The sequence below is a fragment of the Scophthalmus maximus genome, chromosome 13 (genome assembly GCF_022379125.1).
Source record: "Scophthalmus maximus strain ysfricsl-2021 chromosome 13, ASM2237912v1, whole genome shotgun sequence".
Taxonomy (NCBI): Eukaryota; Metazoa; Chordata; class Actinopteri; order Pleuronectiformes; family Scophthalmidae; genus Scophthalmus; species Scophthalmus maximus.
Genome location: NC_061527.1, coordinates 10,262,498 through 10,334,586, shown reverse-complemented (window position 1 = coordinate 10,334,586; position 72,089 = coordinate 10,262,498).

Below are 72,089 nucleotides of genomic sequence, written 5' to 3'. Positions count from 1 at the left end.
CAATTTGGTCAAAGCGGGCAACATCTTTGGCTTAAATCATTCCAGTTACTTGAAGTGAGATTAGCACAAGTACCACTGCTAATTAATATCACATGGACTAGAAAAAATCCAGTCACTGGGGTTTTGGAGTGCCATCCCAAGGTGATGACAATGTGAAACATCTTGCAGTATTTTGTGGTGTGGGAAAACTCCCTGCAAACAATTCTGTTCATGACCCAAACCAAATGATTATTCTCTTCCCCCTTTAGAGAAACTGTCTGAAGGAGAAAACTAAAGAAAGAAGGGGTTGAAGAGTAATAAGGGAATCAGAAAAAGAGAAGCACTCCTGTGGTGCATGCTCAATGTTCTGCTCGAAATTCATCTTCTGCAGCAAATCTTTCACCTCTGATCAGCTCTAAAACTTCATTTTATTTTGTTTATTTTTCTCTTTTACTAAGGTCTTATTGGTTTCTGATTTGAACACGTTAAAACTAGAGGATCCGTCTGTGGAAAATACAACATTTCAATTCAACTCTAAATGCTTGCTTTTTAATTAATAATGTGCTTTATTAATAACTAATCTGAGTGTAATTTCAGTGAAGTGGACAAAACATTATTTCAAACTTTAATTTCATACCTAATTGAATCCAGTCATTCTGTTAAAATACACTTGGTTGCCTTTTCCAACTCCCTTTAGAAATACCACTGGGATCCCTCTCTTTCGGTTAGTGGAGCACATGATTCTCTCATACGTATTCATTTTTACCCAAAAATTGTTTACTCATTAAATGACCAGCACAGTTTTGTAGCCTTATAGCTACAGGATGCCTAGTCTTTTCTGGGGATTCATAAAAGATGAGCTATATAGCAAATAATCAATGGGGAAAATGGTAGAATAAAAGGTTTTTCCACCAGTCACTCACAATTTGAAATCAATGAACATGATGGATGTTAAGTTTATGAAAAACTTGCTTAATGTCAAATTATTATTGTCTCACAAAAGGTTAATTCTACATTGAAAATGTTATGAGGCCAGATACCTATGTTCAAAGATTTCAGTTCTTCAGTAGTCAAAAGTGAATTTACTACAAGCCAATCCATTTTCTATCGTGTTTTATTCCCACTTCATCTCTGACGGAAAAGTTGTACTTTTTTACTGCGACTGTACTAAACAAGTACTAAAACTGTCTATGCTCGAAGATCAATCTTTCAGTTTTTCTTTCAAGACTCTCACACTTCCATAATGTTCTCAAGACTCATAGTCCACTGGATTTTTTTTTCATTCATTTTGAGATAATAAGACCTTTATCACGAAATAACTCGTGACTCAATACATAGAGAGATTGTCATCAATCATTTTATTGGAAACCCAGCATTGTGAATGTGAGCATTAATCGTCTGTTTGTCTCTATAGCTATTTATAGACATAAACTCTGGAAGATGTGTACAGAATTGTGCCTGGACCATTCTGTTGCATCTGGGTAGAGGATGCAGGAGGTTGGACATGAGATAACTTTGCTGCGTTTTTGTTTACAGTCATCAACCCACCCATTCAGTCGCTGTGAGATTTTACGGCTTTATTCTCATATGGGCTCATTCTGACATTCTCCAGACATTATACTAGGGAGCTGGCAGTAAAAACATCTGCGGACAGTTTTGTTCTCACTTACAGCCCCTACGGAGAAGTTCGGGAAATGTTCGGTGAGATCTTCAAAGCGTGTGTTAAAGCAGCTTATATGTTAGCCCCGCGAAACACTGGTGACCTGTTGTCCCGCCCCCTGCGACAGTCAAAGGATGAGCAGCTAATGAATGAAATGGATGGAAAACCACCATTTACGGCCAAATACTGAATCATAATTATTATAAGATATTATTGTGTTATCAAATAATTCTGTAAATTGATTAAATCACTTCTGTACTTAGCAGACTTCACAGTTTTTATATACTACTCACGCCAACACACCTATTACTGCCCTTCTTAATTTCACGAGTTCATCTTTAGCTCCGAGCTACTTGACTCGCTCTGCCTTCTCTTCACGTCAAACTTCTCGGAAAATGTAACTCATGCGCTGAAATCCAGAAACAGCAAACTATTTGAATATTATATTAGTTTCTCTCGCCCTTTCTTGGCAGACATTTCACAATTTGACAATAAAGTTCAGAAGAAAAAGCTAATGAACTCAACCTCAGGGGTGTTTTTGATGAAGATAAATTCTCCATTTATTTGACAATATTACATCTTTAATGAGGACTAAAAGAATTACAAAGTAGCGTGAGAGGAAGATAGCGATGTTGGCACAGTGGGTCCTTTCTACCAAATTCTTCTGAGAAAAATTAGTTGGCTCAGGGGATTTATACCAAACAAACCCCCACACCCAACCCTACAGCGTTTAGTCGTCTGTGCTGCGTCTGCTTCAGTAACCAGATGCACATGTGAGAGCTTTTGAAAGAGGTAAAGAGATGATCAACAGAGAGGAGGGGGGCACAGGCTGGAGAACAATGAGGGAAGGGAAGAGATACGCAGATAGACTGAGACCGGCTTCAGAGAGATGCTGGTGAATGAGCGTGTCTCACTAGTGAAGTGGGTGGAGTGTAGAAAAAAAAGGGGGTGGGGGTGGATTTGGGAGATGAGGACGAAAAGTACGAGAGGGAAAGAGAAGCGGGCGTGTAAGAAAGCGAGGTCTGAGAGGAATGAGAGCGGAGCGAGAGAGCCTGACAGGAGAGAGGGGGAGCTGGAGGACTATGACTGAGACATTATTCACATGCAGCTCAAAGTGTCCTAGTTTTGATCCCCCGTCTTTTGCATCGGAGACAGATGTTATATTCTGTTATCAGTTCAGAGCGATAACCCCCCCCAATGCACACAGACATGTATTCATGCTCTACAATGCAGGGAGAACTTTAGAAAGCTTTGAAACATTTCTCCCTTAATGTGAACATGGCGATGTGTCTCAAGTGGGTTCCACTGCGGCAGTGGAGAATGAGCCAGAGAGCTATAGACTAGACAGTTCACGTACATAATATATGAACTGTTTACACATTATTAAACTATGAGAGGAAACGGATAAGTCCCTAATTCAACAAATGGCAAAACATGAATCTACAACTATTTCAAAAAACTGTTTTGAAATAATTGCCAAGTATTTCAAGCACGAGAGAAAAAGGCCAAATATTGCCATGTCACAGCTTGTCAAATATTTGGGTTCCCTGCTTTTTCTTTTTCCTCAAATATGTTTGCATTCTGGACTGTTGGTCAGACAAAACATGCGAATTAAAGATAAAAAATCCCAATTTTTTCTTAAGCCAACAATTTATAATTAGAAAACATTATAATGCTGTATATGGACATTGAAGTGTGTGAGTGCATAGCTTGTGAAAGTGAAAAATGTAGCATTATGAACTTTTGAGTGCCTTGAAAATCCCTGTTAAAAGTGAGCACAGCGAGAGCAGTGACTGAAGGGTTGAGTCGACGGAGAGACGCTTGTGCAACGTAGGTGAGTGGTTTCAATTAGTCTTTCTTCACCGTGGACCGAAATGTTCTCAGAGATGCCAATAACTTGTTTTTCTTTCAAAGCCCCATGTAACTGTATAACGCTCCAGCGTCTCCATAAAACGTCCACGTCATTTTATTACCGAGAGGTGAGAACTAATCAGTGGTAACAGCTCAAAGCGCTTTTCTTTTTCTTTTTTTTTAAACCTCAACAGCGTGCAGTGTGGTTATGAAAAAAAAAGAAAACGGGCATAAGGCAGACAATTTACACAATGTTGTTTGACCACTGAAGACATTGTAGTGGGAACTGGCGGACACAGTTCACTGGAAACACAAAGGCGCGTTCTGTAATCAAAATGTGGTGGAAATAAACAGGAGACAAACAGATGTGACATTCAGTTTTCAGTGAATTAATGTCACATAGTTCTTGTTCTCCTGTTTATTATAAAGAAATAGAGTAGCAGTTGAGCATCAAGGCCAAGGCGATTCAAATTGAATTCTAATTTAAAGTGCAAATGTGCAACGAAATACACATTTGCTGTTACCTATAAAACAATATGGTGCATTAAAAAAAAAAAAAAGAGCTGAGATATTACACATCCCAGGTTACACATGAGTTTTTCACTATGCGGAGGCAGTGGGAGCTGGAGGAGTCCTCAGAAGAGGGCAGTGAGCAGCCGCTGATCTTCTGAGCGGCGGTGGCAGCCCTCTGAAGGGCTCGACCGTCTGCCGCTGAGCAGCTGGCGTACACCACACAGAGACGCAGTACGTCAGCACACCCTCAATGGAGCAGAGGCGATAGGACACCAGCGGTTTCTCCTGCAGGTTCTTTTTTCCTTTTTTTTCCTGAGGATTCTTAGTAAGTGGAGTCGCTGACGTGCCTTTTTTCCCCCACCGCAGCTGTCTTGTTTGGTGGTCCAGGAGAGATCTATGGCGATGTGCTTACGTATAGGAACCTGGAAACAGAGACCGAGTATAGTGGATCGGGGTCTGCACTTTTCTGCACGTCTATTATGAGTTAAGAAGCTCAGGATAAGATTATTCTCTGAACACCATGTTGCCAGACTTTGGACTGTACAGTGTCTCGTCTCCTCCCGAGTCCAGCCACAGTCATGTCATCCGCGGACCTGGTGAAAATGTTGGTGGAATGGGTGGGAGCGCAATAGCCACCGTAGAGGACGAAGAGAGAGGGGCTCAACACACGGTCCTGGGGTGTGGGCCTGGTCTGACTGTCAGAGAGCTCTCGATCCAGTTTGTGGGCCGAGAAAGGCACTAAAGCTGCTTCCAGACATGCACTGAAGTCCGGACACGTCCCTGAACTCTTCCGGAGTATCTCTGTCCCTGTATGTGAGAAGGCCAATGTCCACAAATGTTGCTCAGGACATTTACTGGAACTTTTCCCATGTGACAACAAAGCAGTAAAAATCTGAAAGTTTTTATGGCGAGGAGCGAGTGGGTGCTCTACCCAGGCAACACCCCTGAATGTTCCCGCTGTTGTGAACGTTTCTGACGCCAACAATCTCCTGCTGCATGATTCTTCATATGTGAACGGCGAACTCAAAATTTTCCAGGCACTCTCTGACGTTCATGTCTGAAAACAGTTGAAGTTTTGTGATCGGTCTGCCCCAGCAGAGCTGAAGTCTCCTCACTCAGCTCAACTCACAGATATGATGAGTCATTGAAATAGTCGGACGTCAACATTTTAAAATTGAGTTTAAAGTCTGCATTTTCTCAACTCGTGCCTCTCCTACTGTTATAGAGCCAAGTACTAAAACGTGAGCTTCTCACACACACTGAACTTGTGTTGGAAGATCAGGCAGGGATACTGTTGCAGTGATACTGTATTCTAATATGGTAGCAGATATCAGAGTCATCCATTACAGCAGGCCACGGTAAGAAGCGAGTTGTCCGGCTTGAATGAGATCCAACTCTGGATCTGGAAGATTTGCCATTGCTTGGTAATTTTCTGAAAGATGGAAATGAGCAGTGTTTGGTTTTTGATAAGCAGTCTCTCTCTTATCGTGTCCTTTTTCCTGGAAGAGTGAGATATACTGGAGATGATGAATCACAGTTCATTTATGTTTAAGAGTTTTTAGCCACCCGACTCCATTTTCACATGTATACTCAAGATTAATGATAGCTGGCCCACCTCTGCGTAAGGATTCATAATTTGTCAAGGAGTTTATGCTACACTAATTTACTGATAATGTTATCCAGCAGTCATAGCACAGCTTGCAGTGCTAACCCCGCTTCTTCCAGTGACAGTAATAATAATGCAAAGTATTTACAGAGGGTTTTCCAAAATATAACAACAATAGATCATAGCATAGCTTGGCAGGCAATACAAGAAATTCCTTCACAGAATTATCACAGGAGAACTGGTTTCAGAAGGTTTCTTTCTCATGTTGTTTTTTGAAAAAATAAGATGTTATGTGTCACCCGTCTACAGCTTGTGGTTAATATTGCTGAAACAGACTGATGTTATATGTTTCATGAAAATCTTCTCTTAGGTGTTGTGATTGTGTGGGAGAGTCCGGATCACTTAGTGCTAATCCATCTGAGAGTCATCTGTGCTTTTCTCTCACTCACCTTTGACCTTTTCTCAAGCTCTCTGGTCCCAAACCCATTGAGGAGTTGAGGACGGGGAGGGGGGCGGGCTGGAGAGAGAGGGAACGTTTTCCTCTGGAAGTTTCCTGTGGTTCCGAGTGTTTTGTAAATGTTTCCAAGCCTCAAGGTCTCGCAGGGCTTTTTTGGCAAACACTGGGGGGCAAGGGCATTATTTGTTTCTGACTGACCACAAAAAGAGAAAAGGCCAATCCTTAACTAAACTAATAGCTACCAGAGCGGCGGCCAAATACTGTGAGAAAGACAGAGTCAAAGAGCACTGACATCACTTTTGCATCCCAGGAAGCGGGGGCATTGCTTAATCTGTCACATATACTATCCCCTCTCTAAAATAATCTCAAATTGTCATCTCTTGTCAAGACTTCGGCTTGTTTGAAATTGGTCTTGAAGGACAAGGGCACTGGGAAACTGAAACCGAGGTTGACCCACCACAAAGCGCTGCTAAATGTTTTCAGAGGGGGGCTTTCGGGGGGGGGGGGGCAGGAAGATAATTGAGTGGGCCCATTGCAAACTTTTCAGCTTGCTACGGGCCCAGGGGCTTTTAAATTAAGACCCGCTTTGACACTTTAGAGGGAGCCCGGGCCAGTTATGTGAGATGAGATCCTGTCTAGGGCCACATCAGGCAGGAAAGGGGGAGCGGGGAGGTCGGCATGTGGGGGAGACGCATAGTGGCTGATGAGGGCTTCAGTTTGGGGGCTATAGCGGCCACACACACACACACACACACACCAATCGCCACCACCGTCCCCATCCTGCCTCTGTGCCGACGCACAGGGAGGAAGGGGGGTCCAGAGCACAGAGCGGCACAGGACAACGTCTCCATTTAGTGCGGCCCAAAGGCAGCTGCTTCTGAATGTTTCCCCACAGTAAGCCCTGGAGACAATGCCTCACGTACCCCGGACAAGCCCCTGCTGCTCTGCTGCCACGCCACACCACCCTTACACACATGCACTAACTAGTGCTAGTTTCTAGTTTACGGAGATGCCAATTTCTTTTGTATGATTTAACGCAACACAAACAAATGCAAACTCAAACGGCATCCTCAAAATGTAAGATTGCTCACGCACAAACACGTTTATCCAGACTTTCTCTAATTCCCCTTTTTTCAGCCGCCAACCTTCATGCTGCTGCGCAGAACGTGAATTCCAGAGACCAGCCACGCGCAAACAGTTAACCAATGGACTGTGGACCACCCCCACACTCCTCAGCTTCTCCTCCCGAGCCCCAGTGTCTTACACAAATAAACCAACACATATTTAATGACAGCAGGCTTCGGGATCTTTTTCACTCTCTTTATCAAAGGATCAAACACTTTGAGAGTGCCTGCACATGTATAGATGTGTGTGTGTGTGTGTGTGTGTGTGTGTGTGTGAATTTTTCTCATAATCTGATCGTGCGAACACTATAACATCCATCATAACAAAGCATTACAATTCCATGACATAAAAACAAATCATATTCATGGTTGTTGTTTTTTGTTGTTTTTTTATTTTACAACAAATTGTATTTGTTATTTATTAAAAACATCGCTATGGCACCATCCAAAAGAACTGTGCTCATATGTTTTTTCTCAACATACACTAATGTGCTTGTTCATTTACAGATTATTCAGACATTTTTTGATGATATGCACTGTGTGTGTGTGAGAGATATGGAAGTTGTAGTGTCCATTTCATTTCAGACTCTCTTTGTACCCCTTTGCAACAGCTGTTTATTTTCAGGACCAGTTTAACAATCCAAGGAGGACTGAGGTTCGCTAACATAAACCAGGGACTGTAATAAAGATGGATGCTTGCTTTTATATCCCTCAACGCTGATGATTTTTTCTTGTTGACTTTTGCCCATCCCTTGGGAATACATACAGCGTATATTTCAGCACATCTTTGAGACGAACACTTGCAGCACGGCTAAGGCGAATGACTGACCCACTCCAAACTGTTTACATGACTTAATCATCACCCTGCGGCTGATGTGACATGTAAAGTTTGTGCTGCTGGGACGGAGCTGGACTGTTGTTTCAGGGCCAGGATGAGAGCTGGGCAACTTTGGAGAGAGGCTCCATTCATTCACAGGAGTAATCCCACCGACGCAGCTTCTGTATTCTCAGTCCCTTTTCAACATCCTGGTAGTCTGCAGGGATCATACCCCAGACAATAACTGCATTATTCACCATGGGGCTACATTTGCAATTCTCATTCATTTTGAATGTAAAATGTAATCAGTATCTCCAAATACTGAACGTAGCAACCCATTTCCTAAGGTTAGAGACGACGTTTCAAATTCCAAACTCAGTGTGTTTTGCAGAATGGTAAACAGATGTTGCTTGCATGAACTTTGCTGAATGTTGCGAAGTTATGCAAATGTGACATGGAAATCAGCATATTCCTAAAACCACCGTGGTATTGACCTAATTCCGACAGATCACAGATAATATAGTGATTGTGCTGGAGCAGATGTGTGGGTTAATGTGTAACTGCGTTCCTAGCTCACATTCAAAAGCATTTAAGGCATTTCCCCTTCCCAGTCCCACCAGGCCGGCCTCCTCTTCTCAGGTGCAGCTTTAAGTGACGCTTGTTCATAGTTTAAACTCCCCAAACCACATATCAATACGGTAACTGCATGTTTATGTCAGGAGCGATTAGCTTTGAAATTGTTGGCGGGGGGGGCGGGAGGGGACCGGTCACAGAAGCGGAGCGTGTAATCAAAGCGCAGTGAAGGGTGATTTACGCTGGTCAAGGCGACCTGAACCCATACAGGAAGTGAATACTGTTTTGAGGTCAGCAAGCCACGAGGCACCTACTAGACTTACCTTATGAAATACATGTGAGTGGCTGGTGTGAAATGTGTGTGTGTGTGTGTGTGTGTGTGTGTGTGTGTGTCTGTCTTTCTGAATTTTTCTAAGGGAGAGCCAATTACATCTAATCACAGCACCCACAACAGCGGCAGTTAACGATAGCGTGAGCACTAATACACTTTGCAGGTCTTAGCTGGTGGTCCTCAGTGTTGCAAGTGAACAAGTAGAGTAGTGTGCAATTTTCATCACCTCCGTGATGTATAGTACGAGGGACGCTTTTTTTTTTTAAAAGGAGGAGGTTTTAACACATATGGTACGTGCAGAGACACTCACAAAGGATTACACAGACGTTCCGGATTTCCATTGGACCAACCGTCCAAAACTTCTTGGACTTAGAAAAAAGTCATGCAAAGTATCAATGTCATATATGAGGGTTATAGTGAGATCACATTATTAAAAACAAAACAAAAAACAAAACAACTTTCCAAGAAAAACAACAGTAAATGTGTTGTGGTGAAGCAATTAAGGTCCACGCAGTTGTAATGTCTGAACGTATTATTTTCGTATTATTATTTTCTTCAGTTTCAACCTCATTACAGTTGTATTCTCTGCTGTCTGAGACCATTTCAGGGCAGAGCCGCGCTCTGCGCACACGTCGTCAACGGTGGTGGTGAGTGGTGATGCTTTCCAGATTCTGACTGACTGCTGACACACACAAACGCACACACACACACACACACACACACTAACGCACACACTAACGCACACACACACACACACACACACTAACGCACGCAGACAGACACTCACACATAATCATACAGCCACAAACTCAGACCCTTTTTCTGTCACACATGTACTCTAATTTTCACACACGTTCTCCAGCCCACATAGGCACACACCCAGACACCCGTGTCGGACTGCGCCATCGGCAGTGGAAACATGGAGCACATTTTTCAAGGCTCTCGCTGTGTCCTCAAGGACAAATCCATTTCGAATGTTCCTGACCTCATTGATTTTGAAAGAGGAGCCAAGCAGCAGAACACCAACAGTTGTGTTTGGTTCATCAGCGAGTGATACGATCGCTCCAGCTTTGAATCAACGCACGTAGCATGCAGCCGAGGCAAAAGGAGGGGGTTTTGACACTGCTTGGAAGAGCAGTGCGCCAAAGGCAGGATGGGGGTGGGGCTGTGTTTGAATACAATTATTGTGTTATTATTGCAAAGGCAAGATAGCACTAGCCTTTCACTTTGGTAATTGAATCCAAGAGAGAACCTAATTGGTTTCCAAATGAAGCATTAAGAAAAAAAAACCAAGGACTTAGTGATAACAAAAGGAAGTATGTCCAGTCACTCCGACTGCAGGGGTGGAGAAGAACGATTAAAATTGGACACGGCTGAAAGAACATTGCCATATCGGACAGACACAGAAATCTACATAAGAAGGGTAATAATCAAACATGCTACATTACTGATAGTGCGGATGGTCAGAGGTAGCCAGCACCAGGGAATAGAAACATTTGCTTGAGACCGAAAACCCGTTTCTTAGCTCATTCTGACCGCAGACACAGTGCCAAGTCAAACACGTTGAACCTCCGCAGTATTTAGAGCACGGGAGACAGAAAAAGAAGTCCATCTGCACAGCAGTCGTCAGGGAAGCAGCTATTGTGAGCTGCCCTTCACTAATCAAGCATGTCTGTGGATAGCCAGGCTTTTGATCCTGACACAGGCATTCACAAAGTCAGCAGCGTGTGTGGCCCACGGCCACAGCTTAGCTATACATGGACACACACACACACACACACACACACACACACACACACACACACACACTCACACGCACGCACGCACACTTCAACAATGGTCAGCCACCGAGGCTACTTCCCACAGTAACCCCATGGCACATGTTGGCTACTTTTTTCCCCACCTTGATTATGATACTGATATAGGAGCATAGACTGCTGCCTCCTAAAGTGGCGACACAATTTGAGCTTTTGGATTTGGAGTTTAATGAAATCTTCAAGATAGAAGCAGCGCATGCGTTCACATCTGCAGACTGACAAGACATAATCAGTTTCTTAATCTGCTTGCATTTTGTTTTGTGGTTGTAAATACCATTTCCAGCCTCAATTCCAAGCAAGGGAGAGAAAGAGAGATGATGATGATTGCTAAAAAAAAAAGTGTTGTCCCAAAAAGTATTATGACAGGTGTGTAAACTTAATAGTTACTGCTTTGGGTTTGAAGCACTGAGTTATTATTGACATGATATCAAGCATTCTGACCCCGACAACTATTGTAAGCGATTGAGTAATGAAACAATCTCCCTAGCCTTATCTGAAATTTAACTCAGACCTCGCACAATGGAAAATGGACAGGGGAGTTTAGCGGTTATCTGAGACGGAGCATTTTCACAAAGGGGGCGGGGGATTATCGTGAAACATGTGGTGGCAGTAACTTTTTTGCCTTTTTCATCTTTATGTGTGGTATAGCTCATTGATGATCAGCCAGATCAGACGGGACACACATTCACATGCAGGAATGATAACAAGGGACCACTCCGACATCAAAGTGCAGATGTTAATGGTTTATTGAATTGCCCCAAAACGATGTTGTTTGGCTTTTGTGTTCCGCCCTGAACCAGGTTGCTCAAACGATTTTAGCAAAAGCACCACTTATACCACGATGTGTGTCCTTACATTGACAAGTATTTGTTGTCTCAGGTCAGCGTGTCACCGTCAATGTGTTGCCTGGCATCCTAAAAGATCCAAACGCAATCTCGTCTTGGACATAGTTCTCCTGTCACCTGCCATTTTGCGTCTCCTCCTTCCAGCTCCTTATGAACATTCATGTTTCTTTATAAGGATAGAGAAACATATGAGGTTGAAGCTCCTAGGGTGATACATAACAACCTTACACAGAAACCCTGTGGCTCCTTTGGCAGACTCTCGATAGCAGCGAAACCTGCTGGAGGAGCTGTCATCTGGCTCCTCTGGGATTCTGAGGGATTGGGTGAGAGAGCCACGGTCCACTAAGTGTGACTGGCTGGAGACGAGGGGTTGACTAGGGGCTGCCCCGCAGCCATCACCGGAGCACTACTCTGCCCATCCTTCATCTGAAAATAGCAAGAAAAAAAAATGCATATTTCCTGCCTGGCTCAATGGCTCATGCCGCCCTTTTGACAGTTGTCACGGCCCACCACCATGCTGCCATCTCCCTGCACCTGTGATTGACCACACTAAGCAGTTCACTCTGGTTTCAATAAAACATGGAGCATACCTCAGCAAAAGGTACATGGGCCATGAGTGCCAGGGTGATACATTGGGTGATACTGTCTATTGTCTCTTAATTCAGCCCGGTCTGTTTCTGGATCTTAGGACTTTTTTAAATATTCACTGATGTCAATTCAGGGAAACTAATAAAGGCTCCCTGGCAGTAGAACGTGGATTTGGCATACTCGGTATCTTACGTTGCCAGTAATGTGGCACAAGTTAACAGATAATATAGTGGAAATCCTTGAACGTCATTACTTTGGCTCCTTCTCCTCTCAGCCAGTGTTCCTTCTTGTGAGGCCTAAATCATGTACTCCCCAAGTTTGTGTTTATGAGAGGTGTGTGATAGCATCATGCGGCTCGTGTGAAAGATACATAAAAAAAATTCTAGAACATTTATAGCAAGAAATGCATTTACAATTTACCTTGGACTATTTCATCACAAACTGCTAAAGGTCCCGATTACGCACAGTGATGACTCATTCCACCAGGCTCCATCGCGTTGTTTGCTTGCCACAAAGTTATGTATTCCCAGGACGGGGCCACTAATGTTTCCAGGCTCATCTTACTCTCGTCACAAAGAGCATCTTTTACACTCCATCTGCGTCTATTTGTCTCCCCTCGAGTGGAAGACACCCCTAAACCCTATTGAAGTCCTAAGAAAGGCCCTGGAAAATTCATGGAAGCCAACATGTGAATCTGTGGGATGCAGAATGTCTAACACTCTGGAGAATGTGTGCTCCACATTTTCATGGATAATCATTTTGAAGTGCAGTGGATGGCTTACAATGAGCACGGTGAATTCTGCATATTATAGCAGTAAGCTTCGGTAGAATGCAGCTGAGCTGTCTGGCAGCCTTTCCACAGGAATATCAATCACAGTTGCTACAATATGATGACAAGTCCAGCTACAGCAACACGGTGGAGATGATTCAGTGGCTGAATGATTTTACAGTCAATAGAGGGAATGTTGCTTTGCTGCCTGGTTTTGGTTAAAGACATGGTCAGCGGACATATGGGTTGGGTACATATGGAATCTGTGAAGACAAAGTATGATACATTTTAAGAAATTCTCAAGCAGTATTTTCTGTCACATCCAATTGTAATTGTAAGCGATATGATACCGTAAATTGAATAGGGAGGCATTACCAGGGCAAATCTCTATATCTCACATGAAACTCAAAAAAATTTCAGTAGGCAGCAGCATGCACTGGCTTTGCAATGAATACGTTTCTAAACCAAAAAGAAAGAAGAGACAGGAATGGCCCTTTGCAGTTCTGCCGTCCGTGCGTCCAAAGTGCCTGTCTGTTTGAAGTGTCTCTTTACCAGGTTCACCTGACGAGCAGCTTCGAGACTGCGCTTACTCCAGTCAGCATTCCACAGTCGACAGCTCATTGACATCTTCCTCCCATTAGCACTGTCAAACATGTGTCGGCTTAAAGAGAAGATTTTTTCCTCCTTTTCTCTCCATACACAACAACACAGGTACAGTAGGTACATAAACACTGCACAGCTGTATACACAGTTAACATATTTCCTTTTTGGGTTAACTTTGCTCTCATTTCCCTTTTTCCTGATCTATTTTATGTTTCCTACTCCAACCACACCAAATTCTCCCCAGCCCTTCTTCTAGCCACATCAAGCGGAATCAGAAAAGGAACAAAAGAGGCGCAGGAGAGAGAAAGGAAAACCAAGGAAGCGGACAGCAATTGAGATTGGAATGGGGTCAAAACAATGACATAAACAAAAAGAAAAACAGAGAGCATGAAAAGTTGTTATCAGTCCCTTTTAGAAAATGATATACTGTCGTTTGGATGTGGGCAAAGCAGGATTTTTCTGTGTCAACACCGCATGGGAAATTATAGTATCAGGCAAACCCAAGAGGAAATGAGAAAAGACAAGGGAACAAACAGAGATTAGCATGTTTATCCGTCGCGCAAAGAAGAAAATTCATGTTTCGGGACACTGTACAGCATCTTTTCAGATCAGTCTTAGCTTACTGTATATTTCAATTTACTGTACTATATCGTAGCTAGAGAACAAGATTGCTGGGATAGCACATGTAAGTCTAAAGGCAATGACAATTAAATTATTATTATGTAATTAAAAAAAAATCCAGGTTACCTTTCTTGTGTCTTACTTTACAACTGAATTTTTGGATAAGGTAAATCATTCCAATGCTTAATCCTACCTTGTGTTAGAGTTAGGGTTAGATTAAGATAAATAATTGTCTGTGTAAAGGACATTCAGGGGTTTGTTTCTTTGTTTTGAGTTGGAAAATAGTTGCAGAAAACGTGAAAAGACAGTAAACTATGTTTGATAACCTTTCTCCATAATTTTAGTTTTCAGGATTTTTTTCAGGGGGGTGGGCAGAAATCGTGGCTCAGTGATGCAAAGGAGCAACACTTAGCATAACCCTTCCTCTAACATTATAATGTTATAAAAACTCAAGTGCATTAGCATCAGTGGTTGTCTCGCTCATTTCCTAGCTATGCCTTTGTCCCGCTAATGAGTCTTCCCTGGGTGCCAGAATTTGCAGGAAAGCTCTCCCTGTCTAAATTTCCTGAATGATGAGATGAAAAATAGATGGATTGATTGTTTAAGAGCTTATGATCACCACCAACAACTGCCTGCAGTGATCAATTGACAGGTCGCCACTGTTTCAGAGTAGAGAATACTTCTTACTTTTCACCTTACTACTTGGTACTAACTTCATATCATTCGTATTTGGCAGGTGGGTTAATAACACATTTTTCTGCTGTGTAATGAGCTCAGAACACATAATTATTACTGCTTTACACAGACTTTAACAGTTTTACCATAATCCCCAAGTTTGCCCAGTGTGGTCATTTAGAAACTTTTAGAAAGCAAATGGACTAAGCTGTGCTTAAGTCAAAGTTCTACTATACTCAATCATTGTATTCAATAAGACCATATCTTATTTCCCTCAGCACGGCCTGTTGCCAGTCTCTATAATTCAAAGCCTGTCATAGCCGGGATTACTCCCTGGCCGTCTCAAACAACACCTGCTAGACTAGACACACTCTGCGGCAATGAATGGAAATATCCCACATGAACAGTGTGACCCGAAAGAACTAGTATACCGTAATGTTGCCCTAACACACCTTGCAGATGTGGCACAAGCCTTGTCCGTCATTTTGCTTGGCAGCAGGACGTCCTCAAGGAGAAGTCTGAAACCCGGGTTAGGCTTCTTGTTAGCTTGATACCATTCGCAGACCGACTCAGGCACGAGGTCGAGTCCTGGTGGGATGACGGCAGTGAGATCTGGCAGACTTTTAAAATACCTGTTGTATGTTTGCAGTCACTAAGAGGCAGGCAATTCATCAGAAGCAGCTGAAAGGCCTAACGCATTAGAAACTCCAATCAACTCATGTCTAGATGGATGTTTCACCAAATAAAAGTAAAAGGCCAGTTCTGGCCGAGCACATTTGGAGTAGCAATGAAACCCTCTCAGGTTTCAGCTGTCCGCCGGCAGCCTTCAGTGCCTCAGTGCAGCGGACGTGACGGGAAGGCCAAAATGTGAGACGGCCTCACACACAGTACACATGAGAGCCAGGGGGTTAATCCGGTATCAAACGAGCGAGGTTTAACCCTCGTCAACCCTACCACCAACGCTGCTAACTCTACCACCCAAACTGATATATCAGGACACACATAGCCTGCACACAACTTCACAGACTCATACACACAGCAACACATATAGCCACAGGCAAATATATTTTGTCTACACATAGCACAGAGGACGTCAGTGTGTTGTTTCGTGTTTTCTACGTTTAAGCAGCTGTGTCGTCGGACAGGCAGCACTGTTGACAGCTGAAGGCCTGTTGTTCCATAAAACCTTACCTCCAGCCTTCCACAGTTTAATGATATCTATAACTAATATGTTTTGAAACACACACGAGCAGGTGACTCGCAAGCTTACAAGGACAAAAGATTTCTGCATTTTTTCATGCATGTCCGCGAACACATAAACATGACCAGGCAGCTCATCTGGGCTTTCTCATAGCCAAGACTGCCAAGGAGGTAACCCAACCCCCACTTCCCTCACCTCCTTTATTCCATACACTCACAATCTCTTAATAGAGGTACTGACTACTCGAAAAAATAAGAAAAAACATGCATTGTAAAAATGGAAAAAAGAGCCGTGTAGGTGGACAGTAGTAAATTTTAAGCATGTCAAAAGGTCTTCTCTTGTCACATTGTGAAGGATTGAGTTTCACATTTCCACTGGTGCTGCTGAATGAAACATATTGAACGCTACAGACTGGTGAATGCAAAGTCACCTTGAATCAGCTGACCTTGTATGATGCTCAAAAAATGTGTTATGGCAGAAGCCCTATCTGAATTTCGGGATATGTGAGACAAAAGCCACTCTCTGTGCTGTCTTCACTGGGATATGTCCCTCCAATAAGTACATAAAATCTCTCTTTCTTAACCTTGGCAGGTTCGAAAGAAGAGTTTCAATTAGTCCCTTTGAGGCAACAATGGCTGAAAGGCAAGTTGTAGACAATGGTGACTGTTTGTATTCATGAGCAAGAACGTAGGATACACAGTATGACGAAGACTTTTTCATGAAAAAAATATATGTGTGGAAAAAAAACATTGTATGCAGCACTGCACACATTAAGACTTCCGTAAGAATAAATAGTTTCTGCTCTGAGTACACAGGTTTGCAATAATGTGGCATATAATTGTATTATTAGTATTTCACAGTAAAGAAATATATATTGGAGTTTTGCGTATTCTTTACGTGCCAGCAGACATCTGGCTTGTGCCTTCTGTCAAAGCAGTCGTTCACACTCTTGGCAAAACTACCTGTCAAATAGTTTTACACTTTGTGCATTGAAGATTACCTTAATTGGAGATGACATTTGAAATGAGTTTTGAAAATGTCGAAATTCAACGCATTTTATACCTTCCAGACACTTCCATTCAAACCAGAGGCAGACTTTTGTGGCAATTAATGCTCTGCCTTTCAACTTATAAGTCTTTAAGTTTTTGTGGGGTGATGTAAAACCTTATTCTAGAGAACAAATCAGTTAATAGCTTCTTTATGGCATATCTTAAATGTCTAATTTAAAAAGCTTTCAACTCAATAATGGTCCTCCCTTGAGGCCTGACTGCATACATAGATAATTAACAGGCACCCCGCCATATTAGCTTGATTTGGGAATGAACATTTTCATCATCCATTCAGTGTTTGCTAACCATTGTTACACGGTACAGTCACACTTGCTTTCAGTTTCTGGCTGTTTCATACCCACAACAGTGATGGAATTGGTTTTGTACGCATACATTCTTCATAAGGCTACAAAACGACTGGATAGTGACAAAATCAAACATGCATAGATGAGTGGAATGGTGAATACTTTATGGCATTATGAAAACCCTTTGCCTCAAATACAAAGAGCAAAACTGCATTTGCCTTAAATGTCATATTCTCAGTTACCCCAATGTAATGCTGGAGTGTATTTTCACCTGTCATGTCAAATATGATAAGAAAGTAATATGCAATACACGGCTTCTTGAAGGAAGTAGGATGCAAGTAAGGATAGCCTCTTGTCTCCTAACTTTCTGTGTAAGTAAATATAAACAGTAACTGAGTCTAAATTCAGGGGCCACATCCTTCTGAGGACGAGGTCTAATGGCAGACCAAGAAGGTCGAATCCAGACAAGATGTCAGCTCTACGATGAATTTCCTATTCGCGTCACCAGTGTGTGGCCTAGCAACAGACCTGCAGTGGCCCATGGTAGGAGAAGGTTTGTCACCAGGCGCAATAAAACCGTGGATAGCTTGGGCCGCCAAGGAATCACCCGTTGGATCGCTGTAACACAATCGTTCATCAAATTCAGCCTTCAGAGGAGGCGGCCCCTGAATTGGGACACAGCTTATGTATGGTGATACTGTGGCCATTATGCATGTTTTCAAAAGAAAACATTTTCTTTTGTGTTGCTAGGAAATGTTTTGTAAGAAATGGAATCGTTGTCTAATGACTGAGGCTACTACTACTTTTTGTTGTGAGGGTATCACAATAAGAAGTAGTAGTAACCTCAGTAAATTGAAAGCTAACGGCAGCCTAGACAATCACAAAATAAATTTAACTTTTTTTGGGGCAAATTAACATTTTCACCAACCAGGTACGAATGTCGAAACAATCTTTTAAAATTTGACTCTGACAGCCTGTTTGGATCTGTGCCCATCACAGTGCAGATGCACTTCAGAGACCTTTTTGCAACAGATGTACACCAATATTATGAAAAAAGTAGACAAAACTAAACTTTTTGGGGAAGAACACAGGGAGGTAAGGGAGCAGTGGGCGATTTGGATGTAATTAACCTATGCTCATCCAGACAAACATTGTTGGACAGGGGATTGGGTAGATGAGCTATGCAGTCTCTCAACTGAAGCTGGTAGTTTCGAGGCTAATTAGGACTGTGTTGTGGTACAGTGTGAAGGGGTTCCCATGTGGGTTGCTGGTTCGTTGGCTGTGCGCACATCCAGACTGCTCATTTGTGGTGAGGTATGACAGCGTGAGATCCGAGGAGTCGATGAGAGGACATTCAGGATGAGAGAGGAGTGAGCATGTTGGGATCAAAAGTGGATTAAAAAATGTACTGGAAGGAAATTAAATGGTGAAATCACGGCAATGGTGGAAGGACACAGTAGGGGGAAGTGAGCAGCAGAGCAGACAGATTGGGGGTCTACGAGGTTAATCTGCTTCCCTTCATAGTTTCATCTTCACCTGTCAATTGCTAAAGCTTCAACAAATAAAACACCTCCTTTGAGATTCAGTTGCAAGGAAACAAAAACATTTACACTGCAGAGATGCAATTCACATGCCTGGTTAGACACTGCTATGATTAAGTAAACCACCGCATGGCGACATCAGCGTGATACATAATGACCTATAATGCTATAATTACATGTATGTTAATTCAGTTGTCAGTGACACAGACTGTACAAAAACATGTAATTGCATGTGCCACACCTTGCTGGATCTTTAGTCTGGTGCCATGACATTTCATGAAACAACCACTTTTTCTTAAAATTCAAATCACATGCAGAAAGTGTGAGAACTTCAGTATTTTTTTTTACTGTAACAGCCATCTTAGGATCTCATGCATGACAAATTACAGCATACAATATGCATTTGACAAATTCACAAATGAAGATGTTTGGATTGAAACCTTAATTATAGAACTATGACTATATCCAAATGTTACAACGTGTCTCACTCCAATCCAGACAATGAAAAATTACTTAGACCAGATTAAAGTCACAATAATATGTTGACTTTTTATTTCCCATAATAATTTTGAGGCATTGGACTTTAATTATTTGCACATTGTTTTGCCAACATGTAAGCGATTTACACCAATTACATAAACCCACAAACCTCCATGCAAGTAATTGGAATAGACACAACCTGCGAATATTCACCTGTTGTCTTTCAACGCAAATGTCAGTGACATATGGGAAATCTCAATGCTGATTGTCTATTTGTGTCTTCGCATTGACATTATATGTAATCCAATTGCGCAAAAAATAATTACTTTGAACAGCAATGGAACGAGAATGTCCTTGAGTCAAACAATAAAATTCCCAAACTGGAAGTTCACTCTCATGAAATTTACATCAGTATGTCTTTGATGGTTATGTCAAGGAACAAAATAAGTGATTGCTCCAATAGTTTGAACTTTTAGGGGCCTGTTAGATGATACATGGACTCTTTATGGTACATCCATCACAGGGTAGTCTGTAGGGGACCTACCCTGCTCTATATGCTTCCTTCACTTGACCAGCAACAATGCACGGCAGCCCATGTTCATATCCTCTTCTTGGCTTTGATCTCATTTTACAACCATTAAGCAATCTCGCATTCACCGCATAAAATCTCGCTAATGTCAGCAGATGGAGGCAGTGCCTTCCAGTGTGAATCATGCAGGACTCTCGTGCATGCATATTATACCAACACAGAAAAAGGATGAAGAGCACTTCAAACTCACTCTCCTTCCAAAGCAGCAAGGTTGATGTGTGGGAGCTGACTGCGAGCAGGAGAACCAACCAGCGGTGCACATTTCTGTTATATTTCTTGTCATGTTAAAGTGGTTGCTCTGTAAAGGCATGTACTGTAGCTTCTTACTAACAAACATGACACCTATAGTACACTCTGAAAAGAGTAATGGGTAGTTTCAAATTGTTTGATTTTTGTACTTCTTTAAAGGAAACAGGTTTGGGTACAGCTGCTGCCTTTTTTGAAAAAAAAATGAACAAAATAATGGCTTGTCCATTTCCTGTTTCTAATTGTAACAAGCTGAAATTATTATTGTTTTCAACAGCACTGCTGGATAGGATCATATCTGAAGTGATGATGTTCAAGTCCACCTCAAGCTATACATTTATGTTGTACAGCCCTGTTTAATTTGTATTTCAGTGAAAGCAACCGAAGACTTGCTCTGTGGGATTTCATCAGCACTAAGAGCCAGAATCTTGTATTTGTTAGATTGATGAGAATGTATTGCTAACATTTCATTCAAACCAGATTATGTCGTCTTCATTGGGCAGAGTCACTGACATGAAACTTTCCCGGTCATTCATTTTAACTGGGTTAAGGTTTAAACAGCAATGATCGCAGTGCCTATATTTTATGTGTCATAGGCTCTGGGTCAGGGCGAGGGCTGCGTTGTGTCCAGTCTTCATTATAGAATTCCAGATGGAAGGAAATCACAAGTGAGTTTCCTTTGCTTTGGTGTTTTCATTTCCATTACGTTTATATATAGACTGTCACTGTTCCTGTGCGACTGATTTGGGCTATATCATCATAGAGTAGTGAACTCTTCCATTCCTGTAACTGTTTTTCTTTTTCCTCTCTGCCTTTGGATTGTTTTCTTTTTCTAGAACAGAATAAATGTGTAATTTCCTCCCTCGACGCCTGGCAAAGTTCAGCACAGCCCACCATTGTCACATATGACGGGAGCTGAGGGGAACAATAATGACACAAAGTTCAACATTCGTTTGGAGATTGAACATGTTGGGTCCACGGACCAGGCAATTCAACTGTGCTGTGCAGAACGTTGCTCTTGAAAACGTCCATCCACCATGATGTAGGATACGGTAATATCATTTTATCGTGATACTTGAGCCAGGACCCAGGATCACACAGTATGAGTGTATTGTTTCTTCAACTCGTATTCCTTGCAGCACTTTGCACCATCTACGTAACAGATGTAAAAAGCACTTTTGCAAAAACAGAGAGAATTTAAGATGTACTTTGCTTTTTATCTGAGAGATTCAAAGGACTTTATGCTCTCAACAGCTTTTTCAAATTGCTCTTATGTCTTTTGTCAAAGAGTGTTTTTATAAAGCTACTGTAGGCGTAGATTAAAAACACGAAGCCTTTGGACTGTATGTACAAAGCTCTTTGCTGGATCTTGCCAGAGTTTGGTAGCAGCTTTCATGAACATGTACTAAACTCTCTCCGTCTCCACACCACCTTCCAAAGCTCAATCTTAGCCTGAGCTTATTACATCGTTGTACCATCAACCCACCGACCACAGCTCTGATTGCTTAGTCAAGAGCTGCAATTTCAGGATTTCGGAGCAATTGATTGAGCGGTCTTAAACCAGATGTTTGGTGTGTGTGTGTGTGTGTGTCCCCTCGCATGCCGAGAGAAACTTCCTCTTATGAAAAGATTTGAAAATCCAAACTTGTAGGTCATGTTACCAGCAGAGCAGTGATACAGTGTATTAGCATTTTGATAGCATGTTGTAGCCCAGAGCAGTCTCCACCTCTTCTCACTTTGGTTTCGCAGGGTGAGTTGACACATGGCGCAGGAGGGGGGGCTGTAATCTCTGATGGGTTTTTTACAGTCAATGTGGAAAAATTTAATATTTTCATAGAGGACTCCTCGGTTATAGAATATTTACTCATCAGGCTGTTGCCTTAGATTTTGCTCTATGATTACTGCATTGGGATCCAGTGTCCTAAAGTAACGTGCATACTGTAATGTTCTCCTCTTACAAAGGTCCTTTTGTTCCAGCGGCTGGGGGGTCTGTGCACCCCTGAACCCTCCTCCTTCCTCCCCCCCCGCACCCCAACCCCTCCCATGTCTATTAAGCACGCTGATTCCCAGTTCAAATTGGCCCCCTGTTATTAATCCCAATCACCCGGAACACATCGACCACAGCGCACCACGAAAACACATGTGCCCACTGCTCCCACCCCCCTGCTTGGTGCACTGATTCTAATTAATTAATTACATCCCAGGTGATTTTACTTTGAGACGGAGAGAAGAAAAATAGAAGAGGGAAAAAACTCCATCCCACAGGCACCACCAAATTGGCAACAAAAATCTCCCCAGCAAAAGAAAAAAAAAGAAAGACCCAGTTCATTACTTCAGGGAGAGTCGGCTTCTTGTAGCTGCTCCCTAACTACTGCTCTGCTGTCCAAGACCAAAATACTCTACTTTCTTCCCCCTTCTTCTCTAACTTGTCTGTCTGCCACCCACAAAAAACGTTGCCAAAAACACACACTGGAACTAACCCGCAACAAATTGATAGCATATTTAAGTATTCAGGATTATATCTTTTTGAGAGAATGGGTAGAGAAAAGGGGTTTTGAGCAAATCATGTGTGTGGCCAGAGCTTTACTCGATAGTAGGGAAACTATTCAGCCAAGCACTGGCTCTCTTTAAAAAAATTTAAACAGGACTACATATTTGATATATCTCATTTATTTGAAAGTCAAAGGATTTGCAGTTTCTTTCATGTTCTTCCAGTTTGGTTTCCTACGCCCTTTAAGGATGCACAACTCTCTCAACATAGAAAAACTCGTTTAGCTCCTCTGACATTATCAGAGCAATCTGCTGATGTAAAATGTTTGACTCTGCACTCTTGTTATGAACCATGTTTAATTAATGATATCTGTCAATAATCTGAGATGGCGTTTTCATCTGTAAAGTTCCATTTTAGCTGAATTTGATGTCGCAGAAGTTTGCAAAATTTCTCTGCAGAACAATCCCAAGTGAGACATGCACTGAGACAAATTTTTGACATCTTCACTCACAAAGTAATTAATTGTATGTAAGTGATTCTAATATAATTTGATATAAATGTTTGTTGAGAGTTACTTACAAATAACTAAAGTGACATAACTGTTCCAAGGAATGCAAAACTTTAAGCCCCTAGGGGAATATTCTCATTAAATCCTAATTTATTTTACCTATTTATTCATGGATGTTAGATTTTTGAAAAAATATAATTACTGGAATAAACTCAAACTTCAAAATAAGATACAAAATTACAAAACTAGCAACAAACAAATCAGTCAAAAGCAAAAAATTAAAAATTATTGAAGATAAGAATAGTACGTTACAAACCCTTTTTTTGGGAATACTGTACTTTTAATGAAAATTGGAAAATGGAAATTTAATCTTAGGTAGTATTTTAAACAGCTAAATAAACTTTTCTTCAGAAAGTAGAACATTATGAACTGGACTTTAAAAGGGAATTTAAATATACATTTCTCCTCGAGGGGGGGTCCTTGGCTGGAAAATATCTGAAAAAAAAAAGTATTTTCTAACACAGGGATCTATGTTATGAATATCCTCCTCAATTTCCTGCTTTCCATTCCTGTAAGTCAACTGCAGAGAGCCCTCATTGGTTTATTTGAACTTTAGTTTTTCATTTTCTCAGGTGTAGAGATGACTTCTTTTTTCCTCATAGTTTTAAAAATATGGCTACTTGACAGGTGTTGTAGCCAATGCCTTCTTCTTCTTGGCCCGGGATACAAAGAAAACGACTTCTTAGGGAAGTCGATCTGCCATCGGAATTCTTGCAAGTAGTCAGAACTTGAGACAGAGTACGCTTTCCACTGAATATGTATTCGCAAGAAAGACTCCAGTGATGTCTGAGTTTTTATTTGGAGGTAGCCAGACCACTGCAACAGCCTGTGTATGCAGGTTCTTCTCTTTCTCGGCTTCTCTCCACATGGACAGATGCCACCCACTTTCATCACCTCTCTATGAATCTGCAACGTGCTTGAGATGAACTGATAATCTCTTGGCAGGTCGTGCTGCCCGGTCCTCCTCACCTACATTAGCACTCATGGGGACTCTGGCAGGCTTTTTACTACGTAACCAAGTGCCAGTAATAATCGACTGGACACTGACCAGGCAGGAGGAAATCTTCCCTTTTGCCTTTTCTCAGCAAGTGATGAATGAAGGAATGTCATAGGAACAGAGTATCAAACAAACCGGCCGTGGCCACTGGAGGAACCCACTCTTGTACTCCCACCCTGTCATTTAGCCTGGATGGTGATGAAGCCATTAAAGGTCTTAAAGTCTGTATGTGGTATCTGGCACAAGAGTAGGAGCTCAGTCCATCCAGGCATGTTTAATGGTACAACGACTCCATGCTGGTAATTGACAGGAGTTGCCAGCTCTCCCTCTTAGCAAAGATGTTACATTTGAAACCCATGTGATGCAGCACATAAGTTATGCAGCCCCATATGAAAAACCTGTGGCTCACAGGTTTTCTTTTTTCCGCAGTTCCATATTGATCTATAGTGGAGAGGTTGGAGTGTCTGCATGACCTCACTGCAGTGAGGTCAGAGGTCAAGGCTAACTACTCAACAGCATCCCTGGAGCTTATAGAGATTCACTGATGTGCTGAAGGCCACGTCAGTGGGTGTTTCTCATCATGACAGTTTTATCCTGGACCTTATGTTTAAAGATGCTCCCCTACTCTGAATGCCACAGTGCCTGTAATTCGTGTGATGATTTATTACATTTTCAGTGAATGAATTTGCAGTGATAGAAACTGGTGGCATGGATTTTGGTTAGGTTATGAAGCAGTTACCCCTTCCCTGAATATTCAGTTATTGAAAAGTACATGTCAGGTAGACAAAGCCGCTCTAATCTTAAAACCGGAGTAAATAATTGAAGGGGCTGTTAGCGATTCTGGAGAAAGCTTGTTTCTCTCTTTGTTGTTGTCCTACGTGTGGGAGACCGACACGCAAACCACTAGGCCAAAACTGCAGGCACTGGTCGCAAGCATGGCGCTTAAGGTGTGGACGAGTGTTGTTTACATACTGCTCGCAGTATCCAGGAAACCTGGCTATTCTTTCGGCGTACACACAGAACCGACAGCTAGCGGACCGTATGGAAATATTCTCAGATTTTTTACAAAATGTGTTTTGCTTTGGAATCGCTTACTGCCCCTTTAAGTGATTTCTTTAGCTGGTCTAAAATCATTTTTCCTCAAGTTCCAGAATGAGTCAGGATGAAAAGCTCTTAAATCGCAATAATAATTCTGTAAAAGAATACATTTTGTATATTTATATATATATATATATATATATGTATATATATATATATATATAGTGTTTTCAATAGAGGGAGCCACTACCCACAGTTTTCCAAGCCACATGTTTGATCTGACAACAGGTGGAATTTGAGAGATTGTACAGAGCAGAAACTTATCATGACAGATGAGCTGCTGTAAAACTGTGTCCATGCCGAAACGGGCCACAAATAACCAGGAGCTACTGTAAGTGTACACTGACAGTCGTTCAAGATGTCAAACCTGAATCCTGTGAGACACATGAGACGAACGTGAAGAGGCGCTAAGCTACTTCTGCTTTGCATAAGACAAGAGTGTTGCAGATCAACATGGAAACAGCTTTTAACACATAGCATGGAATTACTGCGGAGCATGCCTATATTTTATGGAACGGCTCCAAGTATGAGGTAAACCTTTGCCAAAGCCTGGTGCAATGTTCCCTGTCGCCAGCATGATCTCCAATAGAAGAATGTGGAACGAAATGCTGCTCTATGACGCCCAGATCCCAGGCACATATTTATGTTTTGCTCATTCATCACTCGTAGATGACCTCTGACCTACTACCGTGTGCTTTTGCTCTCCTCCACTCCCAGGTTCTCTATTTTTTCCACTTCTCCGGTTAGAGAAAAATAAGAACAATTCTCTGCCAAGGAGACATGTGAAGATGTAGCGGAAAGCTGCACTTCAGTGTAAGAGACAGTACAGATGGTGCAGAGTTGCTGGATTTCTTCCAGACGCTCATACTGCAGTTGCTTTAGTTACAGAGTGAGCAACAAAGTTTGTGAAAGTATATGTGCACCAAGATTAACGGTTCACTGCATGTATGGAGAAGTGCGCTTGAGTTGTGTTCTAGGTGGTGGGCACTCTTCAGTGAGTGTCTGGTGGGACACTGTGGCAAAGACATGAAACAGATGTTGTTAATGCCCAATGGGAACTCATATGAAAAAAAATAAGGTGGATAGAAGCTTAGTGAAGGATAAAAGTTTAATAATGAAATCTGAATCCTCTGGTGAGAAAAAAAAGACTATTTTGGGTATAGTGTGCTTTTTGTAATGTGGAGACCGGGGGTTAAGTCTGCGCTGCAGCAGACGCAGCAGTCTAAGGGGTAAAGAAGCAGGCCTGTGACAAAAGGATTGCTGGTGCAAATATACTGTCAACTGGAAACACATGGGTGGGAGCAGTTAACGTGTCCTCACGCCCTGAGAGTTTAGTTGCTCAGGCACCCATGCTGCTGGTGTGGTACTTCAAATCAAGCTTCATTTCCTTAAGCGTTTAAAGCAACCAATCAGCCTTTATTTGCACCTTTCATGCAGTCAATTCAAAATTATTTTACAGTAAAACAAATTGGAGATGTACACGAAACATAGAAACGATAAAGCATGAAAGGATAATCTAAATGTGACCACACTGGGGGCATTGAAAACACAAGTTTGCGTCTGCAAAGTATGCACATCCGTGCGATGATTTATGTCACACCACGGTTTTCCGCTTCACTTTGTTAAATTTCTAACGGTCGTGAATAGTGGGGATAAAAAAAAAAGGGGGGATGTGCTGTAGTCAATTGCTGCACAGTGGAGCCATGAAACATCAAACACTCTAAACATCTGCCAAGGGAGAGGCTGGGAGATTTGTGAGGTGATCTGCTCGTGGGGGCTAAAATGCAAGCATCTGCCTTTGAATATTCTAAGCATCTCACATCTCGGCATACTAACTGCTCAAAAATGGATCTTCAGATCCTCCTGTTCTGTTTGCAGCAAACATTTTTTCAAGTTGAGTAAAAGTTGGCAGAATTCCCTGCACAGACATGGAAAACCCATGTATACTATACATGGCGGTAAAGTGAAAAATGGAGATGGTGATGAAAAAACAAGTCTTAAAAAATTAGGATCTACATTTCCCTACAGTTTATTATGTAAAGTTTATTCTGTTCTGGCACATTTTGATCCATATAAAATCTGGTTTGCTGCGCATTCACACACATTCTTTCTCTTTGTTTTCTCTCCTTTATTTTCAGCTTGGGGCAAATCACCAGAATGACAAACATTTGTATGACAAAATATGAAACATTGTCTGCATTGTTAAACATAAAAAAAGGTTTTGGCCTATTATTCTAAAATTGAAAAAAAGATAATTATTAATATTTGATGGTTATTTAAAGCAGGAATAGCACCTTGGGCAATCCATAGATGAAGTGGTGTCCAGAACTGCTGAGCTGCTTTTACCAAATGAGCAGCTCCCGTCTCTTGAGTATCAACAGAAGACAGATAACTGCCGCTATCAGTGACAAAGAAGCTTCCTCCTGGACACAAATTGATAGCGTCAGCGTGACACCAGCTCCTGAGGTTAAGTCTATGTTGTCAACAAGCTTGGACATTCTGGAGACAAATGACGCCAAATGAAGCTGCACATTGTCGGCCAGCCTCGCAGACACAGTTGAGCTCTGTGAAGGCCCTTCCAGGACCAACAGAGTAGAGAAAGGGCCCCCGAGCTTGTGGTGAATGTTTAAACGATCAGTGTATGAGATTCACCACAGACTGTTTTATGAATGAAAGAAAAGTCAATTATACATGTTCCACTTTACAATCTCCCATTTGATCTTGACAAGGAATAAAAAGGGAAGCAGGAAGGGATCTTAATTGTGGGGAATGAAGCCGCATGTCGCACAGTGGTTGAGGACACCTTTATCCTGCCCTTGTCTCAAACAACCAACTAAATGGACTCCAAATTCAATTCATCGTCATTTGATCAAACTCAAGTTTTAATGTGTACTCCGTGGCTGTCAGTGTTAGACAGAGGGAGAAAAGTTTTTCTTTGAAAAGCGTATTAATAGATGAATGATTTTCTAACTTCGCCAACATCTCTTTTTTTCTTTAGCAAATCTGCTGATTTATATTAATATTTCAGCTACAATATTATACAGTACATTATATTCAGCTTTGTTATCCTGGTTGTTGTGTTCCCAGTGCCTGTATCTGTCAAATTCATGTTCAGATATAAATAATTATTAATGCACTAGTTGTAGCACAAATCTAATGCAACACGTCTGGGACATAAATACAAAGGCTTGTGTTGCATTATTTCCATTTGATGTAATGATGTTATATAAAATGGCACTAATATTGCATGTAATATATATATACATAAAGGAATCAAAAATATTTGTTAAACTTAATTTTAACAAAAGAAAATATGAAACATCTAAGCTGCTAAAGTGGAAGTTTGACAGAAATGGCAGACTGAGCTACTTAAAGGATAAAGGGAAAAAAATATTTTACAGGAAATTATTTTTCCTCAACTTTCCCCAATATATTCTCAAAATTGACTGAGTTGAGTTTGACAAGTTAAATCTTGAGTGAGTGCATTTTCAAAATCCATTTCAAACTCCAGTCAATCAATACATCTTATCTGTACTTGGTGTAGATTAGCCAACCTAACTAAAACGAAAATGCTAGAATCCTCTGGTATCCTCTGGTCTGACTTTCCCTGGTATGTGAAACGAAATTACAAAACTGGATTTGAGTGTGATTAATTAAACTGACTAGAAAAAACATGCACCCTACAAAGACAGCTGCTCTCCCAAGGACCTCCACTTTGGAGCAGTTTTGGAGCAATTACCGTGTGCCCCCTTAGATGGGCCAAATGTAATGATTTTTCAGTGAACCCGCTGTTTAAAGCCCAGCTGACGTTCTGTGTAATATAACATAAATCCAGATTGAAACAGATCCCTCCGATGAAAAGAGGCCAAGGGAGACTTGCACGATATGTAAAATTTCTGTACGGTGGGAACTACAGTATACCCCACTGAAATCAAAGTGATTTTTGATAAAATGGCACATATGTGTATATATATTTTATAAATGAATAACAAGATGAAAAGTAATGCGAGTTTGATTGAGATAAAGTGTAACTTTGCATTTGCCACTTTTTCAATGCTGGAATCAATAATCAAAGAAAATATATTGCTTCTCTGAAGGAACATTTTGTTGCTTTAGTATCATCTTGCTTTCTATGTAATAATACCTCTTGTTGTAATCTAGTGTTTGTCATCCATGGATTACCACCAAAACCTCAAGTGCTAAAAAGGAATCCTACAACTGATTAACTTGTCTTCCTTAACTGCGAGGTTTACTGTGCAGTACACATTCTTCCTCTTTGTTTTCTCTCCTTTTTTTTTTTAGGTTGGGGCAAATCACCAGAATTACAAACATTTGTATGCATTGCTTATTATTCTCAAATTAAAAGAAAGACATTCAACAATATTTGCTGGTTATTAAAAAGCAGGAATAGCAGCCTGATAGTGAGGCCCTTGCAGCCTCAATGTAGGTTGGAGAAACAGGTGCCTGCTGGTAATGTGGAGCTGGTCCCTGTGTCCCAGGGTCCCAGGGTCCCAGGGAATCGCTCTTTAAAAAGAAAGGGCCATTGGCGCAGGGTACAGGATGTGCTCAATCGCAGAATCTGACCTGGTAAAAATGGGAGCTACATTGCTTTCACTCCAGGGTCCCTCCCCAGGGATAGAGTGTAATTATAAGAGTGGGGGCCCTGGGGCCCCGTCGTTCTGAGATCCACCCACTAATCACAAATCACACAACCCTAGTGCAGGAGGTGTCTTCCCTCAGAAACTGAACCAAAAACCTTTTAATGGATAAAGGTCAGCCTCAAAGGTAACTTGGGAGTCAGGTTGTGCGTGTGTGTGTGTGTGTGTGTGTGAGTGTGTGTGTGTGTGAGCTCTGACCCAAGTGACAGAATATGTGTCTTGTGACCAATTTACTACCCGGGTTGTGAGAGTATACTGCAAAACGTAGATGTAACATTACAATGTCTCTAAAATATAGTGAATATATTTGGTGGACGCTCAGCAGAATCATCAAATTGGCAGGTCAAACTGAGAAATTGGTTTCAGAATGATGACCAGAATTTTTGAGTGGACTTGAACCTGAAACCTGAACTTAAAATTTCATCAAGTAAATACTCAATAAACCTTTTGATCTCCCTTCATTCCAGAGTTCAGGATCTTAATACAAACATGTTTTTTCTGCTTTGCTGTTGATGACTCACCCAAATGTGTGAGAGGCCAAGGATTTATTGAAAAGGTTTTTTGAGATACAATTATATCTTAATTTGCGCCATCGACACTATTTGGGAGAGATTTCAATTAATAATGAACAGTGTTGCAGAGGAGGCTTAATTTAATCAGACATATGCAGTGTTCGTATCGTAATTCTTTATCTCGCAGATGGAAAAGGATGCACATAAATCAACAAAATGGTGTCGTGCAATGCCAACTTAACCTAGTCCACTTTGGGTCAATTTTCTTGATGCGCGTACTTTGTTGTAATTGTCTCTCTTTTTTTCCAGCCGAGACTCTTTCATTAGTCCTACTGCTCATTATCTGCTATTTTGCTCCTTTGCAAACTCTCACGGCATAGCACCAATTGATCTCCCTTAATATCTCTCTTTGTCATCCCTCCTATCTATCGCTGTCCTCCTCACGTCTTCAGATCCCCCTTCCCCTCAAACCAGAAGGACTTTCAAGGTCTACTCAGATAACGTCACTGCGGCTGTGCATCTGTTTCCAATCTGTGCAATTAACCAGGCCAGCTTGGGAATGTTTCCTTTATTTTTCATCCTTTTCCATTTTTCTCCTTCCCTGCCCTTTTCTCCTTTTCTGTCTGTCTCGCCCCTTCTTGTTCCACAGCTAAAGAGGAAAGATGATCATTCTTTATTTGTCATTCAAATGTTGAAAAAAAAAGTTGAATATCATCATATGCATACTTTCTTCCTTGGGTGGGTCGCTTCATAATCCACAGCAGGACCTCTGTCAGATCGCTATGATCCTGTCTACACGGTCACCAGCTGCTAAAAAGTATACCCCAAAGAAAAAAATGGAGAAAAAAATTGCATCACTAATTTGCTGAGCCAAAATAGCACATGCCACAACTCAAGATGTCACTTCAGTGATGTGTACACTGCAGATGTTTGATGCAATCCGGTCTCAGTAAAAGTTGCTTTTTATTTTTCTTGGTTACCATACAGTAACCATCAGCAAAGTGCTCTTATTCCTTGCTGAAATTAGTACTTCCACAGTCTCGTTACTCCAGTACATCATAAATCCTGGCTCTGTGTAGAGTGCCTCAAACTTGGATGCCAGTAGCTGTAAGAGAAGGCTGGGAAAGAGGCGGAAGTTTCTTGTGTATTCTGTAGTTTGTTTTACTGCCCCAAGGTCCAAGCCTCAACAAAGTCCTTGGCTGCTTTCTTGAGAAGGTCAGCAGGTACATGTGAGGCAAAACAACTGGCCGCCAGAAGTTTAAACCAACAAAAGCACTGACAACGACCAGTGGCCACTTTTTAAACCTGGGGCATTTACGCAGCATATTCCAAAGCCGAACTACACTTAATCTTCTCAAAAGACAAAACTAAATATGAGCAAAACCTTCTACATTTTCCACTGTGAAAATTTCGGGGGGGGCTTCATTTCTATCTCTATAACAGTGCCTGGACACATAACAGTAATCCAACTACTATAGCTTCAAAGACAGCCAGGAGTGCATTTTATGTCATGTGCCTGCTACGCCGGTGGTTACACTGGGACTCTTGTCCGGCCACAACCTGCAACCTGGGGTGGAACACTGGATATACATCATGTTCTGCTACTTTTATGTGGCATTTGTGACAGATAATTCCCTGCTCATATATGAAGGCACCTGCATGACAGAAGCAGTTTGTGGCAGGTGGTGTTCCCAAAGAAAACTGCTGCAAAAGGAAGCCAAGACTGATGTCCTCCAACCCTTTCAACAGCTCCAATTAGATACATGGACTTGGTGAGGATAGGCTACCTAGCTGATTTAACTCCCCTACAAGGGTAGAGTATGCCACAACAGATAAACATGGGTTTCTTGTGTTAAGGTCCAATGTTTCTAATCCATCCATCCACCTCGACCTACTGTCTACGTGGACTTTGTTGCTATACAACAACATCCCCTGACTTCCTCCTTCACTCCTGTCATAATAACCATGGCCACTCGAAGGAATTGTCACTTGAACAGAAACTTGTTCTGAGGCATTTGCCATAAAGATGTTGATGTTTTTACATGAATGCTGGATTACGCCTCACTATGATGAATCATGATAAACTACTAGTATACTAATGAACTATGGGATTAGAGCTGGTTCTGCTCTCTGTACTGAACCTATCCTCATAATCTGCGCTTACAATACAATGGATAACCTTTATTATTGACCAGACATGCTGTATACAGCACAGAAACGATGTACCTCCAATCCAGACTAGCCAGCCAAGAATACATCAGACACTTTTATTGCTTGTTTTACAACTGAAATTCAGCTGTGTTTGTTTGGTTTGGACAAATGTAACCTAAAAAATTTTCAATGGTTGACTTTGATACTTTGCCAAGAACCCGCACTCTTCCTCTCAGCTCAAGTGGCTGGTAATTCCTGTATAGAGTTTGTGTATTTGTCTAACACCGGTAGCTCTGGGCTTTAAGCATAAATTATGCATAACCAATGTAATTTATTTAAAATTAATTAGCCTGACTCATAGCTGTGGATTGTTTGCCAATGAAAACAGTGGAATAGGGGGGCGTAGGGGGTAAAGTAGTGTGATGGCAGCTGTGACTCCACAGTTCCCCCACTGCTCTCCAGGAGAAGATTAATAGTTAATGGAAGGCCTTTAGGCTGTGGAAATACCCCTAGTGGCCTTTATCCCTGCGCTGGGAAAAGCAGGGATTATTGTCAAGGTGTCAGAGCCTGTCGCAAAGCAAGCCCTCCTCTTACATTTCCCAACCCTCTGAATCTTACTTCTATTACCTAAATAAGAAAAACCATCGTGTACATTTAGGACACATGCTTGGCAAAATCTGGTGTATGTATGTTACACTTAGTTTGTGCCACCAACACTGAGGGCCGTTCTTCCTTGCTCCTTTTTTTTTTTTTTGACATAGGCTTCTATGATCTTTAAATAGGAAGAGAGTGAGGTCAATTTTTCAAACGTGGCACTGTATTATCTCTTGCAAGGCGAGTCAAATCAGCCCAGCAATTAACTTAGGCTCTGTGCTGCAACGCATATCATCAGGCTCGTTCAGGGTTGGGCATATTCCTCTCTCTGGGCAATTAGCCTCCTTCATTAATTAAAAATTCTAATCAGGGTGTTGGATCGATTGTGTAAATCACGTGTGCCGAAGCTCACCCGGGGAAGTTGCATCTTACTTCCAAGGCCTGCATTGACAAAATAATCAGCTAAACTCATGTGCAGGATTAATGGAACATGAATTGAGGAGATTGACATTCTTATAAATCTTTCAAGATACAAGCCCAAGTATGGAGCATGCGCCAGAAGAACATATGAAAAACATATTGTGTCTTATTGGCTGAAATTGAGAATACACTGTGTATTATAGTGTACTTATTTAGGCACATATAGAGTGATATAAATGTACTGCACATTCCACTGCAAACAAATTAAGGCCTTTACAAATATTTGAATAGTGCACATCATTTTTTTTATTTGATGAAAGACATTTATGCAGAAATTTATTCTCCTAATGGGACATGAAAGGAGCCATAATTAGAAAGATTTGTGTATTTCTTAGAAAAGATTCCTGTGGCCTCGGCAGTATATTAATAACGATGGAGGGTGTTTAATTTTTAACTGCATGAAAAATGGCTGAAAATAATCCACTGCACTTTTTCCCCCCTTATTCTAGGAAGATCATCAATAATAGAGGTACTCAGTGTTTGCTAGTGTTGGTCAGTCCTGACTCTTACCTCACATGGGTGAGCCACTCATAATGGCTCTGGGGTCCAATTATTCTCCAGCTGAAAGTAAGTGCCTTTTCCATTTTTTTCCAGTATGTGCATGTGACATACACATAGTGTAGGTTGACACCCACGCACATACACACACACAATCAAATGCACACACAGACAACCATGCCAAAACACACACACACACACACACACACACACACACACATGTGCTTGTATACTATATACACTGTGTAGGGGTGTGATTTTAGGGACACGAGAGACACACAGAGTACCGTTTGTAATGCTTTCCAATAACAGTTTTTGTTTGTGGTCTTGCAACGGTGGTTTGAAAATATCCCCAGTAAATGTTACGATTCTTCTGAGCACAATATGGGAGGAAAATGAAGTCATTTTGCATCCCACAAGAAATCAACAGAGACCCCTTCTTTTCTCTCTCATTAGTGAGAAAACGAGTAGGAGGAGACAGAGCTGCAAGAGTTGCATTTTGGTGGCTGGTTCATTTCAAAAGGAGATGAATTACTACCTTGCTGTAGTCTTTCCTCAAATTGTGTCGGCATATATCAACATATAGTTACTGTTTCTTGGCTCGTGTTTAACTATGAGGCCATGCGGCTTCCAGAACATTTGTTGCTGTGTACAAGTTTGGCCACAGGGGGATAATCTGAGACTGACTGCAGGTGTTTGCCTGGCAAACATGAAGGACACTGAATGTCAACCAACCTTAGCGCCCCAACTGCCTGTCATTGATTGACAGAGTAGGAAGACTTCCTGCACAAAGGTCATCAACAGATTAGCCCTCTCCACCTCTGGTTAATCCCGCTGCTCCTATCTCCTCCACCATCAGAGCGGGTAGAGCTTGCTACTCGGTCGAGCTTCTGGAGTGTCAGAGCAGAAACCGACTCACTCTGAGCTCTGTTGGTGTATGTCAACGCAGCAGGAGCTGCAAGGCAATTAAAGTAATTGAGGTACAATATGTGTTACCGACCACCAGCTTCATATTTAGCAGGCAGTGCCAGCACGTTGTTTATGAGACACATTGTCTTCTGGTGCTGCTGCAGTGTTGCATGTTTGATCAATTTTGCTAATTCCTTTTCAGTTATTACCTGTTTCAAGAGCCCCATTAGATGCAGAAGACACATCATAGAACACTTCTACACGAACAAACCCATGAATGCTTTTCTTCTTCTTTTTTTTAAAGCTATTACGCAGGTTTGTGCCCATGATATTAGTTAAATATGTCATGAGGCAGTAGCATTAAATACAATATGTAAAGTAATATATACAGCCGCAGAAATGATCATGTGACAGTACCATAAATGCTGGAAAACCTGTTATATGTAAGAAATTTATGTACATTAATTATAGATTATTATATTTTTACAGATCTATATAAAATCTGTTACTATACAAAACACTACTGATCAGATTTTTTTCACCAAATTGAAAAAATGTGGCCACTGAACATCTAACACATCCTCTCTCTGCCCAAGAAATGAGGACAGATTCTCTTCACTTGCATGGCGTGTCCCTTTATTTCTTCCAGTGAGGTCTGGTCGCAATATATCAACTGCACATATGGAGATTAATTGTACTTGCCCGCAGCTCTTTTAAATCCTTTTTGTCATCCAAAAATATGCATTCCCCCCCTTTAGTTCAATTGGGGGGGAAATCTGGGAGTTATTTTATTGTAATATGCTTTTATTTTCCTTTCACCTAATTTCGGAGTGGTATATTCCATCATATCCGTTTCTGTTTAAAAGTAGTCTATGGTGTGTTTCCGCTTGACTAATGGAAAGTTGCCTTGTGCTTCGCCTTGTGCAGCAGCTAAGCATGTACACATTCTAATTCCCTGCTTGGGAATTTTGGTCTTATTGATTGTTTTTTTCTTTTTTGTTCTCAAACAGAAATGAATGCCACACAAGGAGCCCTTAATAAATCAGGCTTCCTTCAGTATCAGCGGCAGGCGTTTCACCGGAATTAAGCCTGCGTCCAACTCGTTGATTTTCTTTTAAATTTATGGCGTTGCTGATAGCATGTCAGCTATTGCTCTGGTGCTGTATATCACATTACCTAGCCTATTGACGACAAACAGAGCTGCGGAACTGGAAGGCAACGGTTAAGAGGGAGAGGGAGAGTTAGCGCTCTCTGAGTCATACCACGAGATTGTTCAAATGAATCTGGTGTGGTTCAATGCTGAAAAATCCAGCTGAAATTATATGTTTTTACTCAGTAAAACACTCAGCTGCTTCAGACGCCGTCAGTTTGATCTATGACCTGCATGATGAAGTCCTTCTTGAACAACTGCACAGAAAAGGCCAGATTTTTTTTTTAGTGGTTTTCATCCATGATGCACATCCCAGCGTTCTGGTACATTGCATCAGCAGCTGCACATGAAAGGAAGAGCACGCCTTTGCCTGAAATAGAGGTAGAAATCCTTCATGAACTTAGTCCATGATGTCATTTTCAGAAAAGACACGTCAGGTTCAAACAGCAGAGAACCCTCTTCACCTTTAAAAAAGTTGCAGCGTCTTTTGTTGTACTGTACATATACACAAATTCAGTGCTTGACATGGGACTGTGCTGAAAAATGGCCCTGTATTGTTTGGAGTGGTTGACTTGACCCTTCATTTCGACCTGTCCTGCTTATAATTGTTTACAATGTGGATGACATGACTGTGACAGCGCAGAGGGCTGCTGCACCGGGACTTAAAAAACTGTGACAAAGGTGAAAAAGAACAGTCACTTTTGGCCGTTGCTATCGGCCCTACAGCAGCTGTTTCCAATTCTTGCCCGTAGTCTTAAGTGAGTGATGTTTACAGAACTAGCAGCACATATCAGTGACTCAAGGAAAAGTTGTTTTGTAAAAAGCAAAAGGAAAAAAAAAAAAAAAAGGCCTGAGAGAAAGAAGGGGGAAAAAAAGATCTTCCACTCTGGCATTTTTAGAAGTGGCTTGAGACATTGCCAGAGAAATTTCCACAGACATAACAAGGTTTTATGACAGGGAACTGCCCTGTGAAACTGTCCATGCTCGATGTTCCCCAGTGGAGGCTTCGCCGCGGAGCCGCAGTTTTGTTCATATCTGTGTCATATCGAAGTTCGCAGACACACTGATCGTTATCTATGAGGGAAGAGCCATTTCGGCCCTGCATCTAACGAGGTTACCGTTCTGTGGCTGTCAGCTAAATGGTGACAGGTGAGGTCACAGGCAGCAGTGTAGCCCACAGTCCCGAGCAAAACAAAGTGTTGGTTTTAAATGGGCCAGCCTTCCTCTGAGGACACAGGCCAGGTGCTCATTCTGCAAGGCCTTCTTCCTGTCCTGACCGGAGGAAGTGTAACGAACCTTGTTGCCGTGATCACAGAGTCATTTTTTTTCTCTGGAGTCATCCGTAGTTACGGACTTCAGATGAAATACCATGCAGGAACTCTCAGAAACATGTTTTTTCTTCTTGACAATGACATAACTAAAATCAAAGCCCCAACAGTGTCTGTTTACATTAAAAAAAATGGTATACATCCTCTATACTCACGCATTGCCTTAAACATTCAAGGTTCTCAAGTGTCCGAATGTAGACGGCATCACTCATTCTCTCAAGTTGCTTTGCTCCTGTTCAGGTTGCTGTTCACATGCAAGATACGTTGCCTTTCCTATGATGTTTTTATATGATATTACCCTTCTTGAAAAAAATGACTGATGAAATGCGTCGAGATTTGCTGAAACAAATACGTCAGGGAGGCAAAATGCATAATTTAAAAATGTTTCATATCATGCATTTTTTGTCAGCGGTCAATTTTTTTCAAAGTTGTGGCTCAAATAATAGCTGATGAGATGACTGAGGGGAGCAACACTGAAGCAGAGTAGAAAAATAGAACATAGAATCAATTGAACTGAACAGACTGAGAAATGTGCTTGCTGCTTCTAGCCAAATCAAGTTCCCTAAGCAAAGGGATTATATAAAATAAAATATTCAATTTTTTTTTAAATTATTGCATGTTTCTATCTGCTTCAGAGGCTGAGAAACAAATGTATTAGTGAACATGGAGTTATTCACAAAAGCCTTCCGCTCTTAGGAGGTGGATTCCAGACAATGTTTTAGAGAGCACCTCGGATCTTAATTGGTTAAGAGAAGCCGGTGGCTTCCAGGGACGGGATGAAACTTTGTTAAATTGAAGTATTCAAATTGTATTATCTGTTCCCGTTTAAGTGTGCAAATAAGTGGAATTTGGTTATTCAGCGGCACATTCTAGGAAGAAAAAAAGAATGTATTCCAGCATTTAAGATATTTTCCATTTTCACTTTGGCTAATGCACTGCTGGCCTCCCCTGGATTTTAACAGCCTCTCCCGCTTCATCTGCAGCGAGATCTGCCAAGTGAACACTCTGAGAGGGGACAACTTGGCACCTGTGACACCAATCCAACACCGGCTCGGCACACAAATAAATCAAAGCAAACAAGGCTGGAGCAGCAAGGGAGAAAATGTAGGATGCAGGGCAATATTGTAATGAGTAATACTTAACATAATGTTAGAGTTAATTGGTTGTGATACAGTGGATATAAATTACGGGGTATTTGCGGAGAGTTATGGTTATGCTAATTCCCTTTTTCCATTTGCTCCTGTCACTTTATCAAACTTGACATCATGGCTCCTGCATCTGAAACTTGTTTATGCTTACTTTTTCTAGAGCATTATGGATATATATATATATATGTGTGTGTGTGTGTGTGTGTGTGTGTGTGTGTGTGTATAGTCCTTAGCAATAACCATCCAGGTCTGACTCATAGTTTATTTCATTGTTTAGGCCGTCGTCTCAGCCTCCCTCGACTCTCGGCTAATACCTAAAGTGCGAGTGGTAAAAATTAAACTGCTCCCTCTCCGTCTCAGTCGCACTCTCTGTCACCGTCTATTTTAAATGTCTGCTGTGAATGCAGACAACATTAATGGTATGTTTGCTTGTCATAAATTTTCTACTGTGGTCTACCCCCATATATTTTTTTCTTTCTTCTTCTGCCATGAGACACTGTATTTCTGAGTTCGTCTGCGGCAAGGTTGCTCTATCAATCACCTGCTGTATCCTCGAAGAATTTACCTCAGGCTCTTTGAGATTGTTAACACGCTTGTTTTTTTGTTTTTTTTATCTCTCATGTATTTCTTTTTCTTTCAGTGTTTTCCGGGCAGGAATGCTAAAACACTAATTTGTCCGTCTTTTAAAGTGTTTGATTTAGATTGTTTTGTCAAAATAGGCAACCTAGTACTACACAGGCTTTTTCCACTTTCTAAATCACACAATTCCACAGTCACATGTCGTTGCAAAGAAGAATAAAGAATAGCAGTGTGGGTTATCTCTGCCTCACAGTCCTGCAGCTCCTCTTTTAATAAATCTGGCTCATTCTCAGTGCAGAACACCTTTTGTGGAAACTGGTTGTGCTGACAATAAAGGCAACGCAGCAGAGTTTACAAAGCACAGAGAGATTTTTACTTCGGTATTGACATGACTTAAAGCAGCTGACACTGCTTCATATTGTATATTGTAGTTAACATAAACTCCGAAGCGCCGTCCCAGCATTGTCACGATGGATTCACGGAACATTTTTTTTGCAAATTGATGTGTGTGTGTGTCAGTGTGTTTATGTGTGTAGGTCGAGCTGAACCCACTGACTGCACTCTAGAGCTCAGCCGGTGATGCTTGTCGGTGTATACTGATGTTGTGCACACTGGGCTAATAGAGCCGAATGACCACTCCACTGCAGAAAGGGGCCATGGACAAAACTATCACTGTGATTAACTGTAATGATTGGGGGGATGGAAATGGGTGTTTAGAGGGTTGTGGAGAGGATGAGGGCCACGTCGGCCTAATCTGGAGGGGCGACGCGCTGCATGCGGGCCTCCGCTGGCTCGGGTAATAGTCCCCATGTGTAGTGCACTGGGCTGCATCCCATGGGGCACTGCACACACAGGAGGCCACTTGAAAGCCTATCTGGATGTAGCAGCAATCAGAGTCAGAACAAGCACACAGGGGAGTAATCTGTTCCAGCTTTTGGAGCGTGCCAGGGGTTGGGGGAACAGGGATGAGACACTGTATTTGTGTGTGTGTGTGTGTGTGTGTGTGTGTGTGTGTGTGTGTGTCTGTCTGTGTGTCAGGAGTGGGGGGACGGAGGGGCTTATGGCTTCATTTGAGCAAGGTCATGGTTAGTCAGATGGCGAAAACATGCATAGCCCAATGTGTGCACGCACACACGCACACACATACTCATGCTTCTCTAATTCCAGTACACATCTTAGACACAACCCGTCAGATTTGTAAGCAGTGCAGTGCCGGCAGCCTGTGGCACAGCCGCATCATTAAAATCCCTTCTGCGACTGAGTTATAGGTGGTTTGTTGACTTCCAAGGACGTGTCATGGGCAGTAGGTAATGCTTAAGATCCAATAAGATTTTTGCGTCAAGCAACAAATATGCAGAGGCAGCTCTAACCATCCACAGCAGTAGTCGACATGGTAGAGACCAATTTTACCATCTACCCTCTGCAGTATTTCACAGTATACTATAGTTTTACAACTGCAACTACACAGGGTCAAGTTTTTTTTTTTTTTTTTACTGCGGCACAATACAGTACTATTTTCCTGAAAATCTTTTAACCTCCCTTGCCAATCATCTATGAACAATAAAAACAGCCAAAGGAAGTATATGGTGTCTTGTGACTTTTATATAAGCAGAGATGCAAAAAAAACGCTCCAACAAAGCCACATCTCAAAGTGTTTTTAAGTGATACCAGCGACACTAAAATATACCATTTGATGATTTTTGTACTGCCTATCTTTCTTGTGCTGAAAGTCTTACTCTTGCATTGTGCTTCGCTCGGTCTAACCCTTCCTGTCTCAAGAGGGGATTGCAGTTAGTCCCATGAATCGACAGTACACATATCAAATGTGCAGTATAGGGGGGAATATGTAAAAGTAATAATTTGTCTTCAAAATATTTTCTATCAACTAAAAAATGGTCCAGTGATACCTTAGGATTTTCTCAAACATAGAGTACCCTACTGCACCTTGATGTGCAACTAAGTCAAACTTGGTTATCGTATAATTAGGTGATGGACCAGGGCAAGTGGAAAGAGAAGGTCAGGGCAACTGAGAGCAGTGTAACTGACAGCAGTATGTCACGAAATGGAGGCAGACCAGTGTGAGACAGAAACGTATTTTCAACCTATGGATTAAAAAGTATCAGTAGTGAGTAAAAGAGTGTGTTACACCGTAACTTACCATCCGGTTTTTCATAGCTATATTTGACAGCAGTCGTTGGGTGGGTGGAGCAGAATATGTGAGAGCATTTCTTCTGGCCAGTGCATCTGACAGCAGTGAGACAGACCAGGGCATCTGGCAGCAGGTAGAGCACAGATACTTGACTTGGGTTACCACACTCATCTGCACGTGTACAAAAATGCATGCAATTTCATCACTGACCTCAGAACGGTGTGAGCCCAGTCAATGGCAAGCACATTTGTCTGTCGGTAGCTATGGCTATTCACCTGACAGAGGTGGGCAGTATTTTACAAAATCAATGCAAATATGCAACATCAGATCCTTTATGGGACAGAACGCTGTTCTTAGCTTCGATGAGATACTGCTATCTGACCGATGCCAATTTATAGTTTCAACAACTCAACCACTGCTTGCCCTAATAGACAGACAAACAGACATACAGACAGACAGATAGATGAATAGATAGATAGAGAGATATATTTACTTTATTAATCTCAAACTGGTAAATTCTGGTTATGTTATGCTATCGGACAGTGCTCAAAAGTTTTAGTACTTTAAAAACACTATTATACAGTGGCCCCCTCACCCTGTCAGGCAAGATTGGTTTTCGGGTTCAGTGGGATACATCACGTCTGTGTGATGCCATCCCTTCTTCAAGGAGTTGACATGAAGAAGAGGAAGCAGAAAAAAACTAAAGGGTATAATCAGTAGGCAGTGACCCAGAGGAGGTCACACTGAGCCTTTGGGAGTTGACTGATGAAAAGTCCAATCAGCACAGCAGAGAACGATTAGAAGGAGCCCCAGGCTGCGATGGAGAGATGAAGGTAAGAGGGAAGGAGAGACGGAGGAAGGAGTGAAATGAATGAGAAGTGGATGAGCAGAGAAGAAGAGCCAGTGGATGTTCTCAATGAACACACACAAATACACAATCCTTCCCTGTGACACTGATACTGTGCAGTTGCCCATGGTCAAGTTAAAGTAGCGAAACAGGGAGGCTTAGAGGAACAACATGTGTTAGTACTTTGTCATAGTGTCTGTTAATGGTGGGGAGATGTCTTAATAATTGATGTTTATTTGTGTTCTTGAATGGATTGCTCGTCCCAAACTGATCCTGTAATGTAAGACCTATAAATCTATCAAGCTTCAACACCATGTTCCTGCTCATTGCCATAAAATTTGTTTGGTCTCAGACAAAGGTTTTAAAAAAGGCATAGTAATTTATAATTTAACAGATGATATATTTTAATAGACATGCCCCACTAAAACATTTGGACTTTACTATAACATTTGGAAAACTCATAATGAGACAGAGTGGGAAAAACGTTTATGTTCCAACCACATTTTTAAACCATTTTCTTCTACGAAAATAAATTGAGTACCCTTGTTCTTTTTCAGTGACACCCTTGTTCCACATTCACACCTTCAAGCGGCCCAGTACAACTACAGCCTACTGTTGGCCACTGACAAGCTCACACAGGTAGAATGGAGACTTTGTGACCACAACAAGGCATCACATTTGGCTTTGATTGCTGCAGAGTGCACAGACTGGTCAGCCACAATCGACCATTTTTGCTCAGCTTTGTCCGCTTAGCGCCAAAAGAACATCAACTGCAAATGATCGACAGCGTAAATTGTTGAAGAGTAGCCGTGTGATCAGTGACTCATGTTAGGCACATTCATAAGTTAACAACAATTTAAATAATAGTTGATGAGTAAAAATAAACAATACATGAAGAGCATTAAAATATTTTTTTCTTTCAAGGATGAAAACAGTGGTGATGATATAATAGAGAGAAAATAGAAATAAAATAATTGTTTGCTTTTAGTCAACAACATTTGTGCACAATTCCCTTAAATATGAACTGGAAACACAATATGAAATGTTGTTTTGGTCACAAATGGACCATTGTGCCTTTGCTCAATCATGCCCTCCACACATAGTTTTCTCCTCCTAATGTAAGGATTCAAACCAGCGTTCTTTCGGTCACAAATTTGCAGGCAAACCTTTAGGGTATGCTACCCCATAAATTGGTCCCAGATACCCAGAGCAGATAGGAAACCTGTTAGGTAATAGAAGAATATCTCTCCTCCCTTAACAATTACTGTTGATCTGTCCTCAAGCCAGGCACCTGCTCCGGGTTGTGTCTGCGCTGCTGCTCAGTGGCCAGTGGAAGACTGAGGCTGTACTGGGTGTAACTCCCATCTAGGAGTCCAGACAGGTAGCTGTTGTTTGCTCCGGGTTTTCATTTTTTTGTGTTTTTGCAAAGCCTCAAAAACACAGCGAGACAAACTTTCCACCAACAGATACTCCAAGATATAATTGTGATATAACATTATGTTTTACTTGTTTTCATGTTGTCATGGTTAGGAATGACCCTCTGTCATATAACAGGTGGAAAATACTGGGTGGCAGATATTTTTAAATCAGCAAACCAGCATATCGATCGAAGCAGCCAAACCTTGAAAGCCCAATTTCCTGTCCACACGATAAAGTCTTTCAACTTGGCCTAGGGATGCACAGATGATGACAATAAAAGTCTGCAGATGAGGAATGAATGTGAATTATCTTTAAAATTGGACATGGCTGGTTATAATTGCAGCCATTGTTTTATCGTATCATTATCCAGATGCTGTCATCCTCAAAGTTGCATTCATGAGTGCCGCTGCTCTGGACACACCAGGGGGTTGTGACATCCTTCATTCGGGTTCTGCTCGTTCTTCTTGAGCCACGTGTGTTTCTGCTTCCCCGTCGCCTTCGTAGAGTCATTGAGTTTCAAAGGCAATTTGTGCTCAAGGCAAAAGCAACTCAACTGAGGCTTCGTCTTGGTCTGTCTCAGTCCCTTTCCCCCTCTCTCAGGCTCCCTGTGCTCTTCAGCCAAGGCCTTGTGTTGGTATTGATTAAAGCAGTGTCTTTTTGTCTCTTGCCAGCATTTTCCATAACTCATTGTGAACGGAGAGGAAACACTGACACTGAGTGAAGAGGGAAAAGGTGGTGACTAAATCCAGGGGACAGAGAGAGAAAGCTTGAGGATGCCATTCAGCCAGTCAGGGACACATGCAACTTCTCTCCCAAGGCCAGAGGCCTTGAATATGGTCATTATATGGCGCTGTATGGTGCCTTCTTCCCTTGCAATATTTTCCCACTACACCCAGCTGGCTACTTGGACTGCTGCTCCTTCATCCCTGCTGCGGCATTTGGTTTGAAGGGGTCCTGGGAGGCGAGGGCAGTCTGCTCTCTGGCTGGATGTAAATCAGTGGTGCAGCCAATAGAACCACATCTGTAACAATAAACTCAGGTTAATGTGGAGTCATCTTGGAAGAGAAGAGTTTGCATCTGGAAACATCTGGTGAGACATTTGGAACTGCCCGTAGTCGGTCACTCAGTCGTCTTTCTCCCGTATTGTCTTTCACTTTCTGACTTTTGGCTGCCTTTCTCTCTTCTTTTCTTCTTAATTTCTTCTCAAATTCTGAATCTGCTTCTTTCCATCTTGAGCTGTCTGTGTCTCAACTGTGTATTTCTTCCTCTTTGCTGTTTCTCCTGTTTTTTGTCTCACCATCTGTTACTTTCCCCCTGCTTGTCTTTTATTTTTTCCTCCATTACAGCATACAGTATACTGTTTTCTCACTACCCTTCTGGCAAACCCTGCTCAGAGACATTCAGAGACTTTCTTGGGAATTGTAAACAAGTGTCTCCAACACTGTGCAGACGTGACTTTGTGCAATATTTCAGCTGTGATAAAGCAACCCAGTAATGCAAGGCAATCAATAAGCTATCGATGTACCGTACAGCTTAACACAACAAAATATTGAACATGACGCATTTAATCTTCATATTCCATAGATACAAATAGAAATTCCAGTAATAAGCAATGCATAATTTCAAAATAAAATCAACCCCAATTATAAGAAACCACCAAGAAATTAACAGTCGCTGAGACTTATAGTTGGAAAGTTACAATCCTAATCGAGAAAAATGACATAAAACACATCCATACTTGGATGATCTATGCTCCTCCCTAGATGAGTTGGTCATTTATGACTCAGTGTTGTAAAAGCAAACTCATCATAGGCCTATGATGGTCAATTATCCTTAACATTGACTCAATCAGCACCTCTAACACATTCATTGTTAGTCCAAGGGCCTGGGGCATTACTGGTTAGAATGGAGAGAAGCTCAGATGCATGTGTCCGTGTACAGGAGGCCAGATGCTGGCTGTTTTTAAAGCTGGTGCCATTAGTTGGCTCCCATTGCATTCTTTGGTTGCTGTGCTGCCTCAGGGTGAAAGTCATTTCATTTAATATGGTGAGGCAGAGAATGAATACAAGATTCAGGCTGGTAAAATGTGTTGCTTGCATACAAATGACAATACTGATATTCATGACAAAATTTGCAAATAAAAAAAAGCAGTGATTATGGTATTACTCAGTGATACTTATGTTAGTACATTTGTGCCTCTCTGATTACAATTTAACATTGACACTTCCTTATTAGCTCAGTATGTTATGAACTAATTTAAAGAACAGCGATCATTTATTAAGAAGACTGACATATGGGGGAATCTCTATAATTAAAAAGCAGAAAGGATGGGGATAAAAGAAAAACAGAAGTGTATCAGATTGCATTGCTACAAATCACAAGCAGGAAGTGCTATACATATTTTCCTTGTTTTCATAAGCGTTATGGGTATATTGACCTCGTGGATAGATGGGCAGGAAAAGAGCAACATAAGTAAAAAGATTGTGTCTCTGTCAATAGACAAAACTGGGTCGTGGAAAAGTCAAATTATTATTGAAAATGTCTGCACAAATTATCTAACAGTCAGCATATGCCGCAGGAAGAAAATCCAACGAGCAAAAATAGTCATGTTGGCATTATGAGGGAAAGATTCTGTCTGTACATGGGTTAGGGTTATGGTTAGTGCGGAAAAACATCCCCTGCGCTGCACCACTGCAACCAAGTCCTCGATGACAGACTCTAAATGCCCATGGTACACTCTGCTTTTGAAAAATTTGCCTGAGGCACTGCTAAGACTTCCTTTCTGCCCAAAATGTAACCCAGTCTGCAGTAAGTAGCAACTGTAAGCCCTTAGTGAAAAGTGGTATTGTTTTGTTTTTTTGGAGAATACGTTCATTCTGAAGCCATAACACGAAAGGTGAAAGAGGCAAACTCAGAAATCGATGTTTCTCTGGAGTTTCTTTAAGTATGAACGCGTATGTGGAGGTGGGGCCAGAGAAAAAACCTTGAACACAGTTCAGTGTTTTTACTGAAGGGAGTAGGAAGGAACTAAGAATGGTCCGAAAGAGGGAAAATGGGAAGTTTCCATAAACTGTCAGCGCAGCCATAATGGCCCCATGTGTGAACAACAACAGTCACATGAATTGACTGAAAAAAACTTTTAATAGCCACAACATGAATAAATACTTATGCCACACAAGTTTGTATTGATGTATCTAGCAGCATCATTTTAAAATTACAAAAAAAAAGAAGCCTTTTTGACAGTGTCATAAAAGTCAAAAAGGAATACAGACTGTTTTGGTTGTTTGTAGGCAACATTTGCACAAAAAACATTCATCAATAGGATGCCTGTGCTGTGAACACATTTTTTTTGTTGAATATCTTGTTTCACAATGCTGCAATATTTTTTTCCACAAGTTATGCTGCCACAATCCAACTATACGAAGTGGCTCATGGATGGGAATACATGCTACTCTTCAGTGTGGGCGGCTCCATGACAAGCCCACAGCTTTGATGTTTTGCTGTTTATTAATTAGAGAAGCAGAAACTCCTCTGTTTGCGTGTGCGCCCCTGTGGCTCGTCTGCACTGCTGATCTGAGGGCTTTCTGCATGATGAGGTTGGTGTTGAGGAGGGGTTCACAAGTTCCACCGAGTGCACCGCAGTGATGGGCCCACAAGTAAATTAGCCGTAGCTGTTACCACATGGGCTGGCCTGTGTCGGCTCAACTAACGTGGGCCAATAAGTACAGATTCACATGTCACAGTGGAGGAACATCTTGAATGCAAATGCGTTCAAGCTAACTTTGAAAATTGCTGTGGGGAACAGCTTCTTGATTGTATAAATAAGCACAATGTCATGAACGAATTTGGAGATTTGCCCATTTCCAGAGGACGTAGGTAAATGCCAAAGAGAGACAAACACTGTCAATATGATTTAATTGAGCTATTTGAGGTTAACTCATTAGCAGAAGAGATCTTATTCCACATGACTCAACGTTAATTAGTCAATTCAATTAAAGGCACTCATGTTAGGCATTTAGCAGCTGCTAATGACACACCTCCTAATGACAGTTCATAAAACTAGATTGGATTAATTGACTGTTTTCATGTATCAATTAGAATAAATAAGATTATTCTCTGCATAAGTGGCAAATATTTACAAATACACATTTATTTGAATGGGTAAAGGCTTTAGTATTTATTAAAAAACAACTGTATCAGAAAAAAATTGGTATTTTTCATTATTTTCCTGTACAGTTTATCAAATGAACACATCAGTTCTTTTCACACATGTTAAAACATACTTGAGCTGAAAAAAAAAACAGGTCTGAATGAACAGACATTATGTGTACCCATAATACCCTTGTGTGCAGGGGTCAAAGGCCAATGGCAGCATAGTTTGCTTGCGATGTTACAAAGTGCATAACAGGCAATAAAAAACATTAGTTTCTATCGGGAGCCATTACTTGCCAACAGTATTCCTGAATACTAATGTGCTGAGAACCACATCCTCAGAAGAGAACCGATGTCAAATAAATTCTGGATGAGCAAGCACAGAAGGAATTTCTGACTTCTGCTGCTGAAGACTGAGAAACAGAGCAGAGAAGAAAGGGAGAGAGAAAGGGAGAATCGTTGCTGACCTGTATCGACGACAGCCAAGCAAAATGACGGTTCTTCCCAAAGTCAGAAAGAATTGCATGTGATTGAATTACAGCTCAAAGGACAAATATTCAGACTAATATGTACTAACACAAGAACTGACATTAATTCAGTTCATTTCCATTTCCTTTTTAAATCCAAATGCAAACTTCACAACTGCAGTGGGGCGTATCCTGTTTTCATGGCTTTTGCCATGGCCATGTTGTGTCAAGACCTTTGTCGTTCAACAACACATCCAAAACCCAGGGTATATGCAGTAAAATGATCCCATCAACAGTGAAGGTAATTAACCGTGTAAGGATACGGGCATAACGAGAACCAGCCGCCTCCGTGACCCTACTGCGAACTCCAAACCTCAACATGGCATCATACTTCATTCGCCCTGGAGGCAAGTCAGATAAACTCGCTTCTCACTCCACAGGGTAACAGGCGCGAGTCAAAATCCAATATCTGGCATGTGCTTGGATAGGCATTCGTATAGGAGCAAGATCTGAGACCAAGTTGTTTGACATAATGGAGGAAACGGGGAGGAAGTGGAGTTGGATTAGTGGGGTGGAGGTAATGGACAACAAAAACACCTTGCCCACCCACTGTTGAGTCGAGTATCGAGTGCTCGGTACTGTGGATCTACAGTGGGGGACTTATTGCTCTTCCTTGTTAGTTGCAGGTGTGTGATTTGATGGTTTCTGTGTGTATGTACAAGAAAGGGTATATGTTTGTGTGTGTGTGTGTGTGTGTGTGTGTGTGTGTGTGTGTGTGTGTGTGTGTTTGAGTGCAGTAGGTAGTATTTTTTTTCAGTTCGGCAACAGGAGCAGTGGGAGAGTTGATTTTGGTACGGTTGTTTTGTTGGAGGGAAACACTGCACTGAAGGAGTGGGTAATGAATCCAGAGGGTAGCGAGCTGAGGCTACTGTGTGTATATGGCTTGAGCTGAACTCAGTCTGTGTACTCTAGTTGGCTCCAATGTTATTTGACCTGCATTCATATTTAATATAGTGCCCTGATTGGTAATCGCATTGAACTTCACTTTGGCCACACAGTGCAGTGCCAAGTCGTTTTGAACTTTACAACCGAAGAAGTCTTTGAGTGGAAGAGTTCTAAAAGAAATGATTCAAAACCATCTTGTTTGACATATGTGATAGTTAAACAGTAGATCTAAAGCATTTTGGTTGTTTTCAGGTTGAAATATCTTACGTGATTGTTCTACAAATTGTAATCATGTTATATTTGGGTCGTTTTGATTTTGTGGCGTTTTATGTTTTTATTTGTATCTGTTTGTTGGCCAGGACGATGACAATTTAACTGCAAGTCCTTAAAAGTTGTAAATCTCCTGACATTCAGACACTTTTCAAGCGACCGTGAAAATAAAACACATTTAAAGAAAACAGATGAGTTTTTCCAGCCAAACCTTGCAACAAATACCAATTCTGAAGCTGCATTGTGTATTTTCGAGGAGAACTATTTTCGTAGAGGTCCAGATATGTGAATGGGTTTGTGACATCAGGAGGCTATTATACATATATATTGTTACAAGTCTTACTCCAGTTACAGTTAAGAACGTCTTCATTGATTTCACAGCACAGATGGCTGCTCCTGCCCCCCCCGCACACACAGGCCGGCTGTTTTCATGGCAAATCAAATTATATTGTATCTCTCAGGACAAAAGCCACCCCAGCCACTTCAGAAAACCAAACCCTGATGTCTCAATTTCCACATTTTTTAAAATACAGCTCAGTCTTTTGTAATGAACGGCCTCGGTTACTGCTGATAGTCACAGAAACTCGCTGAGCTTAAGTTTGCAGTGGAGAATGAACCCTCCCAGTATTGTCCCATTAACAAAAAGCTTATTTTTTCGAAACAGTAACAAGGTCGGCTTATATGGTGTTATGTCTATGTTTGTTTATGGTTGCCATACAGCGTTCCTGTCAATGTCCTTGGGGTTGGTCTGAGAACTGTTAGTGTATTTGAGTCCAGCTTTCGGTGCTGGAGGCCCAAGCTTTAATAGGTGTTACCGCAGGGTAGACAGACCACTGGCTTTGGGATTAGGTTTCCCTTGTGCCAACAGAAGTGGTTTAATTGTGTATACCTGAGCTTTAATGAATGCCAAATATATGTTGAAAGTAACATCAGGAATGTTGGCCATTATCCAAAGGACCTTGATGAAATTGCTGGAACTATCAAAGAAAAGAATCCTTGCTGCATGCCTGCCTCGTCAGCAGGGTTAGGTTACACTTTAACAGAGAGAGTCCTGAGACGTGAGTGTGTCTATTTAGCAGAGTTGAAGGATTTCTGCAGTGTTACATGGTGCCATGGCTTTAAGTTACCCAGCCCAACACCTTGGCTGGACCAGTGTGCAATATCTCAACAACTAATGAAAAGCATTGGAGGGGCGATATATACCCTGCAAGCGAGTTGTATATAGGCTACTACACTATATTTGCTGCACCATAGTTTCATAATGACACAAATTTTCTTGACACTACATAAAAGATCTCTAACTTAGGGTTTCGCACCATTGCTTCATCGTAGAGCTGTGCAGTTATCTTCCTCTTGTGCCCCGCTGCTGCTCTCTCTGTCTCTCTCTCTCTCACACAAGTGAGATTAGCATTATTAGCATTATATTTTGCAAGAAAGTTACGGATTCCAACCTGACGTATGTTTCTGTGTGGAGTTTGTTTTCCCCATGCCTACTTGTTTTTTTCCGGGAACTCTGGCTTCCTCTGACAGTCCAAAGATGTGCAGTTTAGGTTAATGGAAGACACTAAATTGCCCGAAGGCGGGAAGTTGAGTGTGAATGGTTGTATGTCTCTACAATATGCTGGCGACCTGTCGAGCGTGTGCCCGCCTCTCACCCCAAGTCAGCTGGGTGTGGCTCCAGCTCCCTCCAAGCATAAGTGGTATAGATAATAGTTGGATGGATGTATGCCAATTAGCAAAATGTCAGCATGTTAACACATTAAACTAAGATGGTGATCACATTATGTCTGCTTAACTTCAGCAAGTTAACATTTTCATTATGCACCTATTAGCATGCTGACTTTAACGTTTAGGTCAAAGCGGTGCTGTAACGTCAAAAAGCTGATAGCATAGTTGTGCCGTCTTTTAGTTTTGTTTTTATGTCAATATCACTGTGACAAAACAAACAAACAGACTAAATAGAATCTTCCCTCTGGTTGAACCATGGATCAACTGGATTTTCCCCATGTCCTTATTTTCCACAAAACAGAGAGGCCGCAACCTCCATTATCTCTGTACATATACACAGGCATCATGGACAAGACCACATTGTTTATTGTATGACAGCGTTAGAAATCCAAAAATGACATTCTCTCATCCTGTTTTTTCACAGTACACTTCTGACAGAAAGATATGTCCTCTAAGGTGTATGGATGAATATCATTTATTTGTATAATCTTTGGGAACATATTGTCCTCCTAATGGTATTTTCATGTATTTATAATGATGCTAACATAATGTATGTATTATTCAAATCTCTATTAAGTCACCCAGCAAGAGACAAAGGTATTTCAACTTTTTTTTCATTTTTTTTACACTTAAAATGACAAGCAGCTTCCTAGAGGGGCAACTGAAACATATAAGATATTTAAAGAACTTTGTCTCCCAAGAGTTTATTATTCAGGATCACAGACTTGTCATGGTGGATGAAACAATACAGAAAGAATGAGTGTGTGTTGTATGGTGTAGCTGGGGGTGGATACACTATTTATAAGCATTAGAACTCTGCTTGCCAAGTAAGCTTTACCTCCTCTTGCTCTCTTAAATCCCATTTCTTTCATTCATCAGACTGCTTGCATATGTCATCCTTTTTTTTTTTTCAAGAGTGGGAGGTAAACAGACACTATGGATATTTGTCTGTTATGGCATGTGTAAGAAGCAGCATTAGTGAGAGTGTGTACGTGACAGTGGGTGTGAGAAGTAAAACAGCAGCCATAGAAAGACAGAAAGAAAAAAAAAAACAGTGTAAGTGAGGCTAAGCATACCGTACCCCGCCCGTGTCAGATGGATACCACATCATAGTAATCCATCTTCCCCTGTGCCAGCCTTTTCTATAGGCTGCAAAGATGGATGAAGCTCTAAACACACAGAACCTCTTCCTTCACATATTGTTTGAACTTTATTTCCAGGCAAGTTTCCATATTGAAACGAAAATGCCGGACAACTTCAAAGCCGAGAAATCACCATTAAAAACATATTGTGTACAATATTTAATATAACAGCATGTTAATGATTATAAGCTAAGTGTATCTGTGATGTTTAAAGGTGAGTAAAGATTTTTTGAATGCCTAAGACATAGAAGTTTAGAAAGGCTGCTCGCCCAATTTTAGTTTGAAAACTTCGGGGCTGCATTGTAGTCTGGACCGGCAAAAACTGAGACATTTTGGAAAGATGCACAACAATCCATCCAAGGAGACCCGTATCAGCGGTCCGTAGGTTCTGGGATGGTGTATAGGTCAGACGCGTACTGGGGGGCCAGGACATGAAGGGATTTATAGGTGAGGAGGTGTTTAACTTTCTACTTTGCTACCATCTTAAAGACTATGGCTGCTTGAGGTCACCTAACATAACTATCGATTGCAACAAGCTACTTGGACAGACTCTTTTGGGGTCATTTTGTACATTACTTGAACTGGTCATAAACTAGTGGAGAATGTGACTTTTGTTTTTGTTGCCTCTGCAGTCCATGACTAAAAACCCACTCGAAGGAAAGTTGAGCTTTCATCAAGATGATGATTAACTTAACCTCATTGACTAAGCCTCTCCAGTCGTGATTTTCCCTCTCTAAATATCTGTGAGCTGCGAGAATTCCCGTTACCGAGTCCTGCATTGATTTACAGTGTGAAATGTTGAAAAAAACAATCCTCAAGAGCTTTTCCATGATACAAATAAGATGAGCTGGCACAGATTACAGACGCCTGAGATGTTTGCCCTGTGTTTGGCTGAGCGTGGAACAGAGGAATGGGAATGGAAAGAGTTAGTAAGCATTTTGTTTCATTTTCAAGGGGTATGTCCCCCAAAACTGTTGGAATAATCCTTCAATAGTCCCCTCCCTCTGCATCACCTTCATCTCTGTCCCCAGCAGTGTCAGTGTGTTATGAGAAAATGCTGTTTCTGGAAAGTGTCACATTTGCATGTGAGACACAGGGGTGAGGGGGGAAATGGGAGAGGGGGTGTGATCTGTAATTTATTGTGAAGCTCTGGAGAAGCCAGTTAGGGTTCACTTTGCGTGATGGGACACGGCTGACTGTAAATTCGGATCTAATTCAAGGCAAGAGGAGGAAAGAAGAAGCATATGTGAAATGATAGTGCTTGTCACCCCTCATTGGATGTTAAGTGATCACAGGGACTGGTATTCAGACATTGGACAGAAGGACAAGGTTTTTCTTTTAGGTTTCCTTATTTTTGTTCCTAGTACGACTGAAGTTGCTTCAGATACGTGCACCGATCCAGCCACATTTTACAATACATTACAGAGATAATCCATCATCCAACAATTCATGAATCTAGCATATTTAGGGGACTGATATCTGAGTGTTGCAATTTGGTGCGTCTTGATTAAATTTAAGGGGACTGTTGGCCCTTGGTGGAGGAATGCGATCTACTCAGAGTCATATAGTTCCCATATGTGGTCAATGAAAAGATCCAAAATAAATACTGGAACTGGGACTACTTGATTACTGTATGATCATCATCTAAACATAATTGGTATAGAAAATATTCTGTCCCAACCTTTTTGATTCATCCAAGCGGTGGTTCACTGCAATACATATCTGCTGTATCAACAAAACCATTTCAGCAAAATACTAACACCATGTACATTCAGTATGTTTGTCCTGTTTTTATGAGAGGATTAAGGATTAAATAGATGCCCCACAACTTCACACTTGTTCCATTGTCTGAGAACAAAACAAAAAAAACACAAGTAAATGGGAATAGCTCTTTTTTGGAATTTGGAATTTTTAAATGATTGTGTATGTGAGCACAGAGAAGAGGAGACACAGGGAATAGATAAAGAGATGATACCAACTGACACTGGGCAAAATACAAATATGACACCATGATCCCATGAATATGCAAATTATGTTATTTAGCAACATTTGTCTACTTTCCAAAGTAGTTGTTTATAGCAGTTCCCCAACCATTTCCAACTTCATCCTCAAATTCACACATTTACCATTTGGTTGGGCCAAATACTAGGTTTTAAACTAGTCTAGTTTTAACGTCGAGCCACTTGCATCACATACCAATGTCTTCTGGCTGTGTGCACAGCAATTAAACCTGGTTCCACTTCAGTGTACATGTGCAAAACACATTTTCCTGAACAACAAGGCCAGGGTACGATAGAGAAAGTGCGAAAAATGCAATCAACTTTTCTGAGGATTTTTTTGAGGATTCAAAGCCAGGACAAGAAAATTAAATTAATTCATTCATTTTTTATCTTTTATTTCTCCCTTTCTTTTTCAAAAATATAAATGTGCTATTAAGGGATATTATATTATTCTTAGAAAAAAAGCAAGTTTACATGTATTTGATAATGAAAACACCAACATGAACTAAACTCTGATTAACCTAAAGATAGATAAATCATCATTACCACTAAAGAAAATGTTTTTTTAAATATATGTGTCTGTGTGTATTTCTCAGTAGGTTAGATGTGATGTGGTGTAACCAGTAAAAACATATGACATTTTTTTTTATTTACAATAGAATAAAAGTAAATTGCCAAAGTAAATGTTTTTGCTATTCTCCAACAATGGACACAATTATTTCAGTGAGACTCTGATACAACCAAATACCTTCAACACAACAATACATATTGTTTCACATTGTGTCCATACCATTGTTTCTCCAAACTCTTTCATTAGTTTAGCTCAAAATAATTTCTATTATATCTTATTTTATTTTGGACATAGTAACTTTCAAATTTGATTTGTTTTTTTGTTTCTGGATCTTTTCCAAACAAAAACAAAAAGTCAGTGAAAAGAGGAACCTAAAACTAGTTAACTAAAACTGGGCCAAAAAGGTCAGACCGCATAACTCACATTTCCATTCTTGCGCTACAAAACTTAATGGCCTGGCTCAACAGTTCAGGTCAGACATGTTATATTGACATTCCATCCCGGCAGATATCTCCGGTCAGAAGGTGGAAATCTCCTCCATGTGCCTACACCACTTTCCAAGACTGGTGAGTTGGCGTTTAGTATTTATCAACCCAAAAAAAGGGGGAAAAATGCCAATGGATTTCACACTGTTCTTTTCTGTCATGCTGTTTTTGTTCATTTTTTAAACGAACACGCCAGACAGAATGTTTGTGTACATTTAAGTATGGATGTTTCTAATTATAAGGATGTTTTATACTGTTTTTATGTAAATAACTTTGCAACTACTTGTATATGAGATATTTCTATATAAATACATTTGAATTCAATTTATTCCCCCAAATGTTTCACTCAAAGTATACATTGGATTAATCATGAATATCTGAAAACTGTTGTTGAAGTTTTAAAAGACAAGGAGGCAGGAGTTGAGGGCGATGCTTGGGAAAGTCTATTTCTCGTAGAAAATGTTTTCACATAACTGTATATTTCAGAAGCTGTAAAATGGATATGGTCTTCAGACTACTTGTTGCTGCTATGGATTTGAATTTGAAAATAGGATCAGTGGAGTAAAGAGTATTTTCTCGAATCTTCACTGAGGAGGTATTGTTAGGGGAAAATAGTAGCGTGTGCTTCAATTGAATTAGCTTTTTATTCCAATGAAAACACAACAGTAAACATAGAAACTAATTAAGACCACAGAAATGACAAATTCAAAGAATACAGTCTGTAAAGGGATCATATGTCCCTTTTAAATAACCCTCTGCATAAATGAATGGTTTTCATAATCCATCATTTCCTGCCAGTGCGGTCTCCTTACTTTGTCAGCACCACAGTCATGCATAAAGTCACTTTAGGTACAAGACCACAGAGACAGATATGAAATCATCATATTGCAATGATGCAGCCGGAATTTCCATCCTGGATTAAGGACGTGAATTAAAAAAGGAAAGAGGAGTTTTGTGTTTTACCTCAAAGTGCAGCTTCTTAAAAGCAGAAACTCGACCGTAAAGAATTTGATTGAAAAAGCTACAGTCACAAAAATAAATACATAAAGAAAGACAGAAAGAACTGAAGGAAGAAAGTGATGTTTAATATACACACAACCAGTACCATTACAAAAAATCAGCAGACCGAGGACACGAGTATAGGGCAGAGGAAGCCTGTTTATAAATCCACTCCAGCACATCAGATGAGTAATGACGACTAACAAGAGCAGACAAAGTGGCGAGCTGAGGTGAGTGAAGGAGGTAGTGTGCACGCCTGTGTGAGTGTGCGTGATAAGTAAGATTTCTCTAAGTGAGTTTTCAAGTGAAGATAACAATGTGGTAAATTTCACAGTTTGGTGGGTTCGGCTGTATAACATATAAACATCTACAACTGCTTCTCCCCTCTTCTATCATCCACCCCTTTTTTTTTTATTCCCACCCTCTCCCCTGCTCTCTCTCTTGCTCCGGGGCTTTGCTAACGTGCTGGAAAACCTAAAGGAACCCCCTCCAAAAAAAGAGGGCCTTTCCTGTGTGTGTTGGTCTTGTTGGAAGTGATTAAAAATGGATTTGTGCTGGGAGGGTTGGGATTGTTATCACTGCACGTGATTTATCACCCTGAGCTTGTGGGGTGGGGGCCCCGCTGCTGCCGTAAGAAAACCATAAATTCCAGGTGCGCCCACAGAAGCTCTGCCAGGATAGACTGAAGCACATCTAGCACTGGCACTTGTAACAGACACAGATGTACACATGCTCACAGCCTTCACACACACGTCTAAGCTACTGTCCAGAGAGCAGAGTTGCATGTTTGTTTATCTGTTTGCAAATTAGTATATTTAAAAATAAATAAAATTGATTCGTATTGAAAGGTCTCAAAACACTAACACTATAATACACTTTTATATCAGCAATGGATTTTTTTTCTTATTTCTGACTTCTGACTTTTGTGCCAACATCCTCAGTGATCACTCCACAGTGCAGCTCTGTTATTTTAGTATATTTCTTCATGTTATTCATTTCGGTCAGTGCAGGCATAGTTTATGGTGGTACCACTTAATGGGGCATTATGCGATCTTAATCCATTGCAGTTTTTGTAAAAATCTGCGAATATTGTTCTGACGGTCCACTACCTGTCCGTTCTGTGTGTGCGCCCAATAAAAACATGTGGTTTTTCGGCGCAGTCCTGGCTCTGTAAATTGAAAAAAATAAAAAATGGTCGGACAGTTTGTACACATCACTCCCCTACACCTTAAGACACATGCAAGCAAGGTTTTGGCGTAGTAGTTAGCGCGTCAGCCTCCCATACCCGTGGCTGCGGAATCGAAGCTCAGTGTCTTAGTAACTTACTCAAAGGTTAGCGCAGTAAAATAATTTCCCCTGTTGCTAAAACCACTTATCAATTTTTTTCTAAATTGATTTCTGATTTTTAGAAATTATTTAAAAATTCATATTTTATTCAAATATGACTTTTTATGTTGAAATGAAACAGTTTTATTTAATAACATTTCATGGATGAAGTGTTTCGAGAGAGATGCAGCACAAGAAACTCACCCGGAAAAAAGCATTGATGCTTTGCAACAGAAGAGGTTTTCCTCTAAGAGGTTCAAATCTTACACTGTGGCTGTAGACTGTTAACGCACATGATCAATTTGCAGACTCCGTTACTGTTCTCCTTTACCTTCCCTTCGGATGTTTTGTTCCAAATACAAAATCTGTCAATTAGTATCACCCAGTACAGGTAATGAGCTCTACATCTCCCAAAGCACATATACAGCGCCGGCAAATCCTTTCAGACAGTTGGGAGAGTATTCACCTTTTTTTATTTATTCAATTTTTTTTTTTTTTTTTCAAATGAGGACAGGATTCATTACATAGAAAATTGTGGGAATCTTTTAAGATGTTAAAGCACATCCTGCAATCAAAGACTTTTCACATCAGCATAAAAATATCTTCCTGGAGAATCCGTTTCTTGCTCGCTCATCTGAAGCTAATGGCTCAGAGTAACTTAAGGCCATCTCCTGTTTCTCTCTACGGCAGCTATGAGGAAAAATAATGAGCATGCAGTTTTTGTCAGGAATATCCTTTTTTTTGTCCTGGGATGAAGGTAAAGATATGCAGACAGAGAGAGGTGATATATCATGTTTTTCCTGCATAAGCCTCTTTTGATTAGGGTCCAACCATAACACAGCTTGTGGATGATGCTGATCTTACACACAGGAGCTCGGGTTGAGTAATGGCTCAATTAATGGATTCGTCTGTGTCTGATGATACTACCAGACAAGGTATTGGGGGAGTTTGTGGTCAGGGAAGCAAAGGCTACCAATCACAACAACTCTGTCCTTGTTAAGGCCAAAATGTCTTGATAAACTTCAGGCTTGGGACTGAATCTGGTGCTGGAATGACATCCAGAAGTGATGTTTTGACGGATGACGATAATGAATAATGTAGAGGATGATGCTACAAAATACATGCGTGTTTTTACAAGTGCCTCACACTTGAAATTCAGTGTTTGATCTGCCTTTTTCTTTCTTTTCCAATGATTGAGACTTTGTGAGATGTGTAAAGATATATACACCTTTTTTTAATTCTCTAGTAAGTTTTGAATTGTGGCTTGAAGATGCATCATATTTTGAGACAGGTATTCTACCTTTTCTCAGAGTTTCCTAAATCATCATCATGGGATGTAGAGCAACACATCAGCCTGGTCGAGACTGTTATTGAAGGTTTAAAAAAAAAAAAAGGAGGTGGGACTGTGGGAAAGGAAAGAATTTGAACCTCCATTAGAAAGAACAGGGCCGGCCTTATGGAAGGAGACAGGGTCAACCTGGGTATTTGGTTACATTAGCGAGGAGCGTGCTCCTCGAGTGGTGCAGGTGCGGGTCAGGCCAGAATATTAACGTGCATTAGTCAGAACAAAGGGCCATACCAACAGTGGCCATGAGGCGGGGGGGAGAAGGTCAAATGCTCCTCGGGGCCAGCTGGAAACTGCAACAGCCTGTATTTTAGATAAAAAAAGAGGGATAATATCTTGATGCCTTAGATCAGGGAGGGGAAACCAAATGAGGATGGATGGGTGTTCCACAGTAAAATTGCCAGTGTCCTTGAGGAGAGTCCTTTTTATTATGCTTTTGCGCATCCTTGTGCAGTCACCTTGAACAATTTCAGTTGTGGTCCCTCTCTCTCTGATCAGATATCGGGACCAAGCTAATAACTTTATGATATGACAAGAAGTAATATGACAAGAAAATACAGTTGGATTTTGCTGGCACAGCTGTTTATATGGGGTACACTCGATTATTAAAATTGATTAGACTGTAAATGCAGCAGCGAGGAGTAATGTGGTAATACTAGCGTTATTTATTGAGGTGTTTGGGGTCATTTACCGGCGTCCATTTAATATGAAGGAGAGACTCTGTACATATGGTTGTTTAATTCCATGCACGGCCTATTACATGTTTAGGAAATTAAAAACAAAGCTCATGGAGCCAAAGGCAGTCAGCTAATTTTTTTGTGGGAAACAGCTCATTTTTCATGTCTGCCCCTTTCATGTTGGGACTTTCAGTCTGTAGAATATCTGTACATTGTATGTGTGTGTGTGTGTGTGTGTGTGTGTGAGTGTTCGCGTGTGCGTGCATGTGTTAAGTGTTTGTAGACAAGCATCTGGGCCAGTCTGCATTCTGCAACCACATGATGATAGCGCCATGATGAAGTCACAGTAAACAGTGAGCGAGTCCTCATTATCACTTGTGTGCTTTTGGATTCACTTCACTCGGTCACAAAACCCCCGGCCTCAGTCAATAATCTTCTGACATATGTCAGTATGGACATTCAGTTACAGCCCAGCCAGCGTGGCCTCAAGTCCGGAACCTCGGAACAACAACTGACAGTCTCTGACAGCTTTAAGCCGCTGGCCCAGATCTGCCTCCAAATTCTAAGTAAAACTCCTAAAATGCATTCAGCTTCGCTGCGGAGGTCGGACCATGCAGCACAGTAGGTTTCCCTTGATATCAGCTGATTACGATTACATGAATTTTCTAATGAAATCCACAATACTTGATAGTAACATACGACTCTTAACACGTACATTACGCCAGGAACACTCTCGTCATAATTCAACCATTTACTGCAACAAATGGAAATACAGTTAGGCTTGGCACTGATGGCTCCACTTATAAAATGGTCTATGGATAAGCCAAGCGGCATGCTAAACTAAACAGAGAGCGTGATGCCGAAAACCCCCTTTAGACGTGCGAGCCCAAAGTAAGACACCGAGTACCATTTTATACTTTTGAGCCTGGCAAAGCTTCGCCAGTAGCAGCAGTGTATGAGGTAACAATAGTGTAGCAGAGATCAGTGTGAAGGGCATCAAGTATGGCTGTCACTATGTCATTGTTGTGTGTGTGTCTGTCATCACAATCATCTGGCTGTCAGCTGAGGGTGTGTGCCTTCTGTGTCCTGAATGAACTAATGGAAAGATTCATTTGATTTAAAGCCCCTAAAAAAACCCACATTTCTATAATATTAAATATCCATGTAAACAGTCAAAGTTAAAGATTGGATAAGAACATTCTTAGGTATTGTTTGTTATGAGATTAACACGCAGTTAATCTTCTTCATGGGGAGTGCTGGTGTGGTTGGATCAGATGTGATTGACAGTGGTCTCCAAACATAAGCAAACGCCTCACCCACTGTCGTCACTTTTAAGCCCCTTTCAAAACCGAGATGAAGCTTTTTTTTTCTGTTAAAAAGACACTTCAACAGCGTTGCTTGTGTATGCTAAGCTAAACAAAGCCAGCATTACTCAGACCCCTGTGTGCTTTTAGATGGAATGCAGCACTTCCGGAATCAAGGATGTGACATGGGACACAACACCGTCAGCATCCGTCCCGCCGTGCCGTTTACCCCTTTTACACAGACATCAATTTTGGTTTTGCGTCTATCTCTACTAAACAAAGGTGCAACACCTTCAGATTCTATGTGCCTCCTTTCATACAGAATACAGGCGTTACACTCCCACTTCCAATACGCTGCATAAATAGTGCTGTAGATTCAAGTATTGCTGAATCATGATTGGTGCATGGGAGTATGTGACCACACCTCTTTTCACACATAGCCCCACCCTCACCTAACTGGTGGAAAGTGCGCAGAGGAAAACACAAATACAGAAATCTCCTACATGAAAAACAAACAATAGCGTTCTATTATTTTAAATGATGTGCCTGTCGCTCGAAGTTGATTAAAAAAATGTTTTTCTCGGATTTTAAATAACTCATTATTGTCTCCATGTCACCATGTTAATGTGCTTGTGAAACAGCACTGCAACCATCATGGCCTTGTGAAAAAATATCCATTCTGTCATATTGCAATAATTTGTTTGTACAGAATTTTCCGGTGTGTTCATGAAACTGGACGAGGCAGGTTTTTGCAGATTTTATCAGTGGTAGTCAATACTGACAGGCAATTTTCCAATTTTTTAAAGGCCAATGTCAATTGGATATTATATATTAGCTATATTGTTGGATATATTGGCCTAATCCTCCCACACACACACACACACACACACACACGGCTGCTCTTTTCTTCTTTTACCTCTTCTTTTACAGCATGTGTAACACAGCCACAAACCCCCTTTTTTTTTATCACTGCCTTTAGCTTAAGTCCCCGTCCTTCTCATTAGCCGACACTGGGAAATGAGGATTCAGTAAAAATACAGAGCATCATTAAACACTGTAAACTGTACACTTGGAATGGCAAAAGAGCCCTGTAAAAGGGCTGGACGAGTGCCAGGGAACCTATTTAATTCCTCCAGCTGCTGGTGTGAGCTCCTGCAACAAATCACCCGTGCAACAGGTCTAATTTGTAAAAGACAACAACGTAAAACATATACAGAGCGTAAAATGTCCGCTGAACAAAGGTACTTGGTCAGTGCTGAGATATATGAGACTTTATGGAAATAATGCTTGCCAGATTAGTAATTCTACACTCTTTCATGTTATCAACTCAGGACACGGTGAGGATGTAAAGTGCAGATAAAAACGTCGGGTTAAAGTAAATGAACAAATCAGTGGAATGCTGATTAAATGGAAACCTGAGTATTAAAGCCAACAAACAAGCAACGATGAGTTGAAAAATACTGTACAGCTGATTACAGTTAAATATTTGGACAGGGAGTTAGAGTTGGTCCTTTCTTGCGCTATAAGCTATGAATGTTAAACAGATTTCACACAAAACCATGAATAAAAGAAGAGACTATCCACTTGTGACTGCAGGGTTTTGTGGCTCTCCTCTTTTCTTTACTTTCCAAAAATGGAAATCTGCCCAAACTATTCAAATATGTGGATGTTTCTGTGCAGTTACTGTGACAATAACCTGCATCCAAACCTAAAATATCTTCCAAATCATACATTTTAATGAACCAAGGTCTGACGAGTGAATGAATGTGGACAGCACGGAGAAAATGCTATTTTAAGTGGACACAAATAGTCTCTTTGTTTGCACTTTTAGCTGTCATGATTGGAGCACAGACAGATCGGAGCACTCAGGAAACCTGACCAGAGTATTTGACTTGGACGGTTGAGGTGCTACGAGACCGCCAGACTGCTCGGAGAACAATCTCACCTCACCCGGCCTCCCATAAATTCTCGCTCTCTTCACTCCCTCAAATGCTGCGGCGCCTTATCCATTTTCCACAAGTCAGTGGAGATGAGATTCTCGGTAGAGCAGCGTGGCTTAATTGAAAAGTTATGCGAGTGTGATGTCAAAGGACAAGCTCGACACACCGGAAAACAGACCAGGGGACTGAAAATAGGGGCCCGTGGACAGCAGCCGCCTCAGCGTGGCCGAGAGCACATTTTCAAGTCTGCCATTCGTCTATTTTACATTATTTTTATTTTCATTTAAGTGAGGGCACAGTAAAACTTGAGTTGCCTCTTACCCTTCAGAACTCTTTATTTTCAGACGTATTACCTAAATCACTGGAGGTATGTTGGAAAAACAGGACACCCCATAAAACCCTGAAAGGGGCCTCCTGTTTTAACATACTCGAGGGGGGAACTGAATCAAACTCTTTGTAAAAAAGACCACTTGGTTTGGCTTGAAGGACAATGAAATGGGACAGGCAAAGTTCAGGATCATTTCATTGTCCCCTTCTGCCATTTTTTAATTGACTCAGACCACCTTGACTCAGGGGGATATATATATATATATATATATATATATATATATATATATATATAATATATATACAGTTTATTGTGTCTTGAGACAAAACACAAGCAAGCTGTAGGCCCCCGTTATTTCAGAATATGACACAATGCCGCTGCAGTTCGGAGGTTTAAACTCTGGTGGGAAGGATAAAAACCAGGGGCGAGGGGTTACTGAAGCTTAGAAAATACCTTTAACTCAACTTTCAATTTTGTTGATTGACAGATGGGCCGACCTGTGCCCTTTTCATCTTGTTGTCAGTGATCTGAGGGAGCGATGAGGAGGAGTGGGCGAGGAGGAGGAGAGACACAAAGAAAGACAAAAGTACATTAGGATGGTCAGTATGACATCATGCAGGTCGGAGGACACGGGATTGGCAACACAATCTTGTAAAGTGCTTTACAGATTTACCAGATTACTTTATCATTGCATATTTATGGGATTTGATGCATATACACAATGTGCATGTGATTCTGGCTTCTTTTGGTGTGTGGGTTTAAGGATCAGACTTAACGTGCAGGTCATTTGGTTGCTTTGAAATTGAAGGTACTTTGCAGCAGGCAGCCTAAGGATATGAAAAGCACACCATCGTTCAAAAATGAACGGTGAATTTCTGACTTTGAGCGACGGAAAAGGTCAGTGTTACAGTTATATGGCCTTTGAAGCACTGTGCTCTGTTAACTTGTCGGAGTAGCAGATGGGCGGAACTGCTAATCTATAGCACATGTTTTGTTCTATTACAAGAAATAATTTGTCAAACTAAATAATTCATTATCTGACTGATCTCTTACCTGACAACATCCCCCTTCTACACTGTTCTTTTTTAAGTTTTGCATTTACATATTTCACTGTGGTAATGACTCACGCCATTCATACGTTAAAAGTCACACTGTTAAGTTTCTCAGCAGTGTCGTCGGCTGAAATACGAAACAATTGTAATATTCATGAATTCATTCGATGTATATTTCAACACAAAAAAAGTACAATTCTGTATCAATTGAATAAATTCCGTCATTGTTTATAAAAGCCTTTATGTTTAATCCCATGCACACATTCTCATGCATATGTTTTTTAAATTGACATCCCAGACCATATGATTCATTTGGCGGCATCAGATCCACCCTCTGAGTCCCAGTGAATCAGGCGAGCGGGGAATCTCTCGTTTCATGCGGTAACTATAAAACATGTCTAACTACTTGCAACAATGCTGCTCTAAGCCGCAGCCACAGTGTTTCCCCCTGAAACACTTAACAAGGGACAATTACAAACTTGTTGCGAATTATGGCCGCGTGCATTCGGGAGTCGTCAGAAGACTCTGGGGTTTTTCAACACTTTCAAAGCAAAGGAGGTTGTGAAATATTGCTATTTGTCTAGGCAGCAGTGGTGAGGAATGCTAAGATCACTGTCAGAGTATGTCAATATGATTTAACAAAAGAAAAGCTCCTTGGCATAGGAATGTTAAATAACAAATCCTCCGTTACTGTCTTGAAACTGTTCTCTTTTAAAGCTGAACCTTGGTGTCAGTCATTGAGTGCACATGTCACAGTGAATAATAAAATCAGGCTACCTCTCGCTCACTTACCACATTTTTTTGGCCTGCACTTCATGCGTTTATAATGGATTGTGGCGTGAAAAGCACAAGATCGATATTTTTTTATTGCCTGTTGAGATGTTTCTAACCACATTAACGAAACCCTCCGGTGTCACAACTTAACCCCTCGCAGGGATGATGTGATTTGTTCCCGCTGCATACATTCGCCGTCTGGTAGAGATCATATTTGTTCATCTGCTTAGTGCATGCCAGGTAAGGAATGTAACACTGATAAATTGTTATTGGATGAAGATGGATTTGATTTTCTTCATGTGACTGCCTCACCTAAATCACCCCTGAAGAAGCATGAAAAACGACTGGTATGCATCTTGTGCTGTCTTTCTGACACATTCATATGTTCACACACACGCACACGCGCGCACACTCACACACACACACACACCTTTACTGTGTTTTTCTTTTCAGTCCACACACACACACACACACACACACACACACACATCCATCACACACACACACACACACACCGATAGCTAACGTGCAGCAGATGCCCAGGCTGTGGGAGAGTGCAGAGCCAGCGAGCTGCAGAGGGAGGAAGTCAAGTGTGTTTTACTCTCCTGCCATGCCACTTTTCTTTATTTTTTTTCCAGCTTGGCCAGTCCTGTTGTGGCCCGTGATGCAGGGTCCCATGGGCCCAGCGGTGAAATAGTAATATGGACCATCTGACACCTGTCAAAACAGCCCTGTTAGTTGTGTGTCAAGCCCTGTCAGCTTGCAGAGGAAAGTGCTACGCAGCCTCTCAATTTACCCCCTCCTCCCCCTCTAAGTTTCCCTCTCTCTTCCTCTCCCCTGTACCTCTCTCCAACACTGTCTCACTCTCGTTCTGCCCTCTCCCTCACATCTATCTCCATTCCTCACATCTTTCTCACACTCTGACACGCCACTATGCCCATTTATCTTTGTCTGTCTGACTCTATCTATATTCACATTTCAGATTCTCAAGCTCAACTTTGAATTGCCGCTCCTATCATTGTCGTTTCAGATCATACACACATGAGGATTTGCGCCACATCTGATAACAATGTGATTTGACAGCGAAGGAGTCACGTTTCTTTCTTTCGCTTACTTTATTTTCCTCACACATTGTCTTCCTGTGCTCGGTGCAAACATTTAATCAGTCAAACTGCTGTGTGGCAAAATGATGGCAGCAGTGTGAGGGGCGACTGATGTAACATTTACTTGTTATGGCAACGCTGACAAATTCCGATTTGACACAAGTGGCATATAAGATGCAAACATGAGGATGTGGTTTCATGAATGCAAAAAAAGAAATCAGCTTTATCTAATAGCTATAATAACAAAAGTTTTCATATGAAGGAGATAATCTGAGATGAACCACATTCGGCTGCGAGTTGGCTACATCCATACTACACTGTTTTTGTTTTCAGATGGAATGATCGCCAACCAGACGAGCGCTTTAGCTCTGTATCAGAACTGATGTCCATCCATACTAACAGACCTGAAAATGCATATCAAGTGACTATTCACATACACTGGGCACGTGCATGCCGCTGTAAACAGGAGGCAGATTTGTCTTCTCTGCAGTCAGTTGCTTAGTTACAGAAAATAACCAGATAATAACAATTGTGACAAGTGTTGCCTTCACTGCTGGTAGTGAAGTCATGACTGATAAGAACCAATCAGGGATCGAATGCAGGTGACTGCATCATCATTTATAAATGTCTCAGTTTTTGCCCTTTTAATGCTACAACGCAGCCCCAGAGGTTTTAAACTAAAATGGGGCGAGCGGATTTTCCAACTTCTACGATTTAGGTGCTCGAAAAGAGACGTAAACGTAGACGCAGTGGTGCGTTTTAAAACGTAAATGTAGGAGCGTGCGTGCAGCCTAAAACTCTGTTAGCTTCGGTGTCCCACTTCTCCCACTGTCTTCCTTTCCCACGTCCCCCCTCTCCTCTTCCCTCAGCTTATCAGATCTCACCAGCATTTAATTTGAGACAGGCATTAAAAACACTAACATCACAGACTACCTGCAACAGAGTACAATGGTTTCCTACTGTGCTTACCCCTCGGCTCCCTTCGCCCCACACCATGCACACTTTCTGCTCCCCTGCTACCACTTGCCTGATAGGCCTGCAGATCCAGAGATGCAGCAGAGGAAGTGGAGAGGGAACATCAGGGTCTGCGCCACTACGAGGAAACACGTATTGTCACGCTCCGTGTCAGTTTGGTTCAATTCAGTCGCTATCAGCGCTATCTGTTTACACTGGATGTTTGCAATTGCTTTCCCAGTGTGGAACAGGAACCGAGCAGGGGGGATTTATTTTGTGTGGTCTGCCCTCTCCCATGCTCCTGAGTCATTTTTTATTCAATAAAGATGAAACAGTAGAATGACGTTCAGGAAATTCATCTTGCATCGTGCTAGATTTCTAGCCAAACACCAACTAAACAACTTTGTAGATGCATTGCAAATGTTCCCAATGTCAATAAGTGTATGTTTTGAGTGGTAAAATGAAGCTTTCACTCCTATGGTCAGTAATCCAGATGTTCTGATACGACCCCAAACTGGGACATTGCTTTTCCCTGTTTATTTCACTGAAATGATCACAAAAAACAAGGCTGTTTTTGGAAGAAAGTCGTCCCTTATTTACTGATCCAGGCCCTTAATTAGACAAGTATGGTGTTTTAGCCCTAATGATTGTTCCTATTTAATTTTTCAGATGAAAGCAAAAATTAAACGAAGATAGGAAGATGCTCCAGCGCGGTACACTTGTTGAAAGGAAATAGTCGAAAACCAAACGAAGAAGCCTGAAATGAACCAGTGAGTTCCCCCTTTGATTCTCATGTCTTATTAAAAACATACCCCTGGATAATCTCTCATATCCTGCCTATTAAAAAAGGTGTGCTGGAACTACCACCAGAGAAACCAAGGGCAATTGTTTCCAGTGCAAAGTCATTAGAACTCATAATGAGTCTCAGGCAGATGATCCCAGTGTCCTTTTCTTTTTAAGTCGTCCTTTGTGGTCAACAGTGACTGAGGAGCAATTCAAATTATTTCACAGATTCTGGTCCAGGACATCTTGGGGAAACAAAAGGATGATCATCCCTCCTGGATATGAAGTTCAATACGGGAATTCAATATCTAAACTATTTCACCCTGGAGAATTGACAATGATATTGACAAGGTCTTCTGTGACCCAGGATGACTTTGAAAAAAACCCTGTACTTGATTGGATTTCTTTGTGGCATTGATCATGATTCACATGAGGCATGCTATGGAGGTTTTCTGCTTCTAATTCAAGCGCTGCCTGAAGCACCAGCAGCTGATGTTAATGTGTTTATGTTGCCTTGCAATCCTTCTTTTGTGCTGGCTCCAGCATAGGAATATGTTGGTACTTGCGGCCACGGAATGGTCTGAGTCCCTGACTCGTGCAGTCTATTTGTTCCCAAAGTGATCTAATGAAGTCTCTGTTGAAGGAAGGACAGTTGTACTCAAAGCCGATTATTTTTATAACAGAATGCCCTTTGCAGTGCATTTACTCTCTTGTATTCTCTTGTTCACAACGAACCATTAATTAGGGCAGAATAGATTTAGGGAGAACTGGTCGTTCACAAGCACTGGCAAAGTGGAAATGGTCTGCATTAGAAGAATGTAATTGCCTTATGGTTAGACCCACTAAGAACCATATGAGAGGTTTCACTTCCCCTGCTCCCCTCTCCTCTTAATGCCACTCCGCTGCTCTGTGAGAAGATATTATGTACCATTCTATGGCCTAGTTACATTTAAGTACATGCATTTCCATGTCAGGATAATGGACCTTGACATTGAGACGTATGAGGTGTGTCTGATCCGAGTGGCTGGGCTGGTGCAGAGAGGGCTGATGGAGCGTGGGATGGGAATGGGTCCTGGCTAGCTTGGCTGATGAAAATATAGCACAGATAAAAATAAACAGTCCTCTGCACAAGTGTCAGGGAATGGTAAGCATAACCCCAATCAAAGTTAATGATGTCGTATTAAACAGCGTTTATTGAGAGAGAGGGAGACAACAGCTGTGACATCTTGCATTCAGAGGAGAGATGGTAAACAAGATGTGGCGGGCGGTGGCATTTATAGGCTTGTGAGCAGATGATGGCGAGAGTGGGCGTGATGCTGAAGGGTCAATTAGACTCCAAGGGATGCTGAGGGGAGATAGTAAAAGTGCTTTGCTCCATAATGATGTTGCTACATGCAAAGTTGTTTCTTATTCAGCCACAAGCCTGCAGACGTACGTATCCGTTTGCTGTTCAATGTCAATCATCAAGGCTGATTGAATTAAGAGCATCTTTTGTATTCAGTCTGATCAGTTACGGCTCACACACTGAACAGTGAGCACACAATCGACGTAGCATAGTTTCCAGGGTATAAATATCTGTGTGTGTGTGTATATTTATGTGTGTATCCCACATGCTGTAAGATGTGACCAATTTTATACTGGAAGATATGCAGAAAAATTGCAATTCCAGAGCAAAGAATTCAAACCACAGAGCTTTGTTTATACTGTTGCATTTTTTCGGACCAAGTATGACTAAATGCTTCTTAATCAAGTGGCGCCACTATGCTCTGAACGCACACCAGTTACATGTCCTAATCTCTGCTTCCCTAATCCCACTGCTATGTCTGCACATCTTGAGAACAACTGGGGGGGCCTTCTCTTCCAGGGCCTCCCTGCTCCCCTGCTTTTGTGTGGGTCACAGGCGTCTGGCAGGGACAAGGGGAAGGCCTGAGGTTGGGGAGGAGCAGCGGAGTTGATTTTGGCCTGAGCCACAGATTTCTGAGAGGAACTGGACCTTTCAGTCTCGGAGCTACACCTGACCCTGGACACAGGAGATGAGGCTCCAGGCCAAGACTCCTGGCCCTCTCGGGCCAGAAAACAAACAGGTGGCGCTCTTCGGGGGTCGCTCGCCATTGGCCAGCAGTAAGCATTTATTAAGGTGACTCAGCCACTCATAAACAGCTATTAGTTAAGGATTTTCTCCAGCTCAGATTCGGCTTGGAGTTTAGCGAGGTGGGGCGCCAAATTATGATTTGGCAAGTGGACAACTTTCCACCTGTTACATCATCGTCTAGGCACTGTGGGTCGACCCCTCCAGCAGGATGGTCCAAAATAACAAGGTCAAAAATGATAAGGTTTCTTAGCACCGCAACTCAAGTTCTTCCGACTTTGTGTCTTTACTTCTCAGCCAGTCCCTGACATTTTGCCTCGGGGTCCAATCCAAGGTCCGCCACAAAAATGCACGCCCGACTGGGGAGCGACCCAACAATCTACTGTCAGCAGTTCACATATTTTCTTCATACTTCTCAACCTCACAATAAGAGAAAAAGAGTGTGAGTTGTGCTACATCCACAGTTTTCAGTTCTACGACATCAGGTCGAAATGTTTCCAATCCAGAAATACTGTGCCTCTTTATCATATCCCATAACCTGTGAGTTTCTGTTTCACTTTTTGGATGAGAAGACATATTATTTTCCACTTTAATGGCATGATCTCTTAACGGTGACTGTCAGGAGCTTGGAACACGATTTTTCGCCTCTGCTTGCTTCAGTGGACACGACCGTAACAGACGCCGTTGAAAAGATGTTGACAAAATAAGTGTTAGTGCTGGTTTACAGTACAAGAGAGAAATTTGGGATGAGTTGTTGATTTGTACTAAGTTTTCACGTGCGGCTCAGCCCTGGCTGTGTATCCCCCCCCCCCCAAAAAAAAGAATCACTCTTCGACAGCTCAACAGACGTGCTAGCGTGTAGCGCTGCAACTCCGTCATTTTGGCCTAGTGGTTAGTGCGTCTGTCTGCCAAATCACAACAACAACATATCTCCTCTTGTGTTGCACCCTATTCATTATTTCAATTTTATTTATTCATATCAAAACCTTACGCCATATTTAACAGCAAACATTCACACCAGGGGTGTCAGTGCTGCTGCAGTCAGTCTTCTCACTGTCCGCTGAGTAAAATCATTGGGGCAGCCGGTTGACTGCTTCGCTCAGTGACACTGTGACAGTCATTGTTGAGGGGAAGAGAGAGTTCCTAGTTAACGGAGAAGCTGTCAAGGTTTTTAGACTGAAATACCATCACACAAACGTTCACTTCTTCCTTGCATCATCTTCCCGAATGTCAGGCAGGGACAATATTCCAAAGATCGGCCATCACTGTTAATACCTCTCATATAAACATGACATCAGCATGATGTTATTCCTCGCAAACTTGGCCCCAATTTAATGCATCATTTCACTTTTGTACAGCTGCATTAGTGGTTTGCAAACAGATGTGTCCTAGTAATACATGCATTGTTTATATGCAGAGGAAGTGGCGGCACTGATTAACAAGAGGCCTTTTATTTTTTCTCCCAGGGTGCCAGACCCTCATACGCGTCACTGCACATAGAACCAATACCTCAGTGTGAAGATGTGCTTTTCCCTGCAGTGTGCAGATGCTTCGGTTAAAAGTCAGAGCTTTGTCTGAGTGCAGAATTAAGTTTTTTGTTGGTTTGCTGACTCCAGAAAGACTGCTCCTTCATTATAAGTTCTCCAAGCAGAACACACCAGACGGAGAGGATTTCTGCTCTGGAGATCTGCTCCAACTCTCAGTTGCCCAACCATCGTTGCTAATTAAGGGCCAGAAGCCTTTGGTCTCAGCCCCAGTGCTAGTGCTTCTCCACTCTATCACAAGGCCCCCAGGCTCAGTGGGCATCAGAGGGCCACTGAGGAACTGTGTGGGGCAATG